Here is a 72,089-nt window from a genome sequence, read left to right on the forward strand (position 1 = left end):
AAGAGGAAACACAAGAAGAAACGCCTGGTGCAGAGCCCCAATTCCTACTTCATGGATGTGAAATGCCCAGGATTCTATAAAATCACCACGGTCTTCAGCCATGCACAAACGGTAGTTTTGTGAGTTGGCTGCTCCACGGTCCTCTGCCAGCCTACAGGAGGAAAAGCAAGGCTTACAGAAGGATGTTCTTTCAGGAGGAAGCAGCACTAAAAGCACTCTGAATCAAGATGAGTGGGAAACCAACCATCTCAATAAACACAGTTTGGATAAAAAAAAAATGCAAGGAACAGAGAAAGGGGAAAACAAAAGCTTTCTTCTGGAGCGGGAGGAAAAACAACAACAGAAAGTTTCTTCTTTTTTGGATGAGAATTGTTGTAGCCTTTGAAGTTTAAAATCGATCTTAGTCAATGAGCCATTTGGAATTCAGGATCAGGCAAACTGGCTTGAGAGGTTGGGGTATTCACCTGGTGGAGAGACCTAACAGGTAATATTTAAATGATGCAGCTGCAGCCTGAAGTTAACGATACCAAGGATATTGGCAATTCATGTGGCCCTCAGCAAGATACTTAAGCTCTCTGTGCCTCAGTTTCCTCCCTAGCAAATGGAGATAACAATGGTATGTACCTCATAATTATTGGGATGACGAAGTGGGAAAATGCATATAAAGTGCTTGACTGGGCCTGGGTGTGGCTTACACCTAGCAATCCTAGCACTTTGGAAGGCTGAGGCAGGCGGATCCCTTGAGTCCAGGAGTTCCCGACCAGCCTGGGCAACATAGTGAAACTCCAACTCTACAAAAAATAAAAAAAATTAGCTGGATGGAGTGGTGTGTGCCTGTGGTCCCAACTACTCAGGAGGCTGAGGTTGGGAGGATCACCTGAGCCGGGAGGTGGAGGTTTCAGTGAGCCAAGATTGTGCCAGTGCACTCGAGTCTGGGCGACAGAGTGAGACCCTGTCTCAAAAAAAGAAAAAAAAAGTGCTTAACTGACAGATGTAGTGCCTAATAAATGGCAAGGCAGTGTGACTATTATTATGAAGTTATCAGTATGCTGTGATTAAAGAGATCAAGGGAGGCCAGGCGCCGTGGCTCACTCCTGTAATCTTAGCACTTTGGGAGGCCAAGGTGGGCGGATCATCTTAGGTCAGGAGTTTGAGACTAGCTGACCAACATAGTGAAACCCCCTTCTCTACTAAAAATACAAAAAAATTAGCCGGGCATGGTGGTATGTGCCTGTAATCCCAGCTACTCGGGAGGCTGAGGCAAGAGAATCGCTTGAACCCGGTAGGCGCAGGTTGCAGTGTGCTGAGGTTGTGCCACAGCACTCCAGCGGGACTGTCTCAACAGCAACAACAACAACAACAAGTGAGCAGAGAATAACAAGCTGACAAAGAAAGGAGCATGGTGGTGCTGTGTCTTGAAAAAGCTCCTGCAACCTTACAACCCTGGAACTTTCCACTAGCTACTTAGCTCTGGTTACAGTGCTCTCTCGATGGTAGTCTGTGGTGAAAACAACTTTCAAAGATTCAGCGAAGAGACTCAGAAAGGACTCAGAAAGGTGGAGGACTGAGCAGTTAAGTGGATGAATGAGGCTGAGAGACGAGCACCAACTTGCCCCTGGGTAGAGCTGCTTGGTATGGGCAGAAGAGGAAGCAGACTGTGCATCAGCAAGGAGGAGCCAGGACCTGGTGACACCTACCAATGATCATTAAACCTACGGGTCTAGGCGGATGTTAAAGACCATTGAACATTATGGTGGGGCGCGGTGGCTCACACCTGTAATCCTAGCACTTTGGGAGGCTGAGGTGGGCAGAGCACCTAAGGTCAGGAGTTGGAGACCAGTTTGGCCAACATGGTGAAACCTTGTCTCTACTGAAAAATATAGAAATTAGCTGGGCATGGTGGTGGGCCCCGTAATCCGTTACTCGGGAGGCTGAGGCAGGAGAATCGCTTGAACCTGGGAGGTGGAGGTTGCGGAGATCATGCCACCGCATTCCAGCCTGGGTGACAGAGGGAGACCCAAACACACACACACACACACACACACACACACACACACACACACACACACTAAGATCACTGAACATTAAAATGGCTTTTGGATATTTTTTTTAAAACCTTACCTCCACCTTTCTGTCAAGGACTTTCCTGACCATCCTTTTTAAATATGCACTCCCCAAGTTTTCTATCCCCTTTCCTTACTGTGTTTTTCTTCTTAGTAATTAGCTCACGGTAACATATTCTACTACTAGAGTTTCATGTTCATTGCTTTTCTTCCCAATACGTAGATATAAACTCAGGCGAGCAGGCTATTTTTGTTCTTGTTCCCTGCCATCTCCCCAGCACCTAACCCAGTGCTCAGTAAGTATCATGGCAAGTGCGCAATACATATTCGTTGAATGAAAGGAACGGATAAATTCTCATTTATCTTAGGGCATTTGTAGTGGGGTGACCAAATGGCTTCAGGAGGCACCTCTGAAGATTCTGTGTTGCTCAGATTATGCATAAGAAATAAAATATCATTAACAGTTCAGTTTTAAAATTTCTGGATCCTTTTAAAACCTCATTGCAACAATAAACACATGACATTAGAATCCTCTGAGTGATGTGTGAGCTTCTGTGACTTTATTCCACCTGAATTTGGGCCCTACCAAAGCTTCTCAAATTTTGCCATTCAACAGTTGTTATTTAAAGAGGGGGTAGGGATGGCAGGGGAAAAAAAAAAACTCCAGAAAGCAAAAATCCAAAATGGGAGTGGCTAACAAGAGCCACTGTGTATTGAGTATTTACTGTATTCCAAGCGCTAGTCAGCTTTTAAAAAAATTTTAAATAAAACTCTTCTAAGTTAGATATTATACCTGTTTTGCAGATGGGCAGATCAGGGCCTTGTTCTTAGTACTAAGAGGAGCTGGGATTCGAATCTGGCTTTATCTGAATCCAGATTTATACTTTCTTCAAAATTTCAGATTGCCTTTCAGAGTAAGCTTCAGCCTGTTCCCTACAGAACAGTGAGGGGATCTGTTATTTTAGAAAAGATGGCAAGTTAACACTTGGTCTGCCCTGTCTTACAACTGAAATCTTTGCAACGCCCGCTGTGAGCAGATGTGCTGGGTTGCAGTTAGTTACCCTGTGATGTTTGTGCTCAAACTGAAGATCCCTATCAATGCAACGGGTAAGACATGAGCTTGAGAAGAAGCAGTGATGACCTTCTTCCTCACCCTTTACGCTGATGAATTTCAACATCACTGTGCATGTCCTGTACTTTATAGTCACTCCCTAGGAGCTCCGGAGCTTGACCCAAAGACACTGCTCTTAGTAACACTACATTTAAATTTCTCCACTGGACTTACTTTCAGAGCCTGCGGCACAATCTTTAAAAACTTTGTCAATGATGGCAAAATGTTTTTCCTTTTAGAGTGGATTTGATTTTAGGAGACGGCCATTCAGAGCTACATTCAGTGAATAAGGTGGGTTAAAAAGCCAGGTACGATTTTGAGTCAAAAGCAAGTTGTGAACAGAATGCAGAGATGCTGGTTTTATTTTGTAGTTGATGAAGCTGTCTCTGAAGGATATTGTAAAAAGGGTCTAAATGCACTTAAATTAATATCTGCAATATTGCAAAAGTGCATCAGCTATCAAGGGACTGCTTTGAAGGGAAACAATCATTTGACTACATTTGCTCTGCTCTGACAGATTTTAAAAAAAAGGTATCAAAACTTCAGAGCCACACTTGAATTATTACTTTGGGTGCTATCGTCTTCTGCGACAAGACTCTGTGTTGTTATGAATTATGGCTCTACAATAAAAAGAACCAGGATGTGAATGTTTGCTAGATCAACACAGTTATGCAGAGCAAACAAACCAGGATAAACACGGCGGCTGAGAATCCTGAGAACCGAATATTCACTGAAACCAAGAAGCAATATATTATGTTACATTAACATGTTTAAAGAGAAAATAAATGATGAGAATAACAGCAGGGGAAATGATGTTTTTATGGTTATGGCAATAAAAGGGAAGCTAGAAAATGTTTCAGATACTATTATCTGGTTAAGGAGGCTGGTTTTTTTTTTTTTTTTTAATGAATTAAAATGCATAAAGAAATCACCCATGAGATTTCTAGCTGGTGGCATTTTGAAGCTATTTCAGTATTCAGAATTTAAGAGGGTACTTTATATGAATGTATTTTTACACTAAAATTTACATCAGAATTAAGATCCTTCTCAACATTTTACAGTTCCCATCATGAAATCTTTTAATCAGAAAGAACGGATATTTTGTTTTAATACAATTGTTCATCATCCAGAGGAGAGCTGGGTGAGAATAATTGCAATATGACTACTGCTCTGGGTTTGAAATTCAAAGCATTCAGGCAAGGTTTTAGTACATATTACCTATCTTCACAACTCGCTTAAATATTTTATTAGGTGGCATACATGAGGGTCTGTGTAAACATTAAAAGCTACCCACTGAATCTAAATCATTTCTGTTAACATGCTAATGGCAAGGGGGAGGGAAAGGCCTGTTACTAACCCACCGTTGAAATAATTTAGTAGATGATTCATGTCTCAAGGTTTCCAAGATTTACTATTCATCCAATTACAATCGTCACTAAGAGTTGTCGCTGCTGTAAGTGGCATACCACCTTTGCAATAAGCAAACATAGGACTTATGCATGAGTTCAGGGTACACATTTATTTAAAAAACCTCAATAAAATGGGTCTTTGTTCATAAGAGACTATTAAAGAAAAAGTAAGCTGTTCTTCTGCCATGTCAGAGAACACTTCAGATGAAGGTGGTTTTGATAAAGTAAATCTGCTTTTTTACCTTGACCTGAAGGGGACAATTTGTGCAGGGAATCCTGAGGGGGAGTGTTTAGGGCCAAGAAAACGGGCCTTGGGGCTCTGGCTGCCCCTCCCTGTGGTTGAGGTCTCGGGGGAGGCAGTGGGACAGCCAGGACAGATGAATGGGTTTTCGCAGGCCGTAGGGTCTTATGCAAATCATTTAACCAGTCAAGGTCTCTGTTTCCTTGGCGGTTAAATTAGGGTTTAAAGTGGTTCCCGTAAAGGGCAGCTGTCGGCTGTGAGATGGGAGAATCAACCTATTGGTCAGAAAGTGGTTGTTGAATGACTGTTTGGTGCCTGGGATTTCTGAGTGAGCGAGGCCGGACCCGGAGCCCCGGGACCTCTGGAGTGAACGCTGTAGGGCCGTTTGGTGAGTGCTCGGCCGGCCGTGCCAGCACCATGTGCTATGGAGCCCTTGAGAGGGGCCCTCACTGGGCTTGCAGTGGAGGTGGGTGGTGGCCACAGAAGGCTTCCCGGAAGAGGGCTCAGAGGGGCTCTGATTCCCAGTTAGGAACCCGCAGACGCACGGTTTCTTTCCTCCTGCCACTCTGAAGTCCCCAGGATTTCCCCCCACCCCATCCCACGGACGGACTACACAGCGTCAGAAGGGGCACACTGAGAGGTTCGGGTGTGTGTGTGTCTGTGAATGTGTGCATGTATTTTTAGCCATTTGCTTCCTCCCCTCACCACTACCCCTGCTGGTTAAAAGTCTGTTAAAAGAACGAGAGCAAGAGAGACAGAGGAGAGGAGGGAAGGGTGGGGGGACACAGAGAAACACCAAAAAGAGACATTTTCAAGAAAGGAAGAAAATTAGAGTCAACCCCCTGTCTCCTCCCCATAAGAAAATCCCCTCTGAGATTAAACTGTGCGAAATCAGAGGCATGTAAGTCAGGAGCAGGAGGACACCCCACGCTGGACTATACCAGACCATCTAAAACCGGCAATTCCAGGCACAGAAAGCCAGTTCCTCAGAAGCGGAAGGGTGGCCAGCCAGGGGGTGAAGGGGGCAGGGGTCTCACACCCAGGCATGAGGCATGACAATGCCCTTCCCAGCCTCTTCCAGGATGGGGTGGGATTGCTTGTGCCTGAGGATGCACCCAGTCCATCCTGACCCTGGCGTACGTCTGCACATTGGTGCAGAAAAGGGTACAAGGCCTGCGGCCTGGAGCTAGTTATAAATCCTGCTGGTGGCATTTCTTGCTTTCTTTCCCAAAGGGCAGAGCCTCATCTCCACTTCTACTGAGGAGGTGGAGGGGGTCTGTCCATGCGGGCAGCTGTCCTTGTCTGACTCCTCTGCTTTCTGAGGGGGAGACAGTGTCTCCTTAAAAGACACTGAAAAAAAAACAACAACCTACTTGATCTCTTGTGAGATGTGAGATGGGAGAATCAACTATTGGTCAGAAAGTGGTTGCTGAATGACTTTGGAGAGGCAACCAATTTTGAACTCTTTGCCTCCTTAAATCTTTTAGAAACTTGGATGAGACAAATTTTTTATCCTGAATTTTCTGAAACGTAGCTGAAGTCATTTTTCCTTATTAATATTATTATTGTTAATATTATTATTATTTAGGCTGGAGTTTCACTCTGTTGCCCAGGCTGGAGTGCAGTGGTGTGATCTCAGTTCACTGCAACCTCTGTCTTCCAGGTTCAAGCAATTCTCCTGCCTCAGTCTCCCGAGTAGCTGGGATTATAGGCATGTGGCACCACACCCAGCTAATTTTTGTATTTTTAGTAGAGATGGAGTTTCACCATGTTGGCGAGGCTGGTCTCGAACTCCTGACCTCAAGTGATCCAACCTCCTCGGCCTCCCAAAGTTTTGGGATTACAGGCGTGAGCCACCGCACTCGGCCTATTCTTATTATTTTAGAGACTGGGTCTCACTATGTTGCTCAGGCTGGTCTTGGACTCGTGGGCTCAAGCAATCCACCCACCTTGGCCTCCCAAAGTATGGGGATTACAGGCATGAGCTGCTGCGTCTGGCCCATGAAGTCATTTTCTCATCTCTGGATAAAATTGGAACATCAAAGCGATGTTGTGGAGTAGCACACTCTGCTAATCTCCTGCTGCATGCTCCCTGCTGTACGCCCTAGAGTTAATTTTAGTGAACTCTTCAGTGAGATGCAGTCAGTATACATGGAGGAAAAATGTAAGGAACCACCTCACCCACTTGTGGCTGGCTGCATTTAGTCTGAATGTGATGTTTCACTTCGGCGGTGTTGTCTTGTCTATGGGAATCCAGGGGCAAAGTTTCTCTTTAATCTCAGCACTGGGAGCCAGGAAGATCTCGCGATTCTGAGCTGTGTGTTCGTGTTACTCCCGCAAGCAATGGGTTTTCTATGTGGTGGTATTTCCTGCCTCATGCCAGTGTCTGAAGAGCGTAGAACCACATGGCATGCATTCTCTGTGTTAACCTCACCCCTGGTTTTAGTGTAATTTTTGTCTTCGCTTCTCTTGGCCTCATTTTCAGATTTCTTGTTTTTAATTGTTTCATTTTGCTAAGGCGTAAGTAGTTTTGCAAGATGCTCTAAATCATTTGATGAACAAAACCAGAAGTAAATGAAGTATCCATAAGCTTATGTTCTGCTCAGCTGATGACATCATGATGGGGATCTGGCTTTCCACAGAGGATTTTCTCTCTCTTCTTTCTCTCTTCTCTCCCTCCCTCCCTCCCTCCCTCTCTCTTTCTCTGTCTCCCCTCCCCCATCCCTCCCCTTCTTCCTCCCTCCCTCTCTCCCTGTCTTTCTCTCTCTCTTTCTCTACTTTCTTTCCTTCTTTTTTTGAGACAGGACCTTGCCGTGTCCCCAAGCTGGAGTGTGCTGGTGGATCACAGCTCACTGCAGCCTCAACCTCAGGGGTTCAAGCAATCCTCCTGCCTCAGACTCCTGAGTAGCTGGGACTACAGGCATGGTCGCTTAGTTAATTTTTGTATTTTTGTAGAGACGGGATCTCCCTATGTTGCCCAGGCTAGTCTCGAACTCCTAGGTTCAAGCAATGCTCCCTCCTTGCCATTACAGGTGTAAGCAACCACCGCTGTGCCTGGCCTCCCACAGAGGATCTTCTGGAAGGCTCAAGGATCTCAGCTGGCAGATTGAGTTGTTACTGTGAAGTAACAAAGTGACACTTGTGTTCATGTGAAAATCTTATGAACTTGGTAATTGTGTGTCTATTGATAAGAATGCTCACCTTGGCTGGGCGAGGTGGCTCACACCTATAATCCTAGCAGTTTGGAAGGCTGAGGCGGGCAGATCATCCGAGGTCGGGAGTTCGAGAACAACCTGGCCAACATGGAGAAACCCCATCTCTACTAAAAGTACAAAATTAGCCAGGCGTGGTGGCGCATGCCTGTAATCCCAGCTACTTGGGAAGCTGAGGCAGGAGAATTGCTTGAACCTGGGAGGTGGAGGTTTCGGTGAGCTGAGATCGTGCCACTGTATTCCAGCCTGAGCAACAAGAGCGAAACTCCATCTAAAAAAGAAAAAAAATTGCTCTTCTTGTACCATTGATTTCCTCTACAACTATGCTGCAGACACAGTCATCTGCTTTCACTTCTTTGAATATGCCAAGCTCTTTCCAACCTCAGGGCCTTTGCATGTACTATTTGCCTCTGCTTGGAACGTTCTTACCTCCTTCTCATCCATTAAAGTGGCAGCGGCACTTTAGAATAATCCGAGGAGTTTAAAATAATATCGATGTCCAGTCCCAATGCAGCCCAATTAAACTTGAATCTTTGAGTGTGGGACTGATGCACGGATAAAATAAAAGACAAATCTAAGCCTAGGGATCAAGTCAGGGTATTTAAGGTGCTCATCACCATAGCATACTGCTTTTTTTTTTTTTTTTTTTTTTTTTTTGGTTAATTGTTTGTGACAATAAATACAGCAATTTTTTTTTTTTAAGTGACAGTGTATTGCTCTGTCACCTAGGCTGGAGTGCAGTGGCGCCATCATAACTCACTGTTCATTTGTAAACTTGAACTGCTGGGCTCAAGTGTGATCCTCCCACCTCCGCCTCCTGAGTAGCTGGGACTACAGGTATGTACCAGCACGCCCAGCTAATACTTTTCACTTTTAGTAGAGACAGGGTTTTGCTATGTTGCCCAGGCTGGTGATACGTTTTTAAAAGTATAGTCATCCTCCTCCGCTATCAAAGATTGAATTTATTCCTGCTATCTTACTGTGTGTTTTTACCCTTTAACCCACTTCATCTTCCTTCCTACCCCCACTCACCCTTCCCAGTCTCTTACCTATTTTCCACTCTATCTCCATGAGTTCAAATGTTTTAGCTCACACATATAAATGATAACATGCGCTATTTGTCTTTTCTGTCGGGCACTGATATTTTTTTTAAGTTTCTCAGGCGATTCTAATTTCCAGCCAGGGCTGAGAGACAAGGCTTTAGGTCTCAGCTTAAACGTCAGCTTCTCAAAGAGGCCCCCGCTGACCACTTCTCGGATGAAGTTATCATCCTGCTGTCTCGCTCTCCTTCTTCTCTGGTTTGTCTGTAATAGTTCCCAGCATTTGGAATGATTTTTTTTTTGAGACAGACTTTTGCTCTTGTTGTCCAGGCTGAAGTGCAATGGCTCAATCTTGGCTCATTGCAACCTCGCAACCTCCGCCTCCCAGGTTCAAGTGATTCTCCTGCCTCAGCCTCTTGAGTAGCTGGCACCCCGTGCCGCCATGCCCAGCTATTTCATATTTTTAGTAGAGACTGGGTTTCTCCATGTTGGTCAGCTTGGTCTCGAACTCCCAACCTCAGGTGATCTACCCGCCTCGGCCTCCCAAAGTGTTGGGATTACAGGCGTGAGCTGGTGCGCCCAGACTGATTGCATTTATTTGAATGTTTTCTGCACGTTTCCCCCTAACTCCCCTGGGATTTGAGTCCTGTGAGGACAGGGAATATGTCTCCCTTCGTCTTTGTGCTTTTCTTCCCTGCACAGCGTCAGGCACATGGCAGGACCCTGAGTCTGTGTGTGTCTCCACCCCAACCCCAGCACTGAGCACCGTATCTTGCATGTAGCAGGGTCTCGGTAAATGTGCGTTGACTTGTATGGAATTGACTTATCCTTACGCTGGCAGACATTTTGACCAAGCTATCATCGTGAGCAGTAGCATCTACAATTATTCAGGGATTTGGGGCACAAGGGGTGGTGACCACATCATGAAAGTTCAATTTGTTGGGTCAGGCATTTAGCCATAACCTAAGTAGTTGCAGATGGTCCCTACACCTGGATTGCCCAGAAAGACAAAGCAAGTAAACTTGTGCTTTTAGGCAAATAATGAAACTCTGAGGAGTCTGAAAAAACAACTCATCAGGTACCTCCCAAGCCCAGGTGCCAGTCCATACAGGGGCGAACACATGGCGGGGGCTGCTTGAACTCTCACTAAGGCTGCATCTGTTCTTTGCAAGTTATTATTTGATGGTCTTTAATGAAGCAAAGGAAAGCAGACAACCCACCTGCTTTCCCCAAGCTGATGTGGGGAAAGGTCTAAGGTGCTGTTTCCTAAGCTCAAATGAACCAAGACTGGTCAGTGGCATGGCCTTTTTTTTTTTTTTTTTTTTTTGTAATTTTACTTCCATGAGGAATCATCTGGACTTTTCAGTCTTCCTTACTTCAGTTTTATGTAGGGATTTGCTGGAGGAAAATGGGGCTAAGCGGGAGAGAAATATGGTCTCGGGGTGGGGTGGGGGATAAATTAAACTCGCAGCAAAGGCCTTATTCTGCCTCTGATCTGGGGAAGTTTCACATTCTCATGGAGAGAAATGCACGTGCACACACACCCCCCTAAACCCACACAAATGAAACCCCCTCTGCGGAAAAGCCGGCTACAGGAAATTGACTTATGCACAGGAACTTGCTAATCTCTTTTGTCACATTCAGGTTGCTCCTGCTGCCTCATGCACATTAAACCCAACCATCTTGGGATGGACTCCCTGCCAGCCCAGTTCTTACATTTTCGGTTCTTCTAGTGTGAATCAGTTAACATTCTTGGGGACGAGGGAAAGGCTGATCCTGGGAGGAAATCAGCCACAGTGAAAAGGCTTGCTCTTGCTTTTGTTTTCACCTCCTTTTGCTGAACAAATTTGATTTCCGGAGTCAGTCATTTTACTATCAAGAAATTTCTTCGGCATTCTGCAACAGGTAAGGGTTTTGCTTCTTTAAAAGTATTTCTTTTGTGTCAAAAGGAATTCTTGTAAGTTTATTTAGCTTTTACTCTAGGTTAAACATTGTAATGACTCTGTTCCACCTGGCGTAAGGTGTAGAACCAATTTATAGGGGGATGGGGGGGTTGCTTTGATATTCACCCCCCCTCACCAGCGTCCTATCAAGATGCGTACAGTTTTTGAAACATTAAAAGTTGCAATAGTTGGCTTTTTGATTTTCCAGATATTCTCCTAGAGAATAAATATGACTGTGGCTGTGACTGAGCTCACCTCTATGAGTAGTTTAAATATTGCCCAAGGTTTGATGAAGAAAATCTAGAGTCTCTAAGTAGGGCAAATATGAATTTTAAAGTTATCTAGTTCAGAAAAGAAACAGAACCTAAGTCTAAATGATGTAGATTTCAATCTGGAATTCGTAGCCTGTGTTTTTCACCTATTGCCAATGCTCATGTCCATTTCCCGAAAGTGCTATACGATGTATAACATGTATTTTTAAATTGCATTAATTTTTTTTCCAAGGTGGTTTGATTTGGAGGTGTGCTATGAGATACCAGTCATTAGCCTGAATTGTAACTAAACAAAGATTGGGAAATCACCGGTTTTAGGGGCTTTACTAAAGGAAAATTGCTGCCAACGTATTCAAGCAGGCAACAAGTAGTTGGTGATCCCTTATTGGTTCTTAGCTGGTGCTGTGGAGGATATAAGAGAACTATCTTAAAAATCTCTACTTCGAAGGACATTGTAAGCTAGTAGTCGGGCTAAGAAGTAAAATATAGGAAGCAAGGCAACACGAGAATTCAGTGATGAGCGGGGCGGCACAGGCTTAAAGAGCTATATGAGCTTCAGGGTTGGGGTCTGGGGGCAAACTGGAGTTGTGGGGAAGATCTGGGCATTGGAAGGACGCGAAGTGTTGGTAGACGGAGAAGGGGAAGGTGATTTCAGACTGGGAGGACTTTGGGGGTGAAGACACAAAGGTGACACTGATGTGGAGATGACTAGGCCAGTTGAAGAGACGCTGGAGAGGAGAAGACAGTTTGTTTTACACATTGCAGGAAATCAGATTAGACAGTTAGGGTGTGGACACAAAAGGGAGGACCTTGCAGGCAATGGGGAAAAGTGACCCCGTTCATTAGTCACTGGTCTCCTTCTGCCTTTTGGCTGCGTCTCCTCGGCTCACCGCACTAGCAGAATTCCACGTGAGACGGAGCTTGGCCTCTTCCCACTTGGGGCTGCTTTCTGCATCCATACGCCTGTCTGTGGGCCTCCACTCACCCGCTACTGTCTTCCCTTAGGACATCGTTTATGCAGAGAAAGGTTCGTGCTGGTAAGACGTACTGGTAAGACCTCCACCTCTGCTTTTTACATTTTAAGGAGGCCCTTTGATCATCTGGGAATTAAAGTGGCCTTCCTCTTGGGAGGATGAGTTGGTTGACGAATGATAAACGCGTCTCTATTCCTCAAAAGCCAGTCCCCAAATTCCATGAAATATGTGGTATTTTCTTTGCATTTCTAAATGCAATGGCGCGGGTATGCTTCTGTTCTTTTTCTGGACGTCTCTTTAGAGAGTCAGTAGATCATAATGATTCAGACACCTTTTTTTTCTGGACCATAAAATATCTGAACTCATAGAATAACAAACATACAGCATGGTGGGTGAATGAGAACCCAACTTTGGAGCCAGATCGTTTTGCGTTGAATCCCCATTCTATCATTTTATCGTTCCTGGGCTGTGGGAACCTCAGACAAGTTACTTCTTCAGTGTTCAGATGTTTTTTTAAAAATTCACAAAATAGCTCTAATAACAGTAATACTAACTGAAAATACCTACCTCGGAGGATTGTTGTAGAGATCAAATGAGATAAAAATATATAAAGGATGTAGCCTAGTGCCTGATTAAAAAAAAAATCCCTCAATAGATGCAACTGTTATGATTCTTATTAAGGACTTGGCTATTAACACAAATGAAGGTGTTATGATCCCTGGCTTGGGAGCAAGAAAGCTGCAAGCTGACGGTCCTAATCCCAACATTCCTTTCCAGAAAAAGTAGGGGTGACAGGTGGAGGCTGGGAATTCACGTTTTTTGAGCACCAAATATGGACAAGACACAGGAGTTGGGTGTTTTTCTAGTGATAATTCATATGAAAAAGGAAAACAAGCTTGGAAACTGTTATTTCAAGCCTTTCTGTAACAGTTCCTCTAGCTTTTAAGAGAGTTCCTCTGAGTATCCACCGTATTACTTGTGGGCCTCTTTGGCTGATGCTGCTCTCTGAAAGCTTGGGGTGGAATTCTAGAGGTGATTTTCATTAGAGGCAGAGAGCATGACCTTTCTTCCTTGCCAAGTTTAAATTAATTTTCCTTACAATGTGTTAATTTTAGTGCTAGCAAAGCACAGCTAAAAATCCATTTCTGCTTAGAAGTGGGGATCATTGTGGCAATGAGTGCTTACTTGGGTTCGGGATGCTTGGATCTGGGTGAAAGCCAAGATTAAAAAGCATCCTGCTTCCCCATTCCACTCTCTAGGTTAGAAATATTTTTTGGATTAAAAGCCTCCTTTAAAAAAATGCAAATCCACCTGGCGTGTTAATTGTGCAAGGCATTGTCAATTATGTGTGCAGATGATTTGAGTCAGACGGTGAGAGTTTTCCTCTAGAGTCTCACTAGTGTCCTAAGGGAGGAGACCCTGGAGCTTCGTGTATGTAAGGGGTGGGCACAAGTCAGGGTTGGGTGTGCAGGTGGAGGCTGGGAGGCAGCAGGACAGTGTGCGGGGCTGGTGTGGGCAGTGAGAGCAAGGAGGGTGTGAGAGATGGAGAGGATGACTCAGGGGGCTTGAAGGGCACCAGAAACCTACAGCTCCTCTGTGGCTCTTTAGCCATTTGACTCTAGCAACTGCTTGAAGGCCTTGAACAACCTTTTGACGACTTGCACAAGAAGTTGTCATACTGCTCCCCGGATGTGGACAATTGTTCAGAGACAGCGGTCATGTGTCTGGTGTTTCAGTGTGGAATAGTGTTTCCTAAAGCTGGCTGGACATCAACACCACTTGGGGAGCTTTTAAGAAATTGAAATTCCATGTCTCGTACCCCAGCCCTGGCATGAGGTCCGGGAATCTGTGCGATTAAAAAATACAAGCCCTAAGACAACTTGGAAAGTGGTCGTTTTACAGGTGGAGATTTAGGAACCAAGAATCCAGAGCTCTCTTACCAGGGCCCCTAAAACCATAAGTTGAATAAGTGCTGAAATGAGGCAAGTTGATCTACTCTCTGTTGTGATTAACATCTTCACGCAGAAAGTGTTTCCTTTGTTTTGAATGTATTCCTTGGGCTGAGTTCTTGGGAGTGGGGTGACTGGGTCAAGGGTGTGAGGCTGTTTAGCTCAGTCATGCCTACATTTTAACATGCAAACATAGGGTGCCACTAATTTAAAAACTAAAGTGTTGGCCGGGCGCGGTGGCTCAGGCCTGTAATCCCAGCACTTTGGGAGGCCGAGGTGGACAGATTACAAGGTCAGGAGTTCAAGACCAGCCTGGCCAACATGGTGAAACCCCATCTTTACTAAAACTACAAAAATTAGCTGGATGTGGTGGCACATGCCTGTAATGCCAGCTACTCAGGAGACTGAGGCAGGAGAATTGCTTGAACCCTGGAGGCGGAGGTTGTAGTGAGCCAAGATCGTGACACTGTACTCCAGGCTGGGCAACAAGAGAGAAACTCCATCTCAAAAAAAAAAAAAAAAAACTAAAACTAAAACAAAAACTAAAGTGTTGTATACTCCGGGGGAGCCCAAGGAAGGGAAGTTCCTTTCAAGGGAGAAAGGGCCACATCACATACTTTCCTGGCAAAACAGAATACTAATGAATTGCTTTTGGAAGAAATTTCCAGAGCATTACGGAATGTTCAAGTGCTTCTTAGAGCCTAAGTTGAACCTTTCTTATCTCTGCACTCAGTTTCTGGTAAAACTGAAGTCAGCAGTGACCTCTTCCCCATTTCGTAGAAAAGAAAACCAAGGAAGAGAGTGGTTAAGAAATAGAGGATACGGTTCTCATCACATTTGCCGTGACAACTACACACAGTCATCCATTCAGTGCCTTGTTAGAGTAAATAATGATGGAATAGTCTGTATACATGATCTCATGGGAAAAAGCACTGTTAAATGAATGCTTGAGGGTGGTAGACGGAATTATTCAAACCAGGCAGGAGTTAGATGTCCTACTCTGTCCCTGTTTTTTTTTTGCATTAGGTTTTATTCGTTACGTGCATCATCTGCTAACCTAAAAGCATGCTCATTGTCACACAGATGGGCACAGGGTGAATTTTCAGTGATTCCAATGAAAAAAAAAAGATATACTCTTTGGAAAATATCAAAGGAGATATTTACAGTGGTGGTCTAGAACAGGCTTGGTGTCACGTGCTGATTGTAATATTTTCGGAAATTTTCCAAGCCAGTAAAGCTATTGACCTCTCTTTATCTGTATGATGGAAATGCTATATAAAAGTGTGCTATTTGAGCATCTCTTTTCAATTTTGCATTCAGCAATGCCATGTTGGTGGCTTGAAATTGGCTGTGGTAGAAGTATTTACACTGTGAAAATTAGCGAACACAATCAATCAGGCTCCCTGCCTTTTTTTGGGGGGGTGGGCAAGCCTGTTGTTAAACATTTACTAGCATGCTACTAAGGAACTGTGTAAAATACAAATACGGCAATTTGACAATACGTACCAAGAGCCATTAAAGTGTTCATACACTTCGATCCATTCATTCCACCCCCGGAAATTTATTCTGAATAAATAATTCAAAGAAGAAAGAAATAACATGCATAAACATATTCACTGTATTATAATTTATAGCAGCAAAATCTGAAAATAACCTAAACACTAAGCAATATGGGTTCTGGCAACATTAACTCCGTAAGATTTTTTTTTTTTTAAGTCAGGGTCTTGTTTGTCACTGAGGCTAAAGTGTAGTGGTGCCCTCACAGCTCACTGCAGCTCTGACTTTCTGCTCTCATTTGAGCCGCCTGCCTTAGCCTCCCAAGTAGCTGGGACCACAGGCGTATGCCATCACACTTGGCTAACTTTTTAAATTTTTTGTAGAGAGGGGGGTCTCACTTTGTTGTCTGGCTGGTCTCCATCTCCTGCACTCAAGTGATCCTCCTGCCTTGGCCTCCCAAAGTGCTAGGATTAGAGGCATGTCACTGTGTGCAGCCCATAGGATGTTTTAAAGTCATTAAAAATCATAGTTACGATGGTTATGAAAATATATTTGATATGATATTAGCTTAAAAAAGCAGGATTAAAAAATGTAATTACATTCTGACTTTGTTATGAATAAGAATTAAATGTAAGCCATAAAAAAATGACAGCACTTGTATGTTCGAATGGTGAAATAATAGAATTTGTTTTTATGTCATTTATTGTACTAGTGGTGTATGTGCATTTAAGAAATTCAGAGAACACCTGTTAGTAAGTGATCTTGAGCAGTTTTAATATGTAAGAGGGAGGCTATGAGTTTTGTGAACGACATGGGTCTTACCTTTAACCTATAGATATTACTGTGAATCCCTGGGCAGGGTTTTATAAAGGGAGCTTGGACCTAGGCAGTGTGGGCTGTGGGTGTTAAGGGGGTTTCTTTAGAGCACCTTAAGGAGGAGGAAGAAGTAAGTAGCCGTGTCTGAGGACTTGCTAAAGTAGACTGCAAGGACTGAGAAATAGTCCAGGGAAAAGCTGCCTTCAAAGGCCAGAAAGGGGGGAGAGAAGACTTCTTAGGAAAAGACAAGGAGACGCTGATGTCAGAGATGAACAAGTTGGATAAGAAAATTGCTCCATTTTGAGCTGAAAAAAATAGGAGCTGAAACCAGAGAGGAAATGATGTTTCTAAAGCAACGATTCTCAAGTTTTAGTGTGTATAAGAATCACCTGGATGAGTGGGGGATGAGTTCACCAATTTAGCATCCGTGATCCGTCTCCATGCATTTGGATGCGGTTGGTCCTGGAGGTTGGCAGGAATATACACCTTTAACAAATCCTCCCACCCTAGGAAGACTCCGGTGTGAATGGTCTGCAGATTACACTTTAAGAAACACTACTGGAATAAAGGCAACAGTTTGGTTTTGTCCAGGGAAGGTATATCTGTGAGTGTGTGTGTGAATGTGTTTGTATGCGTGCGTTGTGGGTGAAGCTGTTACCTGAAGGCTCAGAATTGGAGGACTTACAATGTAAAAGGGGAGTGAAAACAAAGAAAGCCAAGAGGGACAAGTTATTTATTTGTTATAGAAACAAACAGGAAAAACCAGGAAGCTGTACTTGTGATATTCCTTAAAGGAATATAGTTTGTGGCACAAAATTCTCTTCCACAGTTAAACAGTTTTGTCCGGTATTTGAACCAACTGAAAGTAGCCGTGACTAGGGGAACTACGAGCACAGAGAAAAATGGTCATGGGGAGAGTCTGGGACCCATAAACATTTCATTTCAGACATTGGGAGGTGTTTATTAAACTCGTAGTAGACTATGGGAGTGCTATGTACAGAAAACACTCTGGACCTTACTGTATGATAACATTATGTTAAAGGAGAAAAGAAAGTATATTTTTTGGTGAAATGTATTTTACATTTAGAACTCAGCACTCAAAATAGTAATAACAATTAGACTAATGTCTTAACAACATTATCTCACAAAATGAACACATTGAAAGTGAATGACATCGCAGTAGCAGAAGCCAAGTTTGAGATTATCGGCTTTGGAATTTTAGTGATTGTAATCGCTTTCAAATAGCCTTCAGTGTCTTGTGCTCTTCTCACAGTGGGGAGGATTCTTTTACTTTAATCACATTCTCCATCATCAGGGCCTCTAATCTCGTGAGACACGACGTGGTATATCAAGGATAAGTTAACAACCCATCCTAACATTGGAGGTGCAACTCACAGGGTCTGTTGGATGTGCAAGGGTCTAATGCCTGAAGTCAGACCTCCTTCTACAAGCGCTCGCTGACTGTTCTATTCCCCATGCAACAGGGTTTTTCATGGACTGATTGGCTTATGCTTTGGACCAATGTTTTCTAATCACTTTTTTTGGTACAGATTCGTTTGACAATCTAATGAGAGCCAAAGACTTTCTCATACAGGGACATGAACACTTGCTGCACAGTCTTAGGGGATATAAGGACTCTCTAAAACCCATTCATGGACTCTCAGGGATCCAGAGGCCTCATGTGAGGAGCTCCGGCCTTAGCTGAGGGAGCGTTGCAGAGGAAGTTCTGGTTATTACTGACATCAGATTAAGCCCCTAAAGACAGAAATGCTGATTCTCTGGTTGATGGCTGAAATGAGGATAAGATGGCGGATACATGTGTAGCTTTACAGCATCAGATCCTTAAAATGAGGAGCATGTGGGTCTAGAGATGGTTTCCTTCAGATAATATATGATTAATGCTCTAAATCCTTAGTTCTGAATTCTCGCACCTGAAGCCAGGATCGGTTCCCATTTGGGAAAGCAGTCTCTCAAGATGCCACTTTAATGTCTTACTTATCAGCTTGTGATGCCTTGGGTGGCACAAGAAATGCAGGCAGGGCTGGGCATGGTGGCTCATGCCTGTAATACCAGCACTTTGGGAGGCTGAGGCGGGCAGATCACCTGAGTTCAAGATTAGCCTGGCCAACATGCCGAAACCCCGTCTCTACTAAAAATACAAAAATTAGCTGGGCATGGTGGCACATATGCCTGTAATCCCAGCTACTCCGGAGGCCGAGGCAGGAGAATCGCTTGAATCCAAGAGACGGAGGTTGCAGTGAGCCGAGATGGCGTCACTGCACTCCAGTCTGGGCAACAGAGTAGATTCAGTTTCAAAGAAAAAGAAATGCAAGCAGGTTATAAATCGTGATCTGGTCAACTCTAGAGCATAGTGAGTGGTGTGGGGTCAGCTGATGCCCCTAAGCAAAATACTGGCTACCCAGCCTGGCTGCTTTTAGGGGCGAAAGGCATTAACGTTAGCCGGTGGGTAACGTGCTCACTTCTGAGTGTAAGATGTAGTTTTCCTATCTGAAGCTGAACATCTGATTGGGCTTTGATGACTCTGAAGATAGTTCTTTTCCTGTGTAGCCTTTCGATCACTGAAGCCCAGTCGGTCATCTTCTATTAGTGGGTAGCTGACCTGCAACTTGGGGACTGGGTGTTTTCAGCTGAAAGCTCATGTCTTTGTTAATTTCCTATCTTGCCAGACTGTGGTGTCAGGCAGGGTATGGAGACTTACCCCAAACCTATTTGTTTAAATTAGCTAACCCTGCAGGGAGTGGTAAGATGAGCTCACATTCTCATGTCATGGTCATACAGCGGACTGACGCAGGATGAGAAAGAGAAACGTACTCCACCTTCATCCCTCCAGATTAAAAGGATGTGAAATTGACTAAACACATTGTGAGTCAAGGTTCTCTTGGTACGGGATAGCACAAAATTGGAAATTTGTCTTTGAGGTAGAAAGGGAAAACCTATAACAAATACATTCCTGTAATCAGTGTGTCTTAACTTCTATAACCATTTTAATTATTGCACATTCATGACTAGGTTTCCTGCAAGTTTCAATATCTATTTTAAATGCATCATATGACCCCAGTCACAGCCCTCAAAACACAAATATTCCACGTACATCGAAGGCTGGTAGCAAAGTCCCTGCTTCTCTCACCTCCTGGAGATGTTTTTCACCTGCCAGGTCATTATGTCTAGCAGCCTAGTTGCCCATGCAGAGAACGGGCTGGTACATATCTTTTCCTCGACGCTTTTCCTTTCTTTCAGGCAGGACCACTACTTTTCATTTGTCTTCCCTCCAGGTCGCCTTCTTGAGAACCTCTAATATACAACCCTAACTACGAACCTTTTTCTCCCTTTCTTGCATTTTTTTTTTCTCAGTTGCCACAAGAAAAATTCTACCAGTCTTTGTTCAGTTGGGAGCTGAAAATGATCTCAACTGGGATTGAGAAGCATAAGAATGCCCGTGATGATTCCTTCTAACAAGGAAAAGGAAACCTAATATATGTAGAGTCAAATTTAAAGGATGTAAGATCAACTACAAAAACCTTTACGGGGTCTAAAAGTCCCCTTTGGTATGCTTTTTCTTAATAAAACGTGATTTTACTCAGGCTTCACTCTTTGGGCAGTAACTTGCTGAAATTTATATCAATAATAGTCTTTCTCTGCTTTCTTCTTCATGTGATAAGGAAGTAGGAGAGGGTTGGAGGCACATACAGGAAATAGGAGGGGAACAGCCAGAAAGCCCTTACATATTGACAATACCACAATTTCCTATACGTGCCAAAACAATATGTCACTATATCCCTATACACAGAACATCTGGCAATATCAGAGCAATAGCTGTAATACTATTGACTTTAAAAATATAATAGTAATGGATATTGGTTGTAGTAAATATGGCATATGCCTTTTAAGGTAAATATACTTGTATAGATCTTATTTGTAAGTCTTTAAGTTTTTATGTATTAAAATTGCCATCATCCCAGTGTTTCCCCTCCAAGATGTGCAAAATCTATAGAAAGAAGCTTAAACATTGCTTTTTAATAGAATAGAAATACAGCTAATAACTTAAAGGATCATTTGAATTAACAAAAGGCAACTATGGGTATTTTTTCTGAGTCCTATAGCTATCTTTTTTTTCATCCTCTACATTTCAGGAAAAGCAATTGAAATGTAGATTGTGGCAGTGTTTCTATTACATTCTAGAGCTATGAAAACACATGAATAGTTTTCAGGGTGCAGCAAGAGGGTTCTATGTATAAAACTTGGATCAAAAGTTCAAACCCCAAACTAATAGTTTCGGATTTCCCCAAGTGCTACCCACTTAATATTTCACCCAGTAAAGACCCATCGCACACATATATGGAAGAAAAAATTAAAGTTTCTCTTCCAGCACGGGCTAGGTGCTTGTGGTTTCTGTTTAAAAGTTAGATGGTAGATGGGCATGGTGGCTCAAGCCTCTAATACCAGCAATTTGGGAGGCTGAAGCAGGTGGATCACCTGAGGTGAGGAGTTCCAGCCTGGCCAACATGGTGAAACCCAGTCTCTACTGAAAATACAAAAATTAGCCAGGTGTGGTTGCTCTTGCCTGTAATCCCAGCTACTCGGGAGGCTGAGGCAGGAGAATTGCCTGAACCCAGGAGGCGGAGGTTGCGGTGAGCCGAGATCGCGCCATTGCACTCCAGCCTGGGTAACAAGAGTGAAACTCCGTCTCAAAAAAAAAAAAAAAAAAAAGAAACCTAATGCTTTGAAAGCCCTAAGTCTATAATTAAATTCTATCTAATAAAATTTAGAGGCTCTTTAGATTTAGAGGGATTTTGAGTTTCTTGTTTCTTGAACGTTGATAAGCATAGAAAACCACTTTTAATGAGTGATGTTGGATTTATCAAATAAGGTTGTGAGTGGTTTCTATTTTTAAAATATGAAATAATTAGCATTAGCTAGTATCAGAATTTAAGCAAAATATAAAATATTCAAGTGATGAATACAGATGATTATTTCTACACTTTAACCTATAAAAAAGTTCCCAAAGGGATTCTTTTTTTCTTTTGTCTTTTAGTGAGACAGGATCTCACTCTGTTGCCCAGGCTTGAGAGCAAGTGGCATGATCATGGCTCACTGCAACCTCCATCTCCTGGGCTCAGGTGATTCTCCCACCTCAGCCTCCTGAATAGCTGGGACTACAAACACACATCACCATGCCCAGATAAGACTTGTATTTTTTTGTAGAGACGGAGTTTCACCATGTTGCCTAGACTGGTCTTGAACTCCTCAAGCAAATTCACCCACCTCGGCCTCCCAAAGTGCTGGGATTATAGGCCTGAGCCATGGTGCTCAGTCAAGAGGTCCTTAAGAAACACATTTTTCTTATGCATATTAAATGTTCAATTAGAAAAGAATTGACTTTCAAATATTTTGAAAAACATATCTCGTAGGTAGATCATAAATGTTAATTTTGTGTAAAGTAGGAAAATAAAGGAAAATTACCTTGTATCCTTTCATGGCCATTTTTCTACACAGTAATACCAAATAGCTAAAAGTTTGTTCATTCAAAATGCCAAATATTAGCTGGAATATCATACAACTCTTTGAAAAGTTGATTTGTTTAGTGAAAAATACTTTAACTCTTTTTTTTGTTAATAAATGAGCTAAGATAGAAAAAAGACTTTAACTCTTAAACGTGAGTGAAATCTCGTGTCTGATTTATATAATATTCCTGATTGCATCTGTTTTTTTGTGTGTACTTCTTTCTGGCTTGGTTTAACAGTAACTCATGATTGTAAGAGGACAGCTATTGCTTGTGAGGCACACAGCTGATCAATTAACAATGCTTCGTATAATTGCTAGTTATACAATTCCTACCAACAGGGCTTAAAGCGACCAGGATTCATTTCTCCACATAACAGGAAGTTCAGAGGTCTGTGTTTCTGGCCCTTGGCCAGTGGCTCAATGAGACTGGCTGCCATTCTGTTGTCTTTTGTCATGGCTGCAAGATGACTGCTGCCACTTCTAGCCACGTACTCCATTCAAGACGCATGGGAAGTTTGGGGTGGAAAGGAGGCTGAGTTGGCAGTGGCTGTCTCATTTTCCAGGAAAACAAGAATTTTCTCAGAGACCTCCCAAATGGATGTCAGCTTCCATGTCATTGGTAGAGCTGGGTTACATGGCCACCCCAGCTGCCATTACTGTGGGAAGCAGGAAATAGACTTGTTATTAACAATTCCCTTAGACCATGCATTCCTAACAGGCAGGGTGGGTGGGTGTGGGGAACATGATGGAGAATGGGTGAGGGTTAGGATGGCACGGGGATGGGGGGTGCTGTTGACATCATCCCTTAAAGGAAGGATATTGCTTTTGTGGGAGGGAAAAGGCAGAAAAAATATCTTATTCTTTATATGTATAAAGCACAGTTAAACATACAGCATATATGCAGACATAAAATTTATCTATGGTATTAAAATTTCATGAATGGGGCAATTAGGAAAAAAGTGTCTAAAAATGCTCTTGGGAGCGGGGCGCGGTGGCTCACGCCTGTAATCCTAGCACTTTGGGAGGCCGGGGCAGGTGGATCACCTGAGGTCAGGAGTTCAAGACCAGTCTGGCAATCACAGTGAAACCCCATCTTATTTAAAAAAAAAAAATGCTCCTCGGGAGATGATGTTGGAAAAAAAAGTTGTGAAATACTGGGCAAGGGCAGACATGATCCTATGTATGATCTATTACTGGTGACAAGGAGAGTCACAGGTGTGGAGTAAAAACCTAACAATGCCTGCCATGGAGAATGTCAGACATTAAATTAATGAACAGCTTACTTTATGGTGTAATTGTTGGTCATCTCTCATTGTACTGTAAACATCTTAAAAGTAGGAACTGTGTCTTATTTCGGATGTATATCTTTGCATATTAGCACACTAGTCCCTCAAGAGATATGTTTTCTAGGTTGAATGGAACAAACAACATTTTATTTAACATGCATTTTATTTCCATTTTTTAAAACTTTATTTATTTATTTTTGAGATAGCCTCTCGCTTTGTCACCCAGACCAGAGTGCATTGGTGCAATCTCAGCTCACTGCAACCTCTGCCTCCCAGGCTCAAGCCATTCTCCTGCTTCAGCCACACAAGTAGCTGGGATTACAGATGTGCACCACTACACCTGGCTAATTTTTTTAATTTTAGTAGAGAAAGACTTTCGCTATGTTGGCTGGGCTGTTCTTGAACTCCTGGCCTAAAGTGATCTACCTGCCTTGGCCTCCCAGAGTGTAATGGTGATTATTTTTAATGACAAAAATCAAGTGATGCAGGAAGACATTTAAGCGTCATAGTTGATGTTTTGGGGGTAGTTTCATTGGGTGCATAGCTAGCTGTTTGATTGCTCTTATGTGGATGGTACAAAGACCAAAAGAGGTTTTGCAAACAGTGGAGTCATAAATGATTGCTCATGAGGTAATTTGTTCTGACAGTTCCATTAGTTTGTAAGAGACGAAAAGGAAATAAAATGGAAAAAGAGAGGAGATTTGTTTCGTTTTGTTTTACTTTTTGACTGGATTGTTTTTTTCTGTGCTTAAGCTGCTTCAGTTGTAAAATGGGAATTATAATGTAATAATCCTTCCTTCCTGAATTATGGTGGTCAAATGAAAAGCTCTCTGAGAAGGCTGCCCCGAGCTGTCTAGCAGTATTCCTCCAGTTGGACTGTGCTTCTGATTCATCCGATGCTTTAAAAATATAGCTTCCCAGGAAAACATTGTAAACAACTCCCAGTTTTATGGGTGTAATGATTTAGATGATTAAATCTGGAGACTGCCCTGACTTCACTACCCCGGGCCTCGACTGCTTTGTAAATTATGACTAGTGCTACTTCCCAGGACTGTAGGGTGGATAGCAAATGAAGCGAATTAACTGCCGAATGTTTCCCTAACATCTTCATTATGATCAATATTACAAGCCCAGGCAATCTTCATCCACACATTGGACACTTGACCTTGGGATGGATTAGAGTTTCTCAGTTTACTTCGTCCTCTATGCAAATCTAGAACATTCCTCAGCCTGTCATCAGAGTGCAACGCATATGTGAGGAATGATTACATGATTGATAGTGTTGAGAGTTCAGATTAATGTCACTTCAGATAATCCACAGATGACATGGGAAAATGGTGGGCTACCAGTGCTATGTGAAGTCAATGCAGGCTTGCGCTTAGCTGGGAATGGGCCAGAGAATAGGATTAATGCCCAGTAAGACACATCTTCCTATCCTCACCTCTCTTTTGTATGTAGGTGATATTTATTTATTTATTTATTTAGAGATGGAGCCTCGTTCTGTTGCCCAGGCTGGAGTGCAGTGGCATGATCTTGGCTCACTGCAACCTCCACCACCCAGGTTCAAGCAATTCCCTGCCTCAGCCTCCCGAGTAGCTGAGATTACAGGTGCCTGCCACCATGCCTGGTTAATTATTGTATTTTTAGTAGAGATGGGGTTTCAGCATCTTGGCCAGGCTGGTCTTGCACTCCTGACCTTGTGATCCACCCACCTTGTCCTCCCAAAGTGCTGGGATTACAGGTGTGAGCCACCACGCCTGACCATGGTGATTTTTTTAACCTTCCTTCTCTTCCAATCAAAACTGGTTTTGAGGAAAGAATGGGACTGGATGCACATTTGTGTAAATGTACTAATGGTTAAAGAAAAAAAAAAAGGCTTTACCTTCCAAGAATATTTGCATTTCAACAAAGTAACAAACCTCAAGAGAAAGGGCTGCTCCAAGGGTAGAAGATACATTTGGTAGGGAGAGGACTTTTTATCACCCTTCATTCACTCCATGTAGGCAGGGACCTTCTGGTAAGATGCCCCTGACGGGGCTTGTTGGACGCTGGCCATACCACCTGGCTGAAACTCCGAGGGTCAGACTTCCTTGCCGGGGATCCTTATCAGTGGGAATGGCAGCCACTGCTGATAGACTGGGGAGCTGCTTCCTTTGCTGTCTCCCTACAGGGAGGGTTCCCCTAAACTGGGTCTCTAATAATCTCAGACCAAGACGTGTGCTGTGGGGATCTTACCATCTTATCAAACTTTTCTGAACTATAGTCCTTTTTAGAAGTGAGAGGCCCAGAACACCCTATTTTATGCAGAAATAGCAGTGATGACTCATGGTTGGGAAGACACTGGAGTTCAGCCAGGAGAATATCATTAAAGGAGGGAGAAGGGAAAACAGACTTCTTGTGTGATAGAGAAACAAACCCCTCTGTATCATTATGTGAACAACGGTGCAAAAAAGAGGGACATAGTTTACCCACAGGTAGCTAACTATGATAGTGAAAGTTGCCTTGAACCTTGTTTTAGAAAAGTGGCAGGTGTGGGTCTCACTCTTCTAGTTCCTGATTTCTCTTTCCCTCTCAAACACACACACACACACACACACACACACACACACACACACACACATGCCTTGGGCTAGGTTCGTAAAGCCTCATGGGAAATGGAACACAGAAGAGTTCACTGGGAGGGTTTCAAATTTAACTTTAGTTAAGATTTAGTGAGATTTCTTAATACAATACAAAACAAAACAAACAAAACAAAAATTCTCTAAGAAAATCCTTGTTAGGATCTGGTTAAGACAACTAACAACAGATATAGTTACCTAGTTACCAAAGAGTTGCTCTGGTGAGAGAGGTGGCGGGCGAACAACTCCAGAAGGTACCCGGGATAGTGATTGCACTCAGCTCTGTCATCCAAGGGCAGCTGCCCTAGACTGCTGCTCCTGAGCCTCTCCAAGGTAATGTTCCTTCTTCTAGTTCCTTTTTTTAAAATTTTTTTGTTGAGATGGAGTCTTGCTCTGTGGCCCAGGCTGGAGTGCAACGGCGTGATCCCCACTCATTGCAACCTCTGCCTCCTGGGTTCAAGCGATTCTCCCGCCCCAGCCTCCCGAGTAGCTGGGACTACAGGTGCGTACCACCATATCCGGCTAATTTTTGTATATTTAGTGGAGATGGGGGTTTCACCTGTTGGCCAGGCTGCTCTCAAACTCCTGGGCTCAAGTGATCTGCCCGCCTCAGCCGCCCAAAGTGCTGGAATTACAGGCGTGAGCCACTGCGCCTGGCCTGGTTCCTTTGTTTTAAAAGCTTAAATGCACAAAGCATACAGTACTGTGAAGACTAGCTTGATTTAATGCAGGTTTCTTAATCTCTTCCTTGGCTATTTGGTCGGTGGGTGGTGGTATGGGTGGCGCTTTGGGGATGGCAGGGCAGAAGGAAGCTTTCTGATGAATGCACAGTACACGACACTGTTACAAGAAATGGGCGTTATGCACAGGTGGCAAGGAGGTTAGAGAAGGTGGATGGTGTTTGGGGATTAACCTCTGGTACATTTCAATTCACTTTGAGATTTCAGAAGGTTAGCTAATGCCGTGTCCTGGAGTGGGTTTTTTTGTATTTCTATGTTGTTTCTTTTTCTTTTTATTTTTTAGAGACAGAGTTTCACTATATTGCCCAGGCTGGTCTTGAACTCCTGGCCTCAAGCGATCCTCCCATCTCAGCCTCTGTTGCAATTGTCTCTTGAAAGTAATTTCCGATAGGCTTGGTGCTACCAAGGCAAGCCTAGGGAAGCCTAGCACATGAAGAGGACTAGAGCCCTCCGGAGAAGCTGGATTTTATGAAGAAGTACTAATCAGAAAGTTGGGAGTTAGTCATCCATGGAAAACAGGCATGTTTGAGAATCATATTCTGGCAGTGCCGACCCATGCATTGTCAGTGGAGAGAGAATCTTGGCTAATGGACTTCCCCAGTTCTGATCCCATGATAAGACCATGGGGGAGAAGGTGAGGCTTAGGCTAAAGCCTGTTCTTGGATCATTCAGCCACCTCCTTTCCCTCTGAGTCCCTGTTGATCAGGGAATGCCTTGGTATTATCTTGGTATCATAGTTTGTTTTTCCAATAGCTCTCCCCATGGGGAAAGAGTACACAGACCGTGTTGATGGTATTCTAGTCCTCATGAGAGCAGCATTTCTCATGGTCAGCAAATGAATTGGCATCCTGGTAGATAAGCAGATCTTATGATCTTGGTTAAAGTGAGTTTCACTCTGGAACATCAGATACTTTCTTGTTAGTTGAGGGGATCATATTTCTGAGGGTGTGAGGTGAGGCCAAGAACCATGGCAAATTCATTATCTTGGTAAAAACTACCTGGTAAGGCTGCCCATTTTCTTTCAAACTGCAACACTGTGTGTCCGGTGAGTTTCCTCTGATGAGACATCAGGAGTGTCAGGAGTGGGTGCCTCGCAGAAGTCCTGAGAATGAGGGAAATAGGAGACCATGAATTTTGAACACTGCAGCAATTTCTCTTCTCCTTTTGTCTGTCTTGCTTTAGGTAGTAATGCACACCTTCAGGTAACAAAAGGACTGTCTTTGCAGGCTCTTCACAGCCCTAGAAAAGTGATTGGTATGAGTTTCCCAAGGCCTAAGATAAAAATGTTCTTCAGAGAGGATTTTGAAAACTTATGCCAATTACCTGGGTGGACTCCAATCTTTCAAGTACTGTATGTCTATTCCTGCCCCTCTCTCCCTCCCTCCTTTCCTTCCTTCTCTAAACAGAGCCTAAGGTAATGCCCCTTCCAGTTTCTTGGGATAGGGAAGGGGGTGGAATTACTTCTGACTCACTCTTACCCTGACGGTGTACCTTTGGGGCTCTGGCTAAAATGTATGTATTGGGAGGCTGGACGTGGTGGCTCATACCTGTAATCCTAGCACTTTGGGAGGCCAGGCGGGCAGATCACTCGATGTCAAGAGTTCAAGACCAGCCTGGCCAGCACGGCGAAACCCTATGTCTACTAAAAATACAAAAATTAGCCCGGTGTGGTGATGCATGCCTGTAATTCCAGCTACTTGGGAGGTTGAGGTACGAGAATCGTTTGCACCTGGGAGGCAGAGGTTGCAGTGAGCCAAAAGCATGCCACCACACTCCAGCCTGGGTGACAGAGCAAGACTCTGTATCAAAAAACAAACAATAAAATATATGTTGGGGTCCATTATTTTTCCACCCTGGGTGGACTCTGACCTTTGACTTCTGTCATCCTTGCCCCATGAGGCCATCAGAACGGCAGCTGCTCGTTTTCCACTTGTTCATCTCCATTTCTTTCAGCTGACAAATGCTGTTTACCTCACTGGCTTCTCTTTCATTCTTAGGTTTTGGCCTGACAGTTCCTGTTTTTTTTTTTTTTTTTTTAGCTCTTTGATACTTTTAAGAAAATAGTTGTTAGGCCGTGCACAGTGGCTCACACCTGTAATCCCAGCACTTTGGGAGGCCGAGGCGGGTGAATTGCTTGAGCCCAGGAGTTTGAGACCAGCCTGGCCAACATAGTGAAACCCCGCCTCTACTAAAAATACAAAAAAAATTAGCGCATGCCTGTAGTCCCAGCTACTCTGGGGGCTGAGGCAGGAGAATTGTTTGAACCCAGGAGGCAAAAGTTGCAGTGAGCAGAGATCGCACCACTGTACTCCAACCTGGCGACAGAGCGAGACTCCATCACAAAAAAAAAAAAAAAAAAAGGAAACAAAAAATAAAAACATAAGGACTTTTCACAAAAATATGAGTCTTTAGGCAAGAAGTTTATTTCTCTAAGTGTCAGTTTCTCTGAAAACTTTCAGGATTGAATTGTTGGATTGGATATATATTTCCCCAAGCACAATGTGTGTACTGATGGTAGGAAACAAGATGTTTTTAGGGCAAGCATTTAAAAAATGTTTTTAATAGGTATATATTTATTTGAATGTTTTCAGAAAAAATTATGTGACAATGAAATCTATGATTTCATCTATTTAATTAGGAAAAGGCCATGTGAGTTCACTTAGAGTTGATTTTTAAAACATATCAAGTAAATAATAGTTTAAATATGGTTATGAGATGACTGAAATTTGGGGGCAGGATTAGAAGATGATCTTCCAGATTTCAACCAACTTGACTATTCTGGTCTCAGTGACAAAAGGAAAGAAGTTCCCATAAATCATTATAGTGGGACCCTAGAAACCAATATTCCTAGGATCTTAGTTCTCCTAGAAATCTTTCTAGCATGCTGAGCAGGATGGGTTGGACACCAACCAAATCACTGGAATATTCCAAATTAAAAAACAAAATTGCGTGGTGTCTGAAAGATCCCTGCCCTGTGGAGTTCCAGAATGAGTGAGAAGGCAACTTACAGGCCTACTGAGACTTGCTCTTCTGTCAGACGTGGCAGAAGGGTCAGGGTCTTGGACTTGTGCAAGTGATTTCATCAGTTGAGGTCAATCCTGACCCAGGATCCAGTCCTGCTGGGCCATACTTTCTTGAAAGAGACTATCCAGTGATACTAGCAAATGTCACCTCTTCCTAGGAAGAAATGACGGGATGTGTTCATGTTTTCTTTGTTTCTTTTTTTTTTGAGATGGAATCTCGCTCCGTCACCCAGGCTGGAGTGCAGTGGTGCAATCTCAGCTCACTGCAACCTCCGCCTCCCGGGTTCAAGCAATTCTCCTGCCTCAGACTCCTGAGTAGCTGGGACTGGAGGTGTATGCCACCACACCCGGCTAATTTTTTGTAATTTTAGTAGAGACAGGATTTCACCATGTTAGCCAGGATGGTCTCGATCTCCTGACCTCATGACTCCTACTTCGGCCTTCAAAAGTGCTGGGATAACAGGCGTGAGCCACCTCGTCCGACCCTATATTTTCTTCTACAAAAGATCATGAGATTTTATTTTTACTGTTTTTTTTTTTGTTGTTGTTACAGAAGTGGTATATGTCTGTGAAGGAAACTCAGAAGACATAGATAAGCACACACAAAAACTTGTAATTGCACCAGTATGAGCATTGTTAAAATCTTGGCATAGGTCCTTGCTTTTTTCTTCTATTTTTACTAAAAAATCAGGATCATGTTGCACATACCAATTTGAACTTGCTTTTCTTTGATCCATATAGCAATGTTGTCACATACTTTTCCCCATATTATTAAATATTTGTCTACAATAGTAAGGAATTCAATGATAACAGAAGCGTATTGTCTTCCCCCACCTCATAAAAGTTATTTTGTGTGGCAGCTTGACTTGTATTTTGGAAGTAGAGACAAATTAAGGCAAAAATGAATAGAAGGGACAAATTAATTCCACAAGGAGTGTGTTTTCTGAAAGTCCCTGCTGCTAGAAACGGAGTTGGGATTCTGCCTCCTGGTGTCAAATATGTCAATAATGGCTGTTTGCACTACTTGAGTTGGCATCGAAGATGGATGTCCAACTCCATGTTGGAGCTGCGGATAATCTGGCGAGAGTCACAGATCACCCTTCTGAGAGCAGGCGATTAGTGAGCACCTCTCCAGCTTAGGGCGTATACGAGTAGCTCTCCTGATGGACATCTGGTATGTGATATTTGACTGTTTTGAAGTTGTGGAGGCCAGGCGCAGTGACTCACACCTGCAGTCCCAGCACTGTGGGAGGCTGAGGTGGGCGGATCACCTGAGGTCGGGAGTTTGAGACCAGCCTGACCAACATGGAGAAACCCTGTCTCTACTAAAAAAATACAAAATTTAGCTGGGCGTGGTGGCACATGCCTATAATCCCAGCTACTCAAGGGGCTGAGGCAGGAGAATCACTTGAACCCAGGACATGGGATTGCATTGAGCCAAGATCATGCCATTGCACTCCAGCCTGGGCAACAAGAGAGAAACTCCGTCTCAAAAATAGTAAAATAAAATAAGGTTGTGGAATACTTTGTACAAGGTCCATACCTTCTGTCCTTGGTGTGGACATTTGGGAGGCAAATGAGTGATGTGTCCCATGGCTGCCTTTTTGTCCGGCAAAGCACGGGGATGCCTTGGAGAATGGAAGAATTTCATTGAGCTGAAATGACACTCACTCTGGGTCTTTCAGCCTCCTTAGCCACACGGTTGTTCTGCTACTGAGAGTCTGCAGATGAGCTGGTGGTTTCTTCAAGCTTCTGAGAGCTTTCTAAGGCATTCATTATATGCACATTCTCTCTACAATGAGGGCAGTGAACTCTCAACTGGGATGGAACATGTTCCCAGGAAAACATATCCAAATTCTGTTCTTCCTTGTGTAACAATAAGACGGGGGCTACTGGCCAGTCTTGGAAATCAGACACCTGCTGGGGCCCCTTGTGCTTAGCTTGGCTGATGAGCCCAGGCTCAGTGGGCCAAGGCTAGGGGTAGAGAGGGAAGGTTATGGAAGGCAAGGAAGGCAAGGAAGGCGTGAGCAACAGCCTGGGAGTAGGGAAAGGTCATCTGGTGGCAGGAGCTTTAGTCTCTCTGCTCCTTCACCCTTTTCTCTATTCAAATCTGCTCTCAGGGCAGCATGTGATATTGATGGTTCACAGAAACATGAACTACCAGCCTCGGAGGGGCCCTGAGAACCCATCTAGTTCAATGCCTAATTTTGCAGATAAGAAAACAGGTTTGGAGAGGCTAAATGGCAGGAGCAAGGTCACATAACTAGTGACAGAGCTGGGATTCAAGCCTGACCGTCAGTCCAGGGCTCTGATCACCACAAGCTGCCTCTATATACAGTATAGTGAGAAAAGTCTCAACCACCACATGGACTCTTAAAATCATATTTATATTTTCAGATTTATCCATGATGGAAGGAATTGTTTAGTCTTGTACTAAAGGAATTTAGAAAGAGTTAGATGACTCAATCTACTGATAAGGAAAAAGATTTATAATCCCATTATTAAGTGAGAAAGGCATCACGGAGTAAAGTATAGTATGCTGTAGTTTGTAAATAAAAATGTATGTATGAGGCTGGGTGTGGTGGTTCACGCCTGTAATCCCAGCACTTTGGGAGGCCAAGGCCGGTGGATCACCTGAAGTCAGGAGTTTGAGACCAGCCTGGCCAACATGGTGAAACCCCATCTCTACTAAAAATACAAAATTAGCCGGGTGTGGTGGCACATGCCTGTAGTCCCAGTTACTTGGGAGGCTGGGGCAGGAGAATCGCTTGAATCCAGGAGGTAGAGGTTGCAGTGAGCTGAGATTACACCACTGCACTCCAGCCTGGGCGACAGAGCAAGACTCTGTCTCAAAAAAAGAAAAAAAAGTGTGTGTGATAATTACACACATGCATTTATACATACATGCATGTGAATTCATGTAATAATGTAATACCTTTGGAAAAATGCATGAGAAACTTAGTGCGATGGTTGCCTCTGGGAAAGTGGCCTGGGCACTGGCGGACAGGCCTAGCAGGGAGATATATTTTTCCCTTTTGTACTTTTAAAATATTATGATAGGCATGTAATCAGTATTCCAAAAAAAAAAAAATGTGAAAGCATTTAAAGATGACATGTGAGCTCAGATAAGGGAGAAATATATTGCTTATTGGGAGATTCTGGAAGGCCTCATGTGAGAGGTAGCATTTGAGCTGGGCTCTGGGATGGGTAGAAGTTCACCAGGCAGAGCCAGGGCAGGAAAGGTCATGACAGCAGGATTAAAGCTGTTGACGCAGGAAAGGCCAGGGAGAGCATAAGGGATGTTGCATAGTCCGGAGAAATTGCACCAAAGCAGTATGCTGCTGTTTGTATATAAAAATATGTGTGTAATTGTTACGTACATTCATACTTACATGCATGTGAATTTATGTAATAACATAATAGCTTCAGAAAAATGCATGAGAAACTGCATTGGCTAGGTAAAGCAGGGACAGAGGCTGGGCGCGGTGGCTCACTCCTGTAATCCCAGCACTTTGGGAGGCCGAGGCGGGTGGATCACCTGAGGTTAGAAGTTCGAGACCAGCCTGGCCAACTTGGTGAAATACCGTCTCTACTAAAAATCCCAAAATTAGCTGGGCACGGTGGTGCGTGCCTGTAATCCCAGCTACTAGGGGGGCTGAGGCAGGGCTGAGGCAGGAAGATTGCTTGAATCTGGGAGGCTGAGGTTGCAGGGCTGAGGAAAAAAGTAAGGAGAAGGCTGGATGGAGGTTACTTCCTACTTACTATGGCATAAAGGGCTCTTCACAAATTGTTCCCATTGTCCCTTTCCAACATCATCTCCCACCTCGCTTCAGCCGCCATAGCCAGCTCTCTATTCTCCAAATACCCACGTGTACACACACGTGGCTGCCAGCCGCTCCCGCTGCCTGCATGTGGTCCATCAGTCCTATTTTCTCTCTCCTCCAAGACCAGGCTCAAATGTTCCTCCTCTCCCCACTCCTCACCCCACCACCCTGGAAGATTTTAACACTCTGTCCTTAGGGTTCTCTTGGCATTTTGCATTTACCTTTATTATAGAACTTGGCCGTTTAAATTTTAATGTTTTGTGGGATGAAGCAGAGAGTGAGGTCATTTATATGCAGAACATTGCGTCTCCTCTCTCTAACTTAGCATTTTATTCTCTGAGGTCCTAGCTAGATGGGACTTTATGGTGATAAAGTACAGCCACACCATTCTGCCTGTGCCAATGCATGACCTCTCCAAATGAAATAATTTCTTCTATAGAGAAAAAAAAGTGAGGGTGAGAGACATTATTAACTAAGTAAAAAAAAAAAAAAAAAAAATTTAAAACCTCTGAGCCTAGTCTAAATGGTATCAACATTTTCTTTATTATCTTCTGCCACATTAGGGTCCTTAAAAGTAGGCCTAGTTTAAAGACAATTAAAGGCAGATATTCTGTCACTGTTTTTAGACAGTGGATTTGAAATATGTTAATTGAACAGTGTATATGCATAGGCAATGAGCTGAAACATTAAGAAAGACTTTTGCTCTGGAATATCCTGGCAGTTTCAGGGTCATCATGTATTTGTTTCTTGATCTTTCTGATCCTAATCAGAAGCTGAGTGTCTAGGGAAATATTTTATTCTATTGCTGTGTACTACAATATCATCTGTGTAAAAAGTACGTACGTCTATATTTCTTTCTTTTTCTTTTTTGAGACAGTATTGCTCTGTTGCCCAGGCTGGAGTTCAGTGGCACGATCTCAGCTCACTGCAACTTCCACCTCCTGGGTTCAAGTGATTCTCTTGCCTCAGCCTCCCGAGTAGCTGGGGCTACAGGCGTATGCCACGACACTGGCTAATTTTTGTATTTTTAGTAGAGATGGCGTTTCACCATGTTGGCCATGCTGGTCTCGAACTCCTGACCTCAAGTGATCTACTCACCTCAGCCTTCCAAAGTGCTGGGATTACAAGCATAAGCCTCTGTGCTTGGCCCATATGTCTATATTTCGAAAGAAGATTGAAAAAGTCTAAGAAAACCTGAGTAAACTTAGGTTCTTAGATTATTCCTCTTTGTTCCTCTTCTCCCTTAGGCAATTTAGGGAGTAACTGATATGTTCCTAGTACAATTTAATCTATAGCGGGACATGTGAAAGGTGAGCTGAGAATTCCCAGTAAACCTCGATTTGTCCATCATTGCAGAGACCTTTCCTTCCCTTCGCGGCAAGGGAAGATAGATTGTGCCAGACTAAGTTTGCACATTTACCTTTCTACATAAATGGGAAACCCTTCCCAGTTTGTTCAACTGCTTGCTTTTTTTCAGTTACCGATACAGGCATACCTCATTTGATTGCACTCCACAGACGTTGCATTTTTTACAAACTCAAGGTTTGTGGCAACTCTGTGTTGAGCAAGTCTACCAGCACCATTTTCCCAATAGCATATGCTCATTTCATGTCTCTGTCATATTTTGGTAATTCTCAAAACAACTCAAACGTTTTCATTATTATTGTATTTGTTATGGTGATCTGTGATCAGTGACCTTTGATGCTACCATTGCAATTGTTTTGGGGCATGATGAATCATGCCCAGGTAAGACAGCAAACTTAGTGGATAAATGTTGTAAGTATTCTAACTGTTCCCCCCACTCTCTTTCTCTCTTTGGGCCTCCCTATTCCCTGAGACACAATGATATTGAAATTAGGCCAGCTAATAAACCTGTAATGGGTTCTCAGTGTTTAAGCGAAAAACAGAGTCATGTGTCTCTCACTTTAAATCAAAAGCTAGGAATGTTTAAATTTAATGTGGAAGGCATGTTGAAAGCTGAGACAGGCCAAAACTATGCCTCTCATGCCAGTTAGCCAGGTTGTCAATGCAAAGGAAAATAGATATTGAAGGAATGAAAAGTTCAACTCCTGGGAACACATGAAGGATAAGGAAGTGAAACAGCCTTATTGCTTGGACAAAGCTTTAGTGATCTGGTTAGAAGATCAAACCAGCTATACAATTTCTTTAAGCCAAAGACTAATCCAGAACAAGGGCCTAACTTGCTTCAATTCTATGAAGGTTGAGAGAGGTGAGGAAGCTGCAGAAGAAAAGTATGCAGATAGCAGAGGTTGATTGACTAGGTTTGAGGAAAGAAGCCACCTCCATAACACCAAGGTCTAAAGAGAAGCAGCAGGTTCTGATGAATAAATACAGCAAGTTATCCAGAAGATCTAGCTAGGGTCATTGATGAAGGTGGCTACAGTGTACAATAGAAGTTTCCATGGAGACAAAACAGTCTTCTATTGGAAGAATATCCATCTAGAACCTTCACAGCTAGTGAGAGGTCAATATCCGGCTTCAAAGCTTCAAAGAGCAGGCAGACTCTCTTGTTAGGGGCTAATGCAGCTGGCGCCTTTAAGATGAAGCCAGTGCTCATTTACTACCCCGAAAGATCCTAAGGCCTTAAGAATTATGCTGAATCTACTCTGCCTGTGCTCTATAAATGGAACAACTAAAGCCTTGATGACAGCACATCTATTTACAGCATGGTCTACTGAATAATTTAAGCCCACTGTTGAGACCACTACTCAGAAAAACAGATTCCTTTGAAAATATTACAGCTTATAGACAATGCACCTAGTCACTCAAGAGCTCTGATGGAGATGTGCAAGGAGATTAATGCTGTTTTCCTACCTGTGAACACAATATCTATTCTGCAACCCATGGATCAAGGAGTACTTTCAACTTTCACATCTTATTATTTAAAAGTACATTTTGTAAGGCTGTAGCTGCCATATACAGTGATTCCTTTGACGGATCTGGGCAAAGTAAATTTAAAATCTTCTGAATTTTAGATGCCACTCAGAACATTTATGATTCATGGAAGGAAGTCAAAATATCAACAATAACTGGAGTTCAGAAGAAGTTGATTCCAAGCCTCATGAATGACTTGAGGATTTAACATGTTAGAGGAGGAAGTAACTGCCGATGTGGTAGAAAGAGCAAGAGAGCTGGAGTTAGAAGTGGAGCCTGAAGGTTAGGACAGAATACCTGCAATCTCATGTTAAAATTTAATGCATGAGGAGTTGCTTCTTACGGATGAGCCAAGAAAGTTGTTTCTTGAGATGGAATCTACTTTTGAATATACTGCGAAAACTGTTGAAATGACAACAAAAGATTTAGAATATTCCGTAAACTTAATAGATAAAGCAGTGCAGGATTTCAGAGGATTAGCTCCAATTTGAAAGAAATTCTGCTGTGGATAAAATGCATTTCATGCTGCAGAGAAAAATCTTTCGTGAAAGGAAGAATCTATCGATGTGGCAAATTTCATTGTTATTTTATTTTCAGAAATAGCCACAGCCACTCCAACCTGCAGCAACTGCCACCCTGATCAGCTGGCAGCCATCAACACTGAGGCAAAGAGATTAGGGCTTGCTGAAGGCTCAAATGATTGTTACCTTTTTTCTTTTTAATTGAGAGAGGGTCTTTCTCTTTTGCCCAGGCAGGAGTGCAGTGGGCAATCATAGCTCACTGTAGCCTCCTGAACTCAAGCAATCCCCCTACCTCAGCCTCCTGAGTAGCTGGGATGACAAGTGTGCTCTACCACACCTCGGTAGTTTTTATTTTTTTTATTATTTATTTATTTTTTTTTGAGACAGAGTTTCGCTCTCGTTACCCAGGCTGGAGTGCAATGGCGCGATCTCGGCTCACTGCAACCTCCGCCTCCCAGGTTCAGGCAATTCTCCTGCCCCAGCCTCCTGAGTAGCTGGGACTACAGGCACGTGCCACCATGCCCAGCTAATTTTTTGTATTTTTAGTAGAGACGGGGTTTCACCAAAAGCTTTTTATAGAGATGGAGTCCCACTGTGTTATCCAGCCTGTATTGTTAGCATTTTTAAGCAATGAAGTATTTTTAAATTAAGTTATGTACACTTTTAGACATAATGTATAGTGTAAACATAACTTTTTTTTTTTTTTTGAGACAAGAGTTTCAATCTTGCTGCCCAGGCTGGAGTGCAATGATGCGATCTTGGCTCACTGTAACCTGTGCCTCCCAGGTTCAAGGGATTTTCCTGCCTCAGCTTCCCAAGTAGCTGGGATTACAGGCATGCGCCACCACACCCTGCTAATTTTGTATTTTCAGTAGAGATGAGGTTTCTCCATGTTGGTCAGGCTGGTCTCAAACTCCTGACCTCAGCTGATCCACTGGCCTCGGACTCCCAAAGGGCTGGGATTATAGGTGTGAGTCACTGCGCCCGGCCAACATAACTTTTATGTGCACTAGGAAATAAAAAAATTGTGTGACTTATTTTATTGCAAGATTCACTTTATTGCAGTGGTCTGGAACTGAACCTGCAATACCTCTGAAGTATGTCTATATATCATACCCTTCCTGGGCAATACAAACAGGCTGACCTAATTCTTTCTAATGCTGAGTGGATTCTATGGAATAGATATGGCATAATTAATTCAACCCCTGCTCCTTACTGGACCTTTCAGCTCTTTTTTTTGCTGTCATGAATAATGTAGCAATGGAAATTCTTGCATATTTTGACTACTTGTGTAGGTACATCAGGACATTGTGTTCAAAGAATTGCAATTGCTGGATTAGAAGGTCCATGCATTTAGAAGTTTAATAGATACTGGCATGGACTTAAAGAATGGGATGGTGCAAGGGGTTCCCCCCTAGGTACAGGGAGTAAGGGAGTGGATTGTTTGTAGAATTTTGAAACAGTGCTAAAACCAGTGTGGGTCTGTTTTTTATTATCGCCATGCACTGGCAGTGATAAAGTCGGAGTAAGTTCTTAATGGTGTGTACAGCTTTTGCTAGAGCTTTGGGGCCAAGCTGCATCTTTAGCGCTATTGGCGCTGCATAGTCCTGAGTTTAAACAGTAGATTAGACATAAACAATGATAGCACAATGATTGTAGAAACCCCATAACAGAACTCGAGTTACTTCAATTCCATTATTCTCTCAGAGTTCAGTATTTAAATGTGAAACAACAGAGCAGAATACAAACTACAAAGTACAATTAATTTTGATTGGTAAGTGGAAATTTTAATTCATACATGAAATATTTTACTGAATTATTATTATTAATTTTTAGAGACAGGCTGGAGTGCAGTGTTGTGATCCATGGCTCACTGTAGCCTTGATCGCCTGGGCTCAAGCCATCCCCTCTCAGCCTCCTGAGGAGCTAAGTCTACAGGTACACGCCACCATGGCCAACTAATTAAGAAAACTTTTTGGTAGAGATGAAGTCTTGCTATGTTTCCCAGGCTTGTCTCAAACTCCTGGCCTCAAGCAATCCTCCTGCTGTGGCCTCCCAAAATTCTAGGATTATATGTGTCAGCCACTACACCTGACATGAATTATTTTTTAAAAGTTCAATTAAAAAAAAAAGTAGGCCGGACGCGGTGGCTCATGCCTGTAATCCCAGCACTTTTGGGAGGCCGAGGTGGGTGGATGATGAGGTCAAGAGATCGAGACCATCCTGGCCAACATGGTGAAACCCTATCTCTACTAAAAGATACAAAAATTAGCTGGGCATGGTGGTGCATGCCTGTAGTCCCAGCTACTTGGGAGGCTGAGGCAGGAGAATTGCTTGAACCCAGGAAGCGGAGATTGCAGTGAGCTGAGATTGTGCCACTGCACTCCAGCCTGGCGCCTAGCGACAGAGCAAGACTCTGTCTCAAAAAAAAAAAAAAAAAAAAAATCAACTTATTGTTTTAAAGCTAAAGAATGAATGAAAAAAAAAAAAAAAAAACAAAACAGACTATTCTTGATTCTACAAATTACTAGGAAAAATAAGTTTGTCACCTAGAGGGGAGAGATTGATAAATGATTAGTCCTGGGTGTCAAATACACTAAGGACACTGCTGGCTTCTGTTGAATTGCCCTTTACAAAGATGGCAGTCTTGTGCTCATCAAGTGGTGTGTGAGAGTGTCTGATTAAGGAAGAATCTTTAAAATGCTGTAAGAAATCAGTCTTGTAGGAAGACGGAAATCACCCACCAGCAGAAAAATGTATTTCCAGCTCTTCTTCCTCACGCTCTGCCATTGTTTTAGGATCGCTTAGTTCTATCAAGGTTTCAGGGGTAGGCAGTCTCTCCCCGTGAGAGGTAGGGAGAGGGGAGGTAGAGACCTATGAATGGGGTCTGAGGCTGGACTGCCAGAGTCTGAACGCCAGCATCTCTTCTCACTAGCTTGTCATCTTGGGCAAAGTTCTTTACTTCTCTGTGCCCTAGTTCCCCCAGCTGTAAAATGAGACAAAAATGGTATTGACCACACGCAGTCTTGTAATGATCAAGTGAGGTAATTTTTATAAAGCACTTAAAATAGCATCTGGCAAATGTGTTTGTTGTTATCATCTCTGCTAAGGGTCAGGCATTCAGCTACGCATGGGAGATAGATTCTTTTCAGTTGCCTTAAAAAAATCCTACAAGGCCAGGTGTGGTGGCTCACACCTGTAATCCCAACACTTTGGGAGGCCTAGGCGGGTGGATCACCTGAGGTCAGGAGTTTGAGTCCAGCCTGACCAACATGGTGAAACCCCATCTCTACTAAAAATACAAAATTAGCTGGGCATGGTGGCGGGTGCCTTTAATCTCAGCTACTTGCGAGGCTGAGGCAGGAGAATCACTTGAACCCAGAAGGTGGAGGTTACAGTGAACCGAGATTACCCCATTGCACTCCAGCCTGGGCAATAATAGTGAAACTCTGTCTCAAAAAAAAAAAAAAAGTCCTACAAATGATGCATGATTATTCACATTTTGTAGTTGTAGTTCCGTGACTTGTCCAAAGTTATACTGCTGCTCAGCAAGGGAGATGAAAATCTATCCACGACTGTCAACTCCACAACGTGGGCTCTTTGCAAACAGTTGCATATCGCCAGTCTTACATATTGAAGCTAAAACTAAGTCGCCTCACTCCTTCCAGTGTTCTGGGCTGCATATCCAGAAGAAAATAGTAAATGCCTTGACGTCTTTTATAGCTTAAGCAGTCTTCAAGGGTTTATCCTACTTCTATAGAGTGCTGGAAAGCTTAACGATTTCTCCTCAAGAGAGATGATCCATGTCAAAGGAAGTGGATGAGAAAGGGAACAGCTGTTTGAAAAGATTTTTATATTAAAACTGGGAGCTAAAAACAAAAACCAAAATCAAAACAAAAAACAAAAAACTGGGAGCTATGGCTGGGCATGGTGGCTCACATCTGTAATCTTAGCACTTTGGGAGGCCGAGGTGGGTGGATCACTTGAGGTCAGGAGTTTGAGACCAGCCCGGCCAACATGGTGAAATCCCGTCTCTACTAAAAATACCAAACTTAGCCGGGCGTGGTGGTGCATGCCTGTAATTCCAGCTACTTGGGGGGGCTGAGACATGAGAATCACTTGAACCAGGGAGGTGGAGGTTGCGGTGAGCTGATCTCGCCACTGCACTCCAGCCTGGGTGACAAGGTGAGACTCTGTTTGAAAACAAAAAACAAAAACAAAAACAAGCAAAAAACACTGGGAGCTACCTTTTGAGTAAAAACCCATCAGTAACACAATAAAATCTTCCTCTGGGAAAAAGGCAAAAAAAAAAGAAAAAAGTTGCTACTGTATGAGTAATTTGGCATATCTCCCCAGCTATGTGAGCATTGTGCTTAAAATCTTAAGGAAATTAAGTATGGGCTATACACTGTAGACATAGTGTGCATCTGAAAAAGTCCTGTGTAGATGGAAAGTGTGCTGACTCAGCTGCTTCAGTTTCTGGGCCTCCAGTGGGCCCCAGCAGCTTAACCACTTCTCTCAAGTCCTTGGTTTCCTCATGGGGGAAATGAGTATTTTGAATTAGATGACCTTTCAGGCATCTCAGCATGCTGAGTTTTTTTCCCCCAACAGAGAACATGCTATTTTACATTCTGTTTAGGGCTTGCTCAGTGATGGGGGAGTACCAGGAATTTGGGGAATTCCCAGAATTCATGGGCACAAAATATATATACATATATATATATATATATATATATAATATTTGCAACACATTTAATCAGAAAGGATTAATATCCTTAATCTTGAAAAGGATTTCAAAAGTCATTAAGAAACAATGACCATCTTGCTGGAAAAGTAAAACCGATGACTTAGAAAAGAAAAAAACATATGTTGGCAAAAAGCAGATGGGCAAATTTTAATCTTCACCAGTTGTAAATGAAATGCAAATGAAAACAAATCAAACTTGCAAATATTATACCCAGTGAGCGTAGATAGAGTGATGAAATGATGGGCTCATATATGGAATCTAAATTGGTTCCATTTTTTATCTCTTCTGTTCTAGAAGTTTGACATAGAAAATATTTATGACCGAAAGGTTAAATTAAGAAAAACGAGATGGCAAGCTGTATATAAAGTATGGTATTCTTAGTTTTGGGAAAAAAATGATGCACTGAAAAAAAAACCCAGAAGAATGTAAAATGCTAATATTTTACAGCTTTTGGTTCTAGGTGGTAATCGATTTTTGTCTTCTTTGGATCCATGTTTTTGAAATGTTCTAAAATGTTGTATGTACTACTTTTATAATAAAAAAATGAGGATATATAGAAATGGTCTGGAAAAAATGAGGAGAGAAGCTAGCCTGAATAGGGAGGTCATCTTCAGTCTGTTTGGACCAGCAAATAAAAGCGGGAAATGCGGTCCACCACCAATGGCTTGAATGTGTGTGTTGGATGGTGGTGGTGGCGTTTCTGGGGTTGGGGATGGGGGAAAGCCGTGAGATGTGATGGTGTTCTTAGTCATAGATGGTGCTTTACAGCTGGGAGGTATCTTGGACTTGGTGGAGGTCTATCCAGACATCAGGCAGATTTCATATTTTCACAAAGGCTATGTTTGAGTCTAAGGGGAAAACACAAAATACCAAGACAGAAACTCCCAAAGCCCACTCACCTTTTCAGACAACAAGAACCCCCAGGCAGAGGGTCTGCCTCACTCTCAGAGTTACTTTAACTTCTCATCTGGTTTCGTGTGGATAATGCATTTTCATTCTTGAGTTTCTTTTCTTTTCTTTTTTAGGTATTTTCATTATGACTTTTGTTTTTTGCAAAGAGCTAATTCTGCAGAATTCTATCCAGGGAGGGCCAAGGGAAGTTAGTGAAGGTAATGATACCAGTTAGAAAGTTGAGTTTGGGTAATCTCAGAGGCCTCCTTTGTTTGGGATATGTTCTGGAGATGGCCCTTACTTCCCAGGAATAGATAGTGATGTCTTATGAATTGCAGGTAGAGTCTGTACTGCAGTGCGAGGTTTTCTTCCCTGGAGTGTCTGGGAATCCTTACCTAGGACTGTGGTTTTTCCTCCTCCATCTCCCTCCACCAGGAGGCAGGTTCCAGGCCTCTGGGCTGTCATCTTTCACTGCTCATTATTCTATGCATATGCCTTCAAATACTTGAAAAAGTCACTATAGCATAAAGTATGCTTTTCTTTTTTGGTGATACTTTTCTGCATTTTCTCTATTACTAGAGAGTAAGAATAAAATTACAGCTTGAGGCTGGGCATGGTGGCTCACGCTTGTAATCCCAGCACTTTGGAAGGCTGAGGCGGGTGGATCACCTGAGGCCAGGAGTTTGAGACCAGCCTGGCCAACGTGGTGAAACCCCATCTCTATGAAAAATACAAAAACTTAGCTGGGCATTGTGGTCGGCGCCTGTAATCTCAGATACTTGGGAGGCTGAGGCAGGAGAATTGCTTGAACTCGAGAGGCGGAGGTTGCAGTGAGCAGAGATCTCGCCACTGCACTCCAGCCTGGGTAACAAGAGTGAAACTCTGTCTCAAAAAAAAAAAAAAAAAGATGTTAAAACTAAAACTACAGCTTGGACAAATACTATAGAAAACAAAAGCCCTCACCCTTTAAAACTTTTAACACGAAAAGTTTTGAAGCTACACCAAAGAAGAGAGAGTAGTAATCTATCCCTGTGTACCTACCACTCAACCTCAATAGTTCTTAACACTTTTCCAACCTTATTTTATCCAGCACTTTTACTTGTTGTTTTCTGGAATAATATAAAATAAATCCCTGACATCTTATTTATTTTCCCTATTAATATATCAACATCTCTATCAGATAAGGGCCTTAAAATATAATTGACAAATTGATTGATAAATAAGGACCTCACAATATAATTGTCACCTAACAAAATTAGCAGTAATTCTTTAATGTCATCTAATACGCAGGCCATATTCAAATTTATTTGAATATCTAAAAGAATATAAAAAGGACTTCTTTTTTTTTTTCAGTACAGACTCTACCTGCAACTCTGTCACCAGGCTGGAGTGCAGTGGCGCGATCTTGGCTCTCTGCAACCTCTTCCTCCCGGGTTCAAACGATTCTCCTGCCTCAGCCTCCCAAGTAGCTGGGATTATAGGTGCACACCACCACAGCAGGCTAATTTTTGTATTTTTAGTAGAGATGGGATTTTGCCATGTTGGCCAGGCTGGTCTAGAATTCCTGTCCTCAAGTGATCCACCCGCCTCGGCCTCCCAGAGTGCTGGGATTACAGATGTTGAGCCACTGTGCCTGCCTGTCGGTCTGGACTTTTAAAATCATTATGAGTAAGAAGAAAAAAGAGATGGCTTGGGGCTGAGGGTAGCTCTGGACAGCCGTGGTACAGGAGGCAGGATTACTCAGCTTTGCTTCTCTCATTTGCAAGGAGGAGAGGATAAATAGATCTTTAAAAGGGAATCAGAAGTTGGAGTTAGTGCTTGTAGGAATTGTAAAGGAATTCAGCAGTCTAGACCTAGAAAATTTTTCAGTCACTGATACGGATTCACAGAAATTTTCTTTAGCTTCAAGGGACAAGCCCAGCCTTTTTGTTCCCTAAGCCAACATTAAAAAGACAAAATGGCCAGGTGCGCCTATAATCCCAGTACTTTGAGAGGTCGAGGCAGGCGGATCACAAGGTCAAGAGATTGAGACCATCCTGGCCAACATGGTGAAACCCCGTCTCTATTAAAAATTCAAAAATTAGCTGGGCGTAGTGGCGCGCACTTGTAATCCCAGCTACTCAGGAGGCTGAGGCAGAAGAATCACTTGAACCCGGGAGGCAGAGGTTGCAGTGACCCAAGATGGTACCATTGCACTCCAGGCTGGCGACAGACTGAGACTTCGTCTCAAAAAAAAAAAAAAAAAAGACAAAACAACATACACAAAGCGCTTCTTCAAAACTGCACAAGAAGCACATGTGTATTGTGGACACATTTTTAAATGCATGTAAGCAAGGAGAAGAAAATGGGAATCACATACAACCCCAGGACCCAAAGACAAGCCAGCTTCACATGGAGGTGGGCACCACTCTTGCCAATTTCACAGCCCTGGAATCATCCCGTGCAGACCGTTTGGAAGCCTGCTTTCCATCCATTTAGCGTAGGAAGCCTTTTCCTGTGTCCGTGAATAGACTTGTATGCTGTTATGTTAATGGTTTTAAATACAGGAACAAACTGGTTTGTGTGAGACCCACCTATTCTTAAATGATGGGTTTTTTTTTTGTGGGGGCTGTACATAACGTAGAAGAGAACATGTTTCTAGCTAAAGATTTCATGTCCAGCCGGGTGCAGTGGCTCACGCCTGTAATCCCAGCACTTTGGGAGGCTGAGGTGGGTGGATCACCTGAGGTCAGTAGATCGAGACCACCCTGGCCAACATGGTGAAACCCCATCTCTACTAAAATACAAAGAATTAGCCAGGAGTGGTAGGATGTGCCTGTAGACCCAGCTACTCGGGAGGCTGAGGCAGGGGAATCACTTGAACCTGGGAGGTGGAGGTTGCAGTGAGCCAAGATTGCACCATTGCACTCCAGCCTTGGTGACAGAGCAAGAATCTGTCTTAAAAAAAAAAAAAAAAAAGATTTCGTGTCAAAGTTCACGGGAGAGGAAGACGACTCTGGCTGCCCCACTTCTCTTCTCCTTCATTCAGTAAACAATGGCCTTGTCATGCGGCTGCGGCGCCCTGGCTCTCCTGAAAACGCCCTGTCTCTTCATCAGGCCCCCAGCGGGAAACACCCGCCTCTTCATGGATCTCACAGATCTGTCTCTCCCCTCTAGTTCTGCCTGTGTTTGCCAGCAGCTTCTCCCAGGCCCCCAGGCCTGCAGCCTCAGAATCGCCTTGTTTCAGGCCTGGGTGCCCACCTCGTGGATGTTGCGGGGGTCCCTCTCCCTTTTTCTAGTCTCACAGCGTCTGCTCTGGATAAAGCCATTCTTGATCCCCAACTCTTGTGTTATGGCAGGAGCCTCCCACTTGCCTCCTTGGTCTTTCTTGCCTGCAATCCTGCCTCACCTGCCACAAGAATGAGCTTCCTACAGACCACCTTGAGCTCCCATTCTGGGCTCTACCTTTCAGCCCAACTGACCTGCTTCTCACCCTTCCAGATGCCCCAGGTTTTTCCTGCACTGTTCATGCTTCTCTTTCAACTCTGCGCATCTCAAGCTCAGTGGTTTCAAGGGTCATGTTCTCATATCACGGCCTCCACAAAGCCTTCTTAGATTCCTGCTAGTTGCAAGTTGCAAGTTGCACTTTTCCCCTCCGCTGGCACTTTATTTGTTCCTCCCGTAGATACCTGCTGAAGTTTATGTCTGGTGTTACCATTAGACTGTAAGCCTCTTGAAGGCAGAAACTGTGTCTTCTTTAACTTGGCTTCAATGCCTGACACGGAGTAGGTGCTTAAAGAGGCTGGTAACATTTAAGTTAAAAGAGAATGGATAGATAACAGTCTTTTATTTTATTTTTTGAGACGGGGTCTCGCTTTGTCTCCCAGGCTGGAGTGCAGCAGCATGATAATGGCTCACTGCAGCTTCAGCTTCCTGGGCTTGAGTAATCCTCCTGCCTCAGCCTCCCAAGTAGCTGCAACTACAGGCGGGCTCCACCATGCCTCGTTAATTTGTGTGTGTGTGTGTGTGTGTGTGTGTGTGTGTGTGTGTGTGTGTGTAATGGCGTCTCACTCTGTTGCCCAGGCTGGAGTGCAATGGTGTGGTCTCGGCTCACCGCAACCTTTGCCTCCTGGGTTCAAGCAATTGTCCTGCCTCAGCCTCTGGAGTAGCTGGGATTACAGGCACCTGCTACTACGCCCGGGGCGTCACCATGTTGCTCAGGCTTGTCTTGAACTCGTGACCTCGTGATCCACCCGCCTCAGCCTCCCAAAGTGCTGGGATTATAAGCGGGAGCCACTGGGCCTGGCTGGTAACAGTTTTTATGCCAGAGACCCAGGGATTTTAACTGGCTGTTAATTGATTTTAATTGGAGTCACCTGGAGCTAAGAGTGTGCCATGACTGCTGATGAGCAGGAAGCATCCTTGGATTGTATCAAGTCACAGGCTCGTCCCCACCATCCCTCCACTGGCCACTTCCTACTCCCCACCAAGCATCCCACAGTGCAGCCTCCCTGACCTTCTGCTTCCCCAAATCAAACATGTATTTTCATGCCCCAGAGCCTTTCTTCTCTTTTGCTTATCAAAATCTTACACATCCTAAAGGCCAGATGTTACCTTTTAAATGCAGGGCTCCCGAATCACCACTCCTTTTTCCCGTTTCGCGAATTGATGCTCCCTCTCCTGCATGTCTATAGTCCTGGTTCATATCAGCATCATCATAGCAGCTGCTATTTGCTAGTTCCTGTTTTGTTCCAGGCACTGTTTTAGCCTCATGACATAAACTAGCTCAGAGCCATCTTCAGCAGCCACTCGAGGCAAATTATGATAATGGTAAATACTTCTATAGTGCTGTCTGTGCCAGGCAGTATTCAATGTGCTTTACATGCACTACCCATTAATTCTGTACAGCCACCTTGTAAGGTAGGTACCATTATTTTTTATGTATTTTTATTATTAAAAATAATACCATCAACCAACTCACACCAGATAGGCACCGTTATTATTGCCTATTTACAGTTATGGAAGAGGGGCTTAGAGAAGTTAAGTGACCTTCATGAGATCACATAGCCGGTGGGGCTGAAAGGCAGTATGGTTCCAGAGTCCATGCTGTAGATGCTGTGCATAGTTGACTTTGCTGTCAGAGGAGCCGAAGCTCAGAGAGGTTAAGTAATTGCCTAAGGTCGTGCATTCAAGTGGCAGATATTGGAGCCAAACCCAAGCCTGCCCGACTCCAGGTCTATGAGCTCCTTACTCTGACCTACCTTTCCATCTAGCAGGAGCTGGCAAATTTTTTTGTGTAAAGACCAGATTGAAATATTTTAGGTGGCCGGGTGCGGTGGCTCATGCCTGTAATCCCAGCACTTTGGGAGGCTGAGGCAGGCTGATCTCAAGGTCAAGAGATGGAGACCATCCTGGCCAACATGGTGAAACCCTGTCTCTACTGAAAATACAAAAATTAGCTGGGTGTGGTGGTGTGTACCTGTAATCCCAGCTACTCAGGAGGCCGAGGCAGGAGAATCGCTTGAACCCAGGAGGCGGAGGTTGCAGTGAGCCGAGATCCCGCCATTGCACTCCAGCATGGGTAACAGAGTGAAACTCTGTCTCAAAAAAAAAAAAAAAAAAAAAAATCACTGATTTAAAAATGATTTCTTTTTGTGATTTTGAGAGAAAAATTTAGTGACTATTTGTAGCAATTAGTAACACTGTAGGGGGAATTATTAAGATAGGGTTCAGAATAGTGAAATAAACTCTTGCAAGTAAAACTTAAAATACTACTTGAGAAGATATTCACTGCAAAGGTGGTAACCTTATTTTTAAAAATGCTTTTTATTGAAAGTTTAATCTACATACAGAAAAGTGAACATATCGTGTGTATACAGCTTGGTGGATTTTCACAGGCTGCACACACTTGTGGAATCAGCATCCAGATCTGGAAGCAACAGATGTCCTTTAAAACATCAACAACTGGGCCAGACGTGGTGGCTCACACCTGTAATTCCAGCACTTTGGGAGGCTGAGGCGGGTGGATCACTTGAGATCGGAGTTCGAGACCAACCTGACCAACATGGAGAAATCCTGTCTTTACGAAAAATACAAAATTAGCCAGGTGTGGTGGTGTATGCCTGTAGTCCCAGCTACTCGAGAGGCTGAGGCAGGAGAATCGCTTGAACCTAGGAGGCAGAGGTTGTGGTGAGCCAAGATCACGCCATTGCACTCCAGCCTGGGCAACAAGAGCAAAAATACATCTCAAAAAAAGAAAAGGAACTTACCTATATCTTACATACATAAAGTTATATCTCTGCATATACACATATATACATATATATAGCTAATTACAGTGAAATATGGAACTAATCCAAAGACAATAAGGAATAGCCGTGCAGTTAGGAATTGTTGAAACAGTGGAAATCTGTTTAGCTGAAATCCAGCAAGTGTGTAGACTATGTTGAAATTTTGAAAAGTTTAAATCTGAAAAATACTGGCTGGGTGCGGTGGCTCACGCCTGTAATCCCAGCACTTTGGGAGTCCGAGGTGGGTGGATCACGAGGTCAAGAGATCGAAATCTGAAAAATATTCAGAAGATATATACAAGTGTCAATTTGTTAAATAGTGAAAACAGGTAATAATTTGGAGTGATAAAGTTTAGAGATGGTTACACTTTTTTTTCCAAAGTTGCTTAAGATTTTTTGAATTGCTTTGCTTTCTCCACAAGAACAAAGCACTCAGCCCCACTTTCCAGTTGGGGAGCCCCCCCATGGGTTCACCCATCCTGAGCAGGGCCGGCTTTTGCTGGGATGTCCCTGCTAGGCTGTGAAAGGGCCATTGAAGGTGCTGGCTAGAGATGGGTTGCTGAGGAGCGTGGTGACTTCCTGGCCATCTAATTGTGTTAGATTCATGGTGGAATCAATTTCCTTAACGAATGAATTGGCTACAAGCACAGGTCCTTTGTGCAAAGCTCCTTGAGGAGGATGACATTTAGATGTATTCTCTGTAACTGATAGACCATCCCCGACCAGTGATGGACTCATATTTTTTTACAAAAGACAGCTGAGGATTCCATCAGCATTTTGAAGAAAGCTACCTCCATCAAAACCCAGCTAATTCCAAACCTGCAATAATAATAGTTAATAATAGTCATAATTTCACTTTAGCTTTATATTATGCTGTATTGTTCCAAAACCAACAAGAGAGCATTTCCAAATGTACAAAGCATTGTAAAAGTACAAATAGAAATGATTGCTGTGTTGTTATCATTTCCACCTGACCCTTATAAGCTCCCAGTGAAGAAGGCAGGGCAGATCTGATTCCATTTTACAGATGAGAAGACCAGCTGTTTCAGCAGAGTGGTGGTCTCCATGTCAAACGTACATAGAGGTATTTGGGGAGCACAGCAGGGACCATCTGATCTGGCAGAAGCAGGGGAGTGCTGGGGGTCAAGGAAGGCTTTCCAGAAGGGGTGGGAGCTGGGGTGTGAAGGAAGAGCAGATCTTTCCAGCAAATAGGGTGGCACGGTGCAAGCCAAGGAAGGGTGTCATGTTGGAGAATGGGTGTCTGTTAGTACGGCCGTTATTGAGGCCAAAAGGAAACCAGAATTTCCTACTGGACAGCCCTCAGTTCTCCGGAGGAGGAAATGGGTTAGGATGTGTTTCTCTTGGTCTCTTTGCCAGAGTGGGGAGGAGGGCCCAACCCTGCTGCTTTTGCAACGTGAAGCCTCCCTTCCCCCCCGTCTCTGTGCATGTGAACCATGGAGGCCTGTTGAGGGCCCTTTTTCTGTGAAAATGGTAGAAAGAAGAAAAAGGGCAAGAACATCAAGTTTTGGAGACCCTGGAGGCTCTGGAAGTGAAGGCTCATTAAGTCCGTCTGATTCAAGCCCTGAGAAGCACGGCCTAGAGGGCCACTCCGTGTCACCACCCACGACGCTGTATGAAGACGCTCTCGTAACTCTTCCGTATGAAGAGACATACTTGGGCCACTCTTGCCAGTCAGCCACTTGGGAAATACCACAGAAGACTCACTTTTTTCACTCAGAAGCCCTTTTAGAGAGAATTTCTTTTGGAGAAATTCCACTGAAATCAAGCCCATCGGGCTCACATGCTGATGATGTAACCTGTGGCGGCTTGCTCCTGGACACGTGACCCACTCTGAAGATATCTGTCATGTCCATATAGGGTATCGCTCTGCCTCAGAACGCAGCTCCTCCCCTACCCCTCTTCCCCCAGCTCCATATTTAGGCATCTGCCGAGGCTCCTCCTGTCCTCAAGGCTTATCATCCATCTTTACTGCTGCACCATAATGCAGTGGTTTATGTTTTTGTATTCACTGTGGCAGATAATAAAGGTTCCTCTTTTGGCTTCAGTTTTAATAAGACTATCAAGAACTACTTTACAGTTTGGGAAACTGAGGCCCCGAGAGCTAACTTGATGGACCATTTGGGGTCAGAACTGGTTGGCACAGGAGACTCACTTGATTGAACGGAGACCTTTTCTCCTTACCGACTTTCTAGGTAGCAAAGCTCAGACGGGAGTCCCTCTCTTTCTCTCTTTTTGTAGCCATGTCTGGGTGTGAAACACACAGAACACCCTTTGCTGGAGAAACCTCTTTGGGCTACTTTAAATTCCCCACTTAGAGTTAATAACTGTTTATCATTATATTTAGTAATTGTTATTTGATGATGTTATTAATAGGGATGACTTACTGCGTGTTTACTATGTACATATCGTATGTTTATATTATGCACCTGCTAATAGGGATGACTTACTGCGTGTTTACTTTGTACATATTGTATGTTTATATTATGCACCTGCTAAGAATTTTGCACTCTAGGCACACATAACACTCTCAACAACCTGTGATCCTGTGATGCAGATATCATATTATTACATTGACTTTGCAGAGAAAGAAACTGAGGCTTAGGGAGGTTATGAAAATCTTCCAAGTTTGTCACATAGGTAGTCAATTGGGTAGCTCGGATTCAATGCCAGGTTTACCTGACTTTAAAGCCCATGACCTTAACAATTATGCCTTATTAATTTTTTTTTGCAGATATTTACTCAGGAAATTTGGCTTTCACTCAGTCAGTTTATTAGAAAGTTTATTTAAACAACTGAAAGGGCTGGTGTGGTGACTCATGCCTGTAATTCCAACACTTTGGGAGGCTGAGGCGAGAGGGTCACTTGGGCCCAGGAGTTCGATACCAGCCTCAGCAACATAGTGAGACCTTGTCACTACACAAACTAAACAAAATTAGCTGATCATGGTGGTGAGTGCTCGTAATCCTAGCTACTTGGGCGGCTGAAGTGGGATGATCGGTCACTTGAGCCTGGGAGGTGGAGGCTGCAGTGGGCATGGGAGACAGAGCAAGACTGTCTCAAAAAATAAAGGTGGCCAGTGGCAGGGTGCGGTGGCTCATGCCTCTAATCCCAGCACTTTAGGAGGCCAAGGCAGGTGGATCACGTGAGGTCAGGAGCTCAAGACCAGTGTGGGCAACATGGTGAAACTCCGTTTCTACCAAAAATACAAAAATTAGCCGGTGTGATGGTGCATGCCTGTAGTCCCAGCTACTCAGGAGGCCGAGGCATGAGAATCGCTTGAACCCAGGAGGTGGAGGTTGCAGTGAGCTGAGATCATGCCACTGAACTCCAACCTGAGCAACAGAGCGAAACTCCGTTTCAAAAAAGTAAAATAAAATAAAATAAATAAATAATAAATAAAGGACTGACGCATGTACATTTTTCCTAATTCTGGCCCTGCTACATTGGGATCAAATAAAACTTAAGGCCAGGCATGGTGGCTCATGCCTATAATCCCAGCACTTTGGGAAACTGAAGTGGGAGAATCGCCTGAGCGCAGGAGTTCAAGACCAGCCTGAGCAATATAGTGAGACCCCCTCCATCTCTATTTATAAAAAATAAAATTATTCAATTTAATAAAAAAAAAACTTAAAAATGTCTTAAGAGGTCTTGGCTCTGGACTAAGTCCCACATGCATGTATTCGAGATGCCTCTTGGTCTAAGGATCTAAAATCTAACTAAAGCCTATGGAGCCCTCAAGGAGTCCTTCCTCAAAGGTCTGGTATCAGATGGGGTCCAGGACCATCGTGCGTGACAGTGACCTGGTGTGAGTCTGCAGAAAGAGTCCGGGTGAACATTTGGCAAAGCAGTCCCTCCGCTATGGATGTTCAGTATTTGGTATTTCAGATAGTAGTGAAATGGATGACTTGATGGCTTCCTATAATTCCCAGATGCCAGGTTTTGTGCTAAGTCAGACTCTTCACATTCTGAATCGATGATCACATGAGAAAGACCTTTTATTATTTTCATTTTTATGAGAAAGCTAAGGTTCAAAGAGGTTAAGTAATTTGGCCAAGGTCACCTGGTTTACATGTGTTTAAAAACATGTATATGTGAACATCATGCGAATTATTTATTTGGCTAACTCATTTGCAAAGCCTATTAGGTATAACTAAACAACAGAGATGGTGGGTTGACAAGGATAAAAATGTCTTGGAGGCTGGGTGCAAGTGGCTCACACCTGTAATCCCAACAGTTTGGGAGGCTGAGGCAGGAGGATCCCTGAGGCCAGGAGTTCATGACCAGCTGCGGCATACACATGCAGTCCAGCTGCTCAGGAGGCTGTGGTGGGAGGATCACTTGAGCCCCAGAGGTCCAGCCTCAGTGAGCTGTGATGACACCTCTGCACTCCAGCCTGGACGACAGAGTGAGATCCTGTCTCAGAAGAATAAAAAAAGAAAGAGAGAAAGAAAAACAATGTTTTGGAAAGGAATGCCAGGGTTTAGAGAAGTGACTTAAAAATTATGTCTTAGATCAGACTTGTAGGTTTGCTTTGTATTGCCTTGAGTGACACGTTAGGAGGATCGCCAAGGGGAGAGGTTATAAGCCCAGATTGTGGTAATAACTTTTACTCTGAATTTTGGTCTGAAAGACTTTTCTTCGTCTGGAGCTGGGCTGGCCTCGTGACATCGTGCGGCAGCAGACACGATGGTGGAGCTCATTGCCTGGAGCTTTCCCTCCGCATTGAATGATAATTTTTTTGGCCTTTTCATGAAATTCAGATTCTGTCCCACTTAGGCAGTCCCGTTTAAGTGGCAGGCACTGAATATGGTTGCTTTCAAGCAAGATGTTTTGTTTAACCAGGGGCGTAGCGGAGTTCTGGATACACAGATGGCCATCCAAAAATGTTAAAAGAAAGAAATAAAGTAATCCTCACAGCATCTCTGAGAAGTGGTGCTTAAATTTATCACAATCTTGCAGATGTGTAAGCTGAGGCGTAGAGTTCAAGCAATGCACTCAAAGCCATGTGTAAGCGATGGTGCCTGATTCCAGATGCAGAGAACCCCAAGGCCAGTCTGCTGCATCTCTTACCAGTTTTTGGAAAAACCACAACAAACTTTTAAAGTTCTAGTAATTTCTTTTCCCCTCCCACAACACGTATTCCCATAAACCAAGGACCATGTGACTAGTCAGTAAACAAAAGGAAATGCATCTAGCAACTGTCGCTCCTAACATTCTTGTTTCTTGCAGTTTCCAAGGTGGTTAGATCCATCAGACGCTAAAGCCGTGGAGAACACTCTCAGGACCCTTTGCCAATTCTTGAAGCAGAAGCCGACAGACAGCTGTTTGGAAACGTTTCCTTCACACACCAGGTTGCTACTGAGATCTTTTTCATGTTGCAATCAGAGCAGTTGCTTGTTTTTTTTTGTTGTTGTTGTTGTTTTTTAATCACTTGAGTGCTTTTAGAGATAAAGTCAGCTTCTGCTTCTTGACCGGGAGGCATTGCGGGTATGTGTGTTGGGGAAAGACAGATCTAAGCTCTCCCCACTGAGGGGAAGAGTGGATTGCACAAGTGGGGTTGGATGGCTACATTGAGATTGCCCCACCTTTAATCAGTTTGCCAGTGGGGAAGCCCCCTGTCTACAAAAAAGGCAAGAAAGAAAGACTTCATTCCCCCACTCACCTTCTCTTTCTTTTCCAGCTGAAGACTCGGCTTTGGAGGTTTTCAAAGCAGACGGCGCGTCTCGCTTGGACGGGCAGGGAGAAGTAACATTCTGCAGATCACTGTCAGAGGTCCTGAGGACGCAGACCTACCTGGCTTGCATTCCCCTTGCTGAATGGCATGTGCTGCCGCCGCCCACTGAGAGCTCCTTTGGGATTTTGACTTGTGAGTAGGACACGAGGCTGGGAAGATGCTGAGTTCCATCAAGTGTGTGTTGGTGGGCGACTCTGCTGTGGGGAAAACCTCTCTGTTGGTGCGCTTCACCTCCGAGACCTTCCCAGAGGCCTACAAACCCACAGTGTATGAGAACACAGGGGTGGACGTCTTCATGGATGGTATCCAGATCAGCCTGGGCCTCTGGGACACAGCGGGCAATGACGCCTTCAGAAGCATCCGACCCCTGTCCTACCAGCAGGCAGACGTGGTGCTGATGTGCTACTCTGTGGCCAACCATAACTCGTTCCTGAACTTGAAGAACAAGTGGATTGGTGAAATCAGGAGCAACTTGCCCTGTACCCCTGTGCTGGTGGTGGCCACCCAGACTGACCAGCGGGAGATGGGGCCCCACAGGGCCTCCTGCATCAATGCCATAGACGGAAAGAGACTGGCCCAGGACGTCAGAGCCAAGGGCTACCTGGAGTGCTCAGCCCTTAGCAACCGGGGGGTGCAGCAGGTGTTTGAGTGTGCTGTCCGAACTGCCGTCAACCAGGCCAGAAGGCGAAACAGAAGGAGACTCTTCTCCATCAATGAGTGCAAGATCTTCTAAACGCCAAGAGACTTCACACAACACTTACGTATGCGCCCCAGAGACTAATGGGGAGCGGGGGAAGCCAGGAAAACTTAGTGTTTTCTCTGGGTACACCCCAAGCAGCGTCTCCTTTTGGATACAGTTATTGACAAGACTTGGCCACTGGATGTTTTCACTAACCATACTCTACAAGTGAACTCCTTGCCTGGGCCAGTTCGAAAATCCCTTGGGAAGCTGCAATGAATATTCCATCTTTGATTAAAAAAGTGACATAGTCTGCACAATTTTGGACAACGAAGTGAGTTTTTCAAAGAATTCCATATTTAAAGACACATTTTATTTAATAACACAATGTATTGCTTTTGTATATAATTAGTTTTCACACTTGGAAAATCTTTTCCTACATCCTCGAAAACATAAACTGCTCTGTGAATGAAATAACCATACGAAGCTCTTTATACGTTTGTAGTGTTATTATTTTCACCTCAAGTAGAAAGTCTGTTGAAACCACTTGGCTGCTGGATTTAAATGGGTAATCAAATTTAAAAACGACCATAAATGAATCTTTGCAATTTATCTTCTACCTACCTATTATTCAGAGTTGGATATAAAATAACAGTTCCATAAAATATCCTAATACTGCCTAATCATTTTAAAGTTATCACTATATTTTTCTGAAATGATAAAACATCATTTATTTATGATAGTGTCTCACTCAATTCCAATTAAACATTCCCCTCTCATTCACCAAGACTGACTCGAACTCCATCTTTCAGTAGAGAATCAGACTGCTCCAAGAAACAGCAGCAGAACTTGAAACAGAACAAGCGGGAGAACCTCACTTTCACTTCTGTAGGGTCGCTCCCAGGCGATTACAGTCTTCTGAAAGGCAGTGGGGTCAAAGTTCCATTCATCTGACAAATTTGTTATATTTAAGCTCTAAACTGAGCTGTTGTGGCAACATAATTTATGAATTACAGGATCTAGTTAGGATTATTGGGAAGGTGTCTACATATATATGTGTATGTAAGGGGAAAAAGGTAGATTTTGCAGACTTTAAAAGAGAAAAATCAAATGCCAAGCATGGGAAGAGGAAAGCACCATGGCAGTTGCTCAGATAACAGAAAATGATCAGGGGAAATACTGAGTAAATAGACACACACATACCGTCACACAACCTCTCTCACACACACATCTCAAACCCCATTCTCTCTAATAGTTTAAAGGCAATGGTGTTGCTCATCTGTTAAAGTTGAGAATACAGGACTACCTAACTTAAGGTAGAAGTTGCAAAGCCTGGGCCAGGCACAGTGGCTCACGCCTGTAATCCCAGCACTTTGGGAGGCTGAAGCAGGCAGATCACAAGGTCAGGAGTTTGAGACCAGCCTTGCCAATGTGGTGAAAACACATCTCTACTAAAAATACAAAAATTAGCTGTAGTTCCAGCTACTCGGGAGGCCAAGGCAGAAGAATTGCTTGAACCCAAGAGGCGGAGGTTGCATTGAGCCAGGATTGGGCGAAAGAGCAAGACTCCTTCTCAAAAAGAAATGGTAAAGGCTGGCACCTAGATAGATCAATTAGTGCCCCAATCAAAACTTAGAAACACTCAGAACCACCTTTAGGAAGGTACATCATTGTTTTGGGGTAACAATGGCTACTACACACAACAGGTAAGGCGGCTGGCATCAATGAATTTGATTAGAATTATGTTGACATAGCCAAGCTACTTTTTCTGTTTCCTTGTGTGGTCAATTCCTTATGCCTATAATCAATATCAAAAACCAAATTTGTGCTCATTCACACATTGCCTTCTCCTTCTCTCTCTCCAGTAAAAGGCCTGGGACTGGGGTTTTGATCTCTGGTGGGAGGGTTGCCTTGGTTCCCTGGGGCTGACACAGCTGCCTTGACCCAGTCATCTCAGCTCCCCAGGAGGGGCTTGTCCTCACCTGAGTCACCCGCCTCCCTTGACCCGAGAGCCCCTGTCTCTAGTTCTCATCTCAGGGTGGGGGGCTTGAAAGATGACTGGGCAGGGAAGGGGAAGGGATCTCATATCCTCTGATATCCCTGGGATCCTCTTCTTCACCTTCAGCACACAGATATGCAGATGTTCAGGGCCAGCCTTTGCATGAGTGGTATTTAACATGTCAGTTCACTGCAGTGGGCTGTGCCCCAGGCTTTTCTTTCTCTCTTGTTGAAGAGAGATGGGGGTGGGTATCTGAAAGCGGGAAGGGCTCTGGTACATGATCCTAAGTGAGGGAAGAGGAGGTGATTCCACTGTGGCAGTAGAGCATGAAGGGAAGGCTTTTTTCTGTCACCTGGGCAAGGACACGAAGGTGAGACATACACAAGTTGGTGGGAGCCAAGCTTAGCAGCTCCCTCTGGGAACCCTCACACCTGAGACCAGGAATCTATGTGTAAACCCTTCCCAGTGATGGAGCGTGGCAGAAATGGAGCCAATAAGTGTCTGTCTTCCTGCTGGACCGCTGCTCTGGAAGGTAGTACTGCCTCCTGGTCTCCTCACTGTCCCCAGGGCTCAGCACAGGGAAGGCAATGGAGCTAACGTTGTGTTGAACTGAGTTAGAGGAAAGGCATTGGGTTTCTGTGCTGCTCAGTGGTTATAAAAGGAAGCAGACCCTCACCCGCCTTGCAGGGGTAAGAAGAAAAATAGGCCATCTTGGTAGAATCCACGTGGTGTGTGTTTTACATGAGCACATTCTTACTTTCGCCTGCCTAGATGCAGATATGGGTTTTTTGTTTTTTTGTTTATTTTTTAGACAGGGTCTTACTCTGTCGCCAGGTGCCAGGCTGGAGTGCAGTGGCGCAATCTCAGCTCACTGCAATCTCTGCCTGCTGGGTTCAAGCAATTCTCCTGCCTCAGCCTCCCGAATAGCTGGGACCACAGGCGCGTGCCACAACTCCCAGCTAATTTTTTTGTATTTTTTTTTTTTTTTTAGTAGAGACAGGGTTTCATCATGTTGGCCAGGATGGTCTCCATCTCTTGACCTCGTGATCCACCCGCCTCGGCCTCCCAAAGTGCTGGAATTACAGCATGAGCCACCACACTCCGCCTGCAGATATGGGTTTCTTTTACTTCAAGAGTTGTGGTACCTTTTTGTAGACTATGGCTTATTGATTCTTAACTATTCCAAGTTAATAGTTAATAGCTATCAAGCAATATTAAATATGTTCTTGATGACATTAAAGAGTTAATTTGCATGGGGGGGTAATCCATCCTTGTCTCCATCAGTCTGGGCTGCTACAGTGGAAAACCATAGACCAGGGGGGCTTCAACAACAGAAATATATTTCTCACAGTTCCAGAGGCTGGGAAGTCCAAGACCAGGCACAGCATGGTTGGGTTCTGGGGAGACCCCACTGCCTGGTTTGCAATGGCCGCCTTCTTGCTGTGTTCTCACATGGTAGAGCAAGAGATCATCTTTCTGGGTTTTCTTCTTCTAAGGACACTAATCCCATTCAACCCTCATGACCTAATACCTCCCAAAGTCCTCACCCTCTACCATCACACTGGGGATTAGGCCTCAACATTTTGAGACTTGTGGGGACACAAACATTCCATCCATAGCAATTCTATTCTGTCTTACTTTACACCCACTAGTTAACTGGGCAGCAGAATCCGGGGCAGTGAGTGACAAGATAGCTGGAAGCATCCTGATAGCTAAAGTTCTTTCAGTGCTTCAGACGTGCTGTGCTGGCCACCTTGTTAAGCATTCTTTCACCATGTGTGTGTAGGCCCTCATTACACTGAGTCCCATCTTACATGAGGAAACGGAGGCTCACCATGTTATGTGACAAGGCCAAGCCCATGCAGCCAGTGAGTGGCTGCCCCGGGAGTCTCAAGCGGGTCTGTGTGGCTCCAAAGCTCTGCTCAGAACCGTCCTGCCCCACTTCCTCCCAGAGCAGCTTGACTGAATGGCCTTGCCACATCCGACCTCGTGCAGCTTGCAGCCCCACCCTCATCAGTCAAGTAGCCTGTATTTTTAAAAATATATGTTTAAATAAAGTATTCCAAGTCTGATCTTTGTCCTCCCTTTTTATTTCCGGCAGTGAGAATAGGACCCATCTACGTCACGCAGCACCATCATTTGCAAAGGTCTTTATTCCAACCCTTGGTATTTAAAGCATAATTCCAAAGGCTGATTGCATGTAAATTGGCAGAGATGGAATTTAATGTTATAAAAAGCTTGAGAAATATTCTCTTTTACTTTTTTTAATTAAAATTTTATGGAGATAGGGCTTTGCTCCGTCACCCACAATGGAGTGTAGTGGTGTGATCATGGCTCACTGCAGTCTCCACTTCCAGAGCTCCAGCGATCCTCCCACCTCAACCTCCCAAGTAGCTGGGACTACAGATGCACGCCACCACTCTTGGCTAATTTTGAAATTTGTTGTAGAGATGGAGTCTTGCTATGTTGTCCAGACTGGTTTTGAACTCCTGGGCTCAAGGGATCCTCCTATCTTGGCCTCCTGGAGTGCTGAGATTATAGGTGTGAGCCACTGTGCCCAGCCAATATTCTCTTTCTCTTGTTTTTTTTTTCGTTTCTTTTTTTTGAGGTGGAATTTTGCTTTTGTTGCCCAGGCTGGAGTGCGATGGTGCAATCTCGGCTCACTGCAACCTCCGCCTCCTGGGTTCAAGTGATTCTCCTGCCTAAGCATCCCAAGTAGCTGAGATTACAGGCTTGTTCCACCACGCCCGGCTAATTTTGTATTTTTAGTAGAAATGGAGTTTCACCATGTTGGTCAGGCTGGTCTCGAACTCCTGACGGCAGGTCCACCTGCCTCGGCCTTCCAAAGTGTTGAGATTACAGGCGTGAGCCACTGCACCTGGCCAATATTCTCTTTTTCTTGTCTCACTTTTCCACCCCTCAGGTTTCAGGTATTTCCTTTGAATAAGGGAGTGACAGGGAAGAGGAAAGCCTAGTTCTTTTCTTTCAAGGATTTGGTACTTGGGGGGCCCTTCACCCAGAATGAGATGTGATGGAAGGACTTGAATTGGTGCCTCTGTAGAGTTATGATATGACAGAGGGGACCGGGCATCTGTGAATGTTCGGCCCCAGTGCTGAGAAAGCAATGCTTACAAGTTGAGTGAGATCAATACCACTCAATAGTAGGGACCTGCTCTTCCTGAGACTATATCTGCCCAGATAAAGCAAAGAAACATCATCAATGGCTAAGATCGCAAGCAGGTTTTCACAAGGAAAGATGAACTCTGAAAATTATGTGTGCTATAAGTTAATAAAGAGGTCTTGATTAAACCTAAAGTCTACATTAATTTTTTAGATTCTAAAATGTATCCTAATCTGGAACTCAATACTAATGGTAGATAGAAAGCCATAATGAGGGAGTGCAGAGACCAGGCACTTGTCATGTATTTTGGGATCAGAAAATGTGGGTTGTGATCCCACATTTGGCTTTAGTTTCCCTTTCTTAAAACAGAGATACTAATTCCTAGGCTACTCTATAAATGCTGGTATAATAATGATTGTGGGCTGGGCGTGGTGGCTCACTTTGGGAGGCTGAGGCGAGTGGATCACTTGGGATCAGGAGTTCAAGACTGGCTTGACCAACATGGTGAGATCCCGTCTTTACTAAAAATACAAAAATTAGGCAGGCGTGGTGGTATGAGCCTGTAGTCCCAGCTACTTTGGAAGCCAAGGCAGGAGAATTGCTTGAACCCGTGTGGCAGAGGTTGCAGTGAGCCGAGATTGTACCACTGCACTCCAGCCTGGGGGATTCAGCAAGACTATTATGTCCCCCCCAACAAAAACCAAACCAAAACAAAAACACACAAAATGTCCCAGTTTTACCATGTAATTTTGGTATAATTAAACTTTACCAGCTAAAAATTATATTTTCATTACACTTGCTAATTTAAGATGGTGACGACGATCCTTGTTACACACCGCAGGGAAGTGGTGATGATGAGAGCTTGGCAGTCTTCCTATGTGAGCTTTTGTCATTCTTCCTATAATAAAGTCTCAGGTAATTCACATCCCACCCTCCTGACTGCTCTCTGCTTGTTGTCACCACTCTCCGTTTCCATTTTCCACATTTCCCTGCCCTCCTCTGGGCCTGGGAGGCTAACCCTGAGGACTGAATCACCCAATCTCTTCCTGCCTGGCTTCCATTTGAGTTCAGCCAATGGGACACTGGCAGGAAATCAGAGTGTAGTGGGAGCGAACAGTTGGGTGTTTTTTCCCTATGCCTTTCCGGCTTTGGTGCTACTTATTTGGCAATAGCCGTGAGTCCCTCCGTGGTTCCAGCTCCCACTGGGAATGTCTTTTCCATGGATCCAGCTTTTACTGGGTCCTAGGATGGTGCTTCCCCACCTCACCCTCAGCCCTATGGGGGGTGGTGGCTTCCCGCTGGTCCTCGTCTTTGGATGTAGCAGTATCCCTGATGTGGTCCCTTGACCTTGACCTCTATAAGTAGTGCTTTCATTTAAGTCTCTTCATTTGCACCACCTGGAATAATAAATTTCATTTCCTGTAGGACTCTGAGTGATAGACTCATTAGTCATCTATATAGTCTGTCATTAAATGATTGCTCAAACCCCTACTGAAAGATATGGGTTGGCAGTCTAGGCAATTGGCTTTTCCTGAGCCTTAAAACCTAAGAAACACTACTCTTAACATCTGTTTGCTTGGAAGAGAAAGGAAGAGCTTGATTAATTCTAATCTGAATGAACAAAAGAATAGCTCTGGGATAGCAACATTCAAAAATTGTGGGTCTTTTAACAATATATTTATATTCAAGAAGCTCTGCTAGTATCCATGATATATAAAGAACAACTATAAATCAATAAGAAAACAGCCCAGTTTTAAACAGATATTTCCCAGAAAAGAAAATATATGTGACCAATAAACACTAGAAAAGGTGCTTCATTTCAGCTGGGCGTGGTGGCTCATGCCTGTAATCCCAGCACTTCAGGAAGCTGAGGCAGGCGGATCACCTGTGGTCAGGAGTTCGAGACCAGCCTGACCAATGTGGTAAAATCCTGTATTTAAAAAAAAACAAAGAAGGCCGGGCGTAGTGGCTCATGCCTGTAATCCAAACACTTTGGAGGCCAAGGCGGGCGGATCACCTGAGGTTAGGAGTTCAAGATCAGCTTGACCAACATTGTGAAACCCCGTCTTAAAAAAAAAAAAAAAGAAAAGAAAAGAAAAAGTGCTTCATCTCACATGTACTCAGGGGAATGAAAACAAAACCCACCCTTAAAATATCATTTCCAAACCACCATATTCGCAAGAGAGTTAAAAAATATGACATTGGCTGGGTGTGGTGACTCATGCCTGTAATCCCAGCACTTTGGGAGGCTGAGGTGAGCGGATCATGAGGTCAAGAGATTGAGAGCATCCTGGCCAACATGGTGAAACCCCGTCTCTACTAAAAATACAAAAATTAGCTGGGCATGGTGGTGCATGTCTGTAGTCCCTGCTACTCAGGAGGCTGAGACAGGAGAATCGCTTGAACCCAGGAGGTGGAGGTTGCAGTGAGCCCAGATTGCACCACTGCACTCCAGCTAGGGCAACAGAGAGAGACTCCATCTCAAAAAAAAGAATAAAATATTTTTAAGCACAGAAATCATTAACACATCATTTAAGTAAGTTCTTCCCTCTTCTGGGGAGAAAGGTGATCAAGGTTTTGACGGGGTGTCACAGGTAGTGGTAATGTTCTATTTTTAATTTTGGGACATGGGTACTTGAGTGCTCATTAATTTTTTTCTATTATTTTTTCTTCAAAAATATCCAGATATATTTTATATATTCTTTTGTGTGTGTATGATATAATTAATTTAAAAAATTTAGGCCAGGCATGGTGGCTCACGCCTGCTCAAGCACTTTGGAGGCCAAGGTGGGCGGATCACTTGAGCTCGGGAGTTCAAGACCAGCCTGACCAACATAGTGAAACCCTGTCTTTTTTTAAAAAAATAAAAAAATAAAAAATTTAAAGTTCAGGTTCTAAAGCCAAATTGTCTGAACTTGAGTCTCAGCCCCACCACTCACTAGGTTCTGCAGCCTTGTGTAAGTTAACCAAACTCTCTGTAAAATGGAGAAAAAAATACAATGAGCATTAAAGGAGCTAATGTGAGTGGAGGCTACACTATGTCTAGTACAATAAATGGCAGCTATGTCATTCCCTTGTCTTACACCTCAGAGCTGGCAGGATTCCGCTGTTATGGATGAAGACACTGAGGCGCTGAGAACATCGCCTGACCTGCCTAAGCCCGCAAGCTGGTGGCAGATCCGGGCCACCTCACTCTTCCTGCTCTTTCTTGTACTTTTCTGTACATTCCTAAGAATTTACAGAATTTTTACTTGTTCACTTTTCATACATTTGCTTTTCAATCCATGTTTGCTGTACTATAACTATTTCTAGTATTGTTTGTTTGTTTCTTTCTTTTTTTTTGAGGCAGAATCTCCCTCTGTTGCCCAGGCTGATGTGCAATGGCGAGATCTCGGCTCACTGCAACCTCCACCTCCCAGGTTCAAGCGATTCTCCTGCCTCAGCCTCGTGAGTAGCTGGGATTACAGGCACCGGCCTCCATGCCTGGCTAATTTTTTTGTATTTTTTTAGTAGAGATGGGGGTTTCACCAGGTTGGCCAGACAGGTCTCGAACTCCTGACCTAGTGATCAGCCTGCCTTGGCCTCCCAAAGTGCTGGGATTACAGGCATGAGCCACTGTGCCTGGCCCCTAGTATTGTTTCTCAGCACAAATAGGTAAGTTTTAGTATCTCACAGAAGGGATCAACAGACGGTCAGTCTCTTAGTGTATGTGAAGACAACTCCGTTCACCTGTTTTTCATTCAGAATGTACTGAGTTCTTTAGGTTCTTTATGGGGTTGATTCAGAGAAAGTGGAGGACTCAGTGACTAACAGAGCATCTCTCCATAGCTGGACTTGCCGCGTTGTTTCCTAATTATTCACTTGTATTTCTATCTCTCCCATTGCACCTTGGCCTTAGCGTCAAGTTGTGCAATAGCCAATGTTCCCACTTTCATGGAGTTTAAGGATTTAATTAGGGATAAGGATGTGAAAAGTAGTTATAAAAGAAACCGATAAGATCAATGCAGATGGATGATCCATGCTATGAAGAAAATAAATTAGGACAAGGGAGAGAGAATATTTAATAGTTTGGTAGGAGAGGGAGGCCTGATTGAGAAGAGGCCTGAAAGATGTTGACAGACCACATTCAGAGATCTGGTTTTTACACAAACAACCTCGTTGAAAAAGAAAGCAGGGCTAGGTTTCTCCCTGTCGCCCTGAGAGGGACACACATGCTTTTTGCCTTGATCGGTGTTCGATATGGCCCAGCGCCCTCCAGCAGTGACTGCCTTCATTGGGGATGCCAACCCATCTGTCTGCCAGCTGGGAACAACTGAATTAGGTGGTTTCAGGGACTGGATTAGCAAATAGACCAGAACAGAAAATTGGCATGATTCATAGCAGCAGGGTGGTGCTGGAGGTTTACACAGGCAAGTGGTTTCTAACGGATTCTGGACAAAAGGAAGGAAATGACTAGAACTCAGGGCCTAGACAGGACTCAAAGTAGAGTGAAGAGCTGGCCTGCAGGGTCCTGCCGAGCGACTCCAAGAATCTGCAGGCTGAGCATGCATGTTTGCGGCAGCACAGCCTTGAGAAGCAGTGAGGTTGCAGCTCGCTGGAGCCCGACTGTTGATGCAGCTGGACGTCCTCTGTAGCCATGTTTAAATAAGAACATAGTAAGGCGGCACAATCTGTCTGTAGAACTTTTACACTAATCGAAACAGATAGGGGTGCAATTCACGAGTGAGTCACCAGAGTTAGCCTAAGGGCAGTTGTTGTAGCCTAGGTCTGTTGTCTCAGGGAATTGACTTACTGAGGTGTTGGACTGAAGATATTTTTTTAAAAAGTCTTCAGACAGCCCCAGATAAGTCACTACACATGTGTACTTCTCAAATACACCTCCTCTTTCTCCCCTTTCTCTTCTTCCTCTTCATCGCTTCCCTCTGCAGCCCGGTACCTGTTCCTCTCTCACCCAACTTTGATTGCTATAGCATCAAACAGTGCTGTGCCCATGGTAATGCTGAACCATGTTTCGTAAGTGCATCCGTCGTCACAGTCATCATCTCCCCACATTAATTCACTTAGTACTTTAAGATTTTCCAAAGTGCTTTTCCTTGTCTTGTTATAATGATTGCCAGCATTTGATCTGCACTCTAGAGGTTATAAAGTACTTTGTGTACGCTGTGACAATGACGTCACAGCAATGCTGTGGGTTATAATTATTCGACTCATTTTGCAGGCAAGGAAGCTAAGGTTCAGGAATGCTAAATGACTCATCTGTGCCCACGTAACTAATGCTTGGCAGAATCAGGATTTGTAATTAGATCTCTCGCTCCAAGCTCCCTTTTCTCTATTCCACGATGCTTTCATCTGAGGCTCAGGATGACCCTGTGAGGTGTTAGTGTGAGAGGTGAGGACCAGGAGGGTGACATGGCTCATGCAGGCCATGCACGTGCAGTCACTGACCAGAAGTGAGGCCTTCCATCCAAGCCTTGGCTGTCACTGTTTTCATCCTTATTATCAGAGCATTTTTTAAAAAATTGAACCCACTTCCTATGTGGTTGTCTGCTAGGCATTCATTGAATAAACAGATATTGCTGGTATCTCTGTTTAACAAACGGAAAAGTCAGAAAGAAGGAAATAATCCATAAATCCAGGCCTCAAACTGTATTTGCCTTGCTTCTCTGGCTACTGCATGCAAACCCATATAATTTTTATTTTCTCTTTTTAGTGTAGACCCTTTTATTGGGCTCATACCTAAATCAGCATGGCAGAGCATTTTCCCCTGCTTCTCTGTTATTTACTGGACTCCCATTTTTTGGAGTTGAAAGGGACCTCAGGGAGGATTTAGCCCAACCTATCATGTTACAGATGAAGAATCTGATTCTCCTCATTGCCCAAGACACACAGATGGCTTTGGGGAAGCTGGGACTTGAGGGCCGGGCTTTGGCTCCCAAGGGCTCTCACCTCTTCCTACAGGCCTCAGAACTTCCAACCTCTAACCTGGAGCTTTGGATTCTGTGATTCGTTTCAGATTTCTGTGATGGAAGTTTAAGGGCTGGCTGGGCATGGTGACTTATGCCTATAATCCCAGCATTTTGGGATGCTGAGGCGGGCAGATCACCTGAGGTCAGGAGTTTGAGACCAGCCTGGCCAGCATGATGAAACCCCTGTCTCTACTAAAAATACAAAAGTTAGCTGGATGTGGTGGTGGGTGCCTGTAATCCCACCTACTTGGGAGGCTGAGGCAGGAGAATTGCTTGAACCTGAGAGGTGGAGGTTGCAGCAGTGAGCCAAGATCATACCACTGCGCTTTAGCATGGGTGACAGAGAAAGACTCCATCTTAAAAAAAAAAATGCAAAAGTCATAGACAAAGGCCAACACGTGAAACCAGTAAGAGTAGACAACAGGAAGACACAGGACATGCCAGCCAGCCAGCAGCACCACCTGGCTTGTCAGCAATAAGCTCAACCGCCAGAGCTGTGAGTCCTGAGCAATTCAGGCTGGGGTTTTGTGTGTTCAGGGGCACCCCAGGGAAACTCTCCCACCCTTCTCCCCAAATGCTCCTCAGGAAAATCTGCAATCTAGCCTGGTTGGCACAAGTGAAAGAAATCATAAAAGAAAGAGATTCTATCAATGTTTTTCTGTCTCTCCTTAGAAAATCCACAAATATTGCAAATTTATGGTTGAAAAGATTAGAAGAAACAATGAAATAAAAAGATGATAGGCCGGGCGCGGTGGCTCACGCCTGTAATCCCAGCACTGTGGGAGGCCGAGGCGGGTGGATCACGAGGTCAAGAGATCGAGACCATCCTGGTCAACATGGTGAAACCCCGTCTCTACTAAAAATACAAAAAATTAGCTGGGCATGGTGGCGCGTGCCTGTAATCCCAGCTACTCAGGAGGCTGAGGCAGGAGAATTGCCTGAACCCAGGAGGCGGAGGTTGCGGTGAGCCGAGATCGCGCCATTGCACTCCAGCCTGGGTAACAAGAGTGAAACTCTGTCTAAAAAAAAAAAAAAAAAAAAAAGAAATAAAAAGATGATAATATAAATCACTTCAATAACCACTGCTACATTTTTTTTTATCTCTACCCTTCCAGACATTTTCTTATCCACATATGTGTGTATTTTTACAAAACTAGGATCGTATGGTGCAATCTGATTTGCAATCTGCTTTTTTCATTTATTATATTGTGAACAGCTTTCAACGTCAGTATGTTAACGAATGTACATACTCCTACACTACGTAATGGCAGCATGATAGCCTAGATTTTTTGAAGGAACCTGTAACCATGTTTGTTCATTGCATCCATGGACTTCTAAGGTGTGTGTGTGTATGTGTGTGCACACACACACACATATATACAGACACACCTATATGTAGATACATATATACATATGTATAAATAGCCTTGCTCAGATTCGTAGTAATAACCTCAGATATATCCAGCACTATGTACTTTGCATATGTTAATTGTTTTTTTTTTTTGAGATGGAGTCTCGCTCTGTCACCCAGGCTGGAGTGTAGTGGCACGATCTCAGCTTACTGCAACCTCTGCCTCCCAGGTTCAAGCAATTCTCCTGCCTCAGCCTCCTTAGTAGGTGGGACTACAGGCACCCGCCACCATGCCTGGCTAATTTTTTTTTGTATTTTTAGGAGAGACAGGGTTTCACCATGTTAGCCAGGATGGTCTCAATCTCCTGACCTCATGATCCACCCGCCTCAGCCTCCCAAAGTGCTGAGATTACAGGCGTGAGCCACCGCGCTCGGTGACATATGTTAATTTATTTACATCTTGTAAGCACCGGGATAATAGTAAAGTTTTCATACCTACATTACAGATTGGGAAACTTACTCAAGGTCAGTCACTGGCATATGTGGCAGAGTCAAGATTCAGTCCAGGCAACCTGCTCCCCAGCCTGGCCTCTTGACTGCCACCCTTCCAATAACGGGCCACCTACTTGGTTACATAAACTGGGAGGGCCTATAGGGAACATACAAAGAAAAGTCTTAGTATGGCAAATGTGAAGTCCAGAGGTTTCTTTTCTTCTTCTTCTGTTTTTTTGAGACAGAGTCTTGCTCTGTTGCCCAGGCTGGAGTACAGTGGTGTGACCTTGGCTCACTGCAACCTCCACCTCCCGAGTTCAAGCAATCCTCCGTCTTAGCCTTCTGAGTAGCTGGGATTACAGGTGTGCACCACCATGCCCGGCTAATTTTTGTATTTTTAGTAGAGACAGCGTTTTACCATGTTGGCCAGGCTGGTCTCAAACTCCTGACCTCAGGTGTTCCGTCTGCCTCGGCCTCCAGAGTGCTGGAGCCTTACAGGCGTGAGCCACCACGCGCCTGGCCACCGATATTTCTTTAACTTCCTTTCAAGTCATCTGCATGTTTCTTCCAGAGTATGGCGACCATCGGCTGCTCTCCTCTCTCCGGTCTTTGTTGCTCCTTCACACCCCAGCCCGGGCTCCATCTTTTTCTGCCTTCCTTCTCTGCCCTTCCCACAAGGTTGGGCTCCATGTGAAGGTGCTGTGTCAGATCCCCTTAGTCTCCGGAGGAGGCTGAAGCCTTTTGGATGACCCAGAGTAGAATCGCTAGGAAACCAACACGCCTTCCTCTTGGTACTCTTGACACCTCTCAGAGGACAGCTGCTGCGTGTTTTGGGCTCACCTAGTCACTTTCCTCCATTTTACCAGACTTCCCCTCAGGAAGGGAGGGGAGGGGGCTGAGGGGAGGAAGGAAAGGAGCGGAGAAGGGGGGGAAGAAAACCCCCATCCTGCCACAACACAGAGCCTCGGATTTTGCTCTGCTTTGATGCTACGGTCTCTGATTCTCTCTGGTTCTTTCTGAAGTTTGGAGGAGGGGTAGAGAGAACATGTCCTGAGCCTTCAAGCTGCAGCATGGCTTTAAGAGGCTTTAGATGGGGAGCCCTGAAAGGACACCTCTAATATCCCTCAGAAAAAGACTGGTCAGCTGAGGTGGGGCTGTTGTTAGGTTTGACTGGCTGAAGGTTTGTGTAGAGGGGACTCAGGGTCCCTTTCTCTGCCAGGGCATTTTCTTAGGAATGGGACCTCTCAGCTGGGTGTGGTGGCTCGCGCCTGTAATCCCAGCACTTCATTATCACTATTATTATTTGAGAAGGAGTTTTGCTCTTGTCACCCTGGCTGGAGTGCAATGGTGCAATCTCACCTCACTGCAACCTCCACTTCCTGGGTTCAAGTGATTCTCCTGCCCACTTGGGAGGCTGCTCCCAAGTAGCTGGGACTACAGGCACCTGCCGCCATGCCTGGCTAATTTTTGTATTTTTAGTAGAATTGGTTTCACTATGTTGGCCATGCTGGTCTGGAACTCCTGACCTCAGGTGATCCACCTGCCTGGGCCTCCCAAAATGCTGGGATTACAGGAATGAGCCACTGTGCTCCATCAAACTCCTATATTATTTAGACTCAACAGACACTGTCCAATTGTGCTGGAAACAGATGCTCCGTGGTACAAAGAAAAATCAGCACTGAGACAAAGGATCTCTTAGCAAGCAATTTTTACTTCCTGGACATAAACTGGGAGGGCCTATAGGGAACATACAAAGAAAAGGTAACCTTGCTAGCCATCTTGCCATGAGGGTACAATGCACAAAGGAAAAGCAGACATATTTATCCCTTACGCATTTGGGGTCATCCTTACTGCTGTGTCTGATTTCCATTGGCTGGAGCCAGACCTCACAACCTAAACCAAAACCAGATTGGCTAACAACTTAAAACTTTTCTAAACAGGTAAGGGGCATAGTCTGCGAGCTGGGACATGCCTGTGAGCATATCCAGCACAGATACCTTGGTTAAAATACAAGGACATAGAATATACTACGTGCTTGTAAGCACGGCACGTTCAACAACTACACAGGATAGGGCTTAACAAAGTTATTAGCACACTTATGATTTATTCTTTAACAAGAAAGGAAGCTTTGAAGAGGAACTTTTACTTCCCACAAATTGCTGTAAGACTTTTTACATATGTTATTCTCAATTTCTGTGCTTAACTTTGTTGATGTAAAGGAGGAAACTGAGGCAAAATTAATATAGAGTCCATTTGGGCCAAGGCAGAGGACTGCAGCCCATGAAACACTGGGAAATTCTCCTGAGAATAAAGGAGAGGCTCAAGTTTTTAAGGAAAAAAGGATGAATCAGGAGAGGGGCAATTGCAAAAGTTGTTTTTCAGGAATTCTCGTGGGCTTACAGAAATAGCATTGATTACTAATTGCCTATATATTATTGAACTGTAGTGTATGGATGATGTCGTCTAGCATACGGCATCGTTAGGATGACTTATGGTTACCTGGTGGTGACAGTCAGTCTAGAGTCCATATAGCAGAAGGCTTCAAAATAAATACTTAGCTCAAGGTGGTAGGGGGTGGAGTGAGCCATGACTGCTGTCTCATTTTATTTTATTTATTTATTTATTTTATTTTAAGACGAGGTTTCACCATGTTGGTCAGGGTGGTCTTGAACTCCCGACTTCAAGTGATACACCCACCTTGGCCTCCAGAGTGCTTGGATTATAGGCGTGAGCCACCACACCCAGCGTGCTGACTCATTTTAATGCCTCTCTGGGCCTGATCACTTAAAAGGGCTTATATTCCTCGATAAAAAATGTCTTTTCTTTCTCACCTTGCCATAGTCAAGTAACAGTTTAAAGACCTGCCTGGGATGACAGGTTCCACTTTGAGCAGCGTTGATCTAGTCCACTCATTCCTTCTCCATTTGGGAAGGTTCACTCATTCACAGAATAATTCATTATGTATGCGTTATAAGCCAGACATAGGTGATTCAGACTTACCCTGACCTCAAGTGATTGCTGTGACAGCATGACCATGTGTTATGATCACATCATTGAATTGGAGTGGTCTAGTCATCAATAGAATGTCGTGTTCACGGTGATAGCACTGAAAACAAAAATTGCCCCAGACCTGGTCTGGGACATACCCTTTTTTGTATGTGATGTAATTCACAACTTCCTTCTGGGAAGAAACTCAGTGATCCTGATAAAATGCCTAAGCTGTTTTCTGATGGACTCTAATGGGATTAAGACATGTTCTGGGAAACACGTCACACACCCCCACTCCCTGACCACCAGCAGACTTTCAGACAACAGCACAGTCGACTTTTAACCAGATATTCTTTTTTTCCTTTTTTTTTTTTTTTGACAAAGTCTTGCTCTGTCACCCAGGCTGGAGTGCAGTGGTATGATCTTGGCTCACTGCAACCTCCGTCTCCCGGGTTCAAGCGATTTTCCTGCCTCAGCCTCCCAACTAGCTGGGACTACAGGCCTGTGCCATCATGCCCAGCTAACTTTTGTATTTTTAGTAGAGACAGGGTTTCACCATATTAACCAGGCTGGTCTTGAACTCCTGACCTCAGGCAATCCGCCCACCTTGACCTCCCAAAGTGCTGAGATTACAGGTGTGAGTCACCCCGGCCTAATCAGACATTCTTTTATCCTGTGTCTAGTTTAACAATGACTACCTGGCCATTCTCTTTTCCTATAAAATGCCCCATCAAGTGTAAATCTTGGAAATAGACTCCTAGAGGCTTCTTCTCTTGAAGAGAGGCTGCAATACAGTTACAACTAAAGAGATGGGAGGAGAGAATTCTGATGGGTTGGTGGAGTTGGTGGGACTCAGTGGCCCTGATAAAGCTTT

At 44.0% G+C, this 72,089-nt stretch overlaps 1 protein-coding gene and 1 pseudogene across 3 annotated transcripts; both read left to right on the plus strand.

Annotated features, from left to right (window-relative positions):
* Positions 1–267, plus strand: part of LOC116546025 — a 639-nt pseudogene extending 372 nt beyond the window's left edge.
* Positions 268–10,460: 10,193 nt separating this feature from the next.
* Positions 10,461–55,971, plus strand: RHOH (ras homolog family member H). 3 transcript variants are annotated; one of them, XM_032273999.1, is made up of 4 exons: positions 10,461–10,981; positions 12,297–12,341; positions 54,115–54,236; positions 54,566–55,971. In XM_032273999.1, the coding sequence occupies exon 4, from the start codon at positions 54,777–54,779 to the stop codon at positions 55,350–55,352; it is 576 nt and encodes a 191-aa protein (XP_032129890.1). In that variant the 5' UTR covers positions 10,461–10,981; positions 12,297–12,341; positions 54,115–54,236; positions 54,566–54,776; the 3' UTR covers positions 55,353–55,971. The 3 variants fall into 3 exon arrangements, with proteins under 3 accessions (XP_032129890.1, XP_032129889.1, XP_032129888.1); XM_032273998.1 differs by lacking the exon at positions 12,297–12,341; XM_032273997.1 differs by lacking the exons at positions 10,461–10,981; positions 12,297–12,341 and having other exon boundaries at positions 52,436–54,236.
* Positions 55,972–72,089: the final 16,118 nt, after the last annotated feature.

Source organism: Sapajus apella, unplaced genomic scaffold (assembly GCF_009761245.1).
Source record: "Sapajus apella isolate SASKATOON/1434 unplaced genomic scaffold, GSC_monkey_1.0 scaffold5, whole genome shotgun sequence".
Lineage (NCBI taxonomy): Eukaryota > Metazoa > Chordata > Mammalia > Primates > Cebidae > Sapajus > Sapajus apella.

What these genes read in the sequence shown, in the direction of transcription:
- RHOH (XM_032273999.1), top strand. Translation starts at nt 54,777, where the DNA reads ATGCTGAGTTCCATCAAGTGTGTGTTGGTGGGCGACTCTGCTGTGGGG.